A 72,089-nucleotide genomic window follows, 5' to 3' on the forward strand; every position below is an offset into this window, starting at 1 on the left:
TTGTTATTCGTGTACTGGGGTACATTGTGACAATCACCAAAGTTGTTACAATATGTCATAGTTGAATTCACCCCCTCCATCATTCTCTTTTGTCCCCCGACCCTCATTCCTGGAGCAGTTTCAACAGGTCTCATTTTAAATTTTTTAATTAATTAATTAATTGCAGTACTGCGGTTTGAACTCAGGGCCTACACCTTGAGCCACTCCAACAGCCCTTTTTTGTGATTGGTTTTTTCTAGATTGGGTCTCTCCAACTATTTGCCTGGGCTGACTTCAAACTGCAATCCTCCTGATCTCTGCCTCCTGAGTTGCTAGGATTATAACCGGCGCTCGGCTAACAGGTCTCATTTTTCCATTTTCATGCATGAGAACATATTTCCACCACATTCACCCTCCTACTCCATTTCCTTATATCCTCCCTCCTCCCACTGGTGCCAACCCCCAGAGAGGACCTGGTTTTATTAATTTGTAGTTATTTTCTTCTCCATTTATTTCTTCCACTCATTTCCATCCATCCTATCTCTACAGGTTTGCTCTGCTGCTCCTCTTTACAACATTTTAAAATAAATGCCTAACTCTTGTTTGGAAACTTATTTTTCTTGTATTTAATGCCATAAACTTACCTTTAAGTACCAACTTAACTGTGTCCACAAATTTTACTTGGCAAAATGTTCATTTTCTTTCAAATAGAAAAATAATATGTTATTTTTAAAACTCAATGAGAGTTTTAAAAGCTATTCCTTTATTAATTTCTACTTTGATTGCATTATGGTCAGATTACACATTCTAATCATCGTTGGGCCCTTGCATTTGAAGGCTACTGATCAATAAAGTATACTATAATCAAAATAAAGAGATCATATATATTTTGTATCCATTTATGAAATAGAATGAACCCTGTTGAAATTGTTCTAAGAAAGGTGGAGGAGATGAGGGACAATGATAGTGGGGGTAAATCTAAGATAATATTGTAAGCACATATGTAAATATCACAATGTATCCCCCTGTACAACTATTATGCACTAATTTTTTGAATAATAAAGAGACCATATATATAGAAGAGATATTTACAATGTCTAAGATGTATGCTGTGAAATAATCTCTTGATGGCATAATAATTTAAGTAAGTCCTACTAAGCTCTGAGCTTTATTCAGATTTCACTAGTTTTCCAATAATTTACTTTTTCTGTTTCAGATTCTCATTCAGAATACTAAATGCACTTAGCCATCATGTCTCATTAGCCCACTAAGGTCTGGGACAGTTTCTTAAACTTTTCTTTCTTTGCATGACTTTATGACAGTTTTAGGAGTAAAGGTCAGGTGTCTTGCACAATGTCTCTCAATTTGGGGTTAATGTTTTTCTCATGGTTCCACCGTGGTTTTAGAAGCATATCACAGACATATGTCTTTCTTATCACGTCTCAGCAGAATACATGCTACCAGCATGAATTATTACCGGTTTTTTTCTCCACAATGAAGTTATGTTTTCCCCCCCCCTTCATACTCTATTCACTGGAAGAAACTCACTAAATCCTGCAGGTCTCTTTGAGCTAGAGTACATATATAACTTGGAATTCTTTTGTAAAAATTTTCTTCCTTTTTTAAAATCAAAACTAAATAAAATTTAAGGGTTGGCAGCATGGCTCAAGTGTTAGAGTGCCTGCCTAGCAAGTGAAAGTTCCTGACTTCAAACCCCTGTTACCCACAAGAAAATTTATAAACAAAATTTAAAATTCCTCAGTCACAGTAGCCACATTTCAATGGCTGAGTAGTCACATGCATCATTTTACCTGGAGAACATTCCCGTCATTGCAGAATGTCCTATAAACAGCAATGATGTAGAAAATTAATTTTTCAATTTTTTTGACTTTGGTATTTTGGGACAGAGCTTCATTATGTATCCCAGGTTGGCCTCGTGCTCATGGTTCCCCTGCCTCAGCCTCCTAATCACTGGGGCATTGCAGGTGTGATCACCATGTCAACGTTTACTCTTTTTCAATGCAGTCACCATCCTTCAGTATCCATGATGGCTTGCTTCCCGAACCCAAACAGATGCCAAAATCTGTGGATGCTTAAAGTCCCTTATGTTAAATGTTGTAATATGTGCATGTAACTCAGAGCATCCTCCTGTATACGTCCAATCATCTATGGATCATTTCCAATACCTAATACAATGCGAATTCCAGGTAAATGGTTATATTGTATTGTTTAAGGAATAAAGGATTATATGGCAGATCTATGTTTAGATTTTTAAGAAGCCTTGCACCAGCTTGCATTCCCACCAGCAGTGGTTCCTTTTTCCCCATATCCTCCCCAACACATGTTGTTGGTGGTGTTTTTGATGTTTTTGATGGTGAGGTGAAATCTTAGTGTGGTTTTGATTTGCATTTCCTTTATGGCTAGAGATGATGAGCATTCTTCATATGTTTTTTGGCCATATGAATTTCTTCTTTTGAGAAAGTTCTATTTAGTTCTGTTGCCCAATTCTTAATTGGTTCATTGATTTGGGGTGAGTTTAGTTTCTTAGGTTCCCTGTATATTCTGGTTATCAGTCCTTTGTCTGATGTATATGTAGCAAATATTTTCCCTGACTCTGTGGGTAATCTCTTTAGTTTAGAGACCATTTCTTTTTTTGTGCAGAAGGTGGGTAATCTCTTTAGTTTAGAGACCATTTCTTTTTTTGTGCAGAAGCTTTTTAATTTTATGAAATCCCATTTGTCCATTCTTTCTCTTAAACCAATGAAATAGAAACAAAAAAATTACAAAGAATTAATGAAACAAAAAGTTGGTTCTTTGAAAAAATAAATAAGATTGACAGACCCCTGGCAAACCTGACTAAAATGAGGAAAGAAAAAACTCAAATCAGTAAAATCAGAAATGCAAACGGGAGATAACAACAAATACCACAGAATTCCAGGAAATCATCAGAGACTACTTTTAGAGCCTATACTCTAATAAATTTGAAAAATTTGAAGAAATGGGCAGATTTCTAGATACTTACGACCATCCAAAACTGAACCAAGAGGACATTAAATACCTGAATAGATATATAACACAAAATGAAATTGAAACAGCAATTAAGAGTCTCCCAAAAAAGAAAAGTCCAGGACCTGATGGATTCACTGCTAAATTCTATCAGACATTTAAAGAAGAACTAAAACCAACCTTCCTTAAACTGTTCCATGAAATAGAAAGTGAAGGAACACTGCCTAACTCATTTTATGAAGCCAACATTACTCATCCCAAAACCAGACAAAGACACCTCCAAAAAGGAGAACTATGGGCCAATTTCTTTAATGAATATCTATGCAAAAATCCTCAATAAGATAATGGCAAACCGAATCCACCAACACATCAGAAAGATCATTCACCATGACCAAGTTGGCTTCATCCCAGGGATGCAGGGGTGGTTCAACATACACAAATCTATAAATGTAATACATCACACTAATAGAAGCAAAGACAAAAACCACTTGATCATCTCAATAGATGCAGAAAAAGCCTTCGACAAGATCCAACACCACTTCATGATAAAATCTCTAAGAAAAATAGGAATAGAAAGAAAGTACCTCAACATTGTAAAGGCTATATATGACAAACACTTCAGCCAACATCATACTTAATGGTGAAAAACTGAAACCATTTCCCCTCAAATCAGGAACAAGACAAGGGTGCCCACTATCCCCACTCCTTTTCAACATAGTACTGGAATTTTGAGCCAGAGCAATTAGGCAAGAAGAAGAAATAAAAGGAATACAAATAGGTAAGGAAACTGTCAAAATATCCCTGTTCGCAGATGATATGATCCTACACCTTAAAGACCCAAAAAACTCTACTCAAAAACTCTTAGACACCATAAACAGGTATAGTAAGGTGGCAGGATACAAAATCAACTTACAAAAATTATTAGCTTTTCTATACACCAACAACAAACAAATTGAGAAGGAATACATGGAAACAATTCCATTTACAATAGCGTCAAAAAAAAAATCAAATACCTGGGAGTAAACTTAACAAAAGATGTGAACGACTTCTATAAAGAGATTTACAAATCCCTGAAGGAAGCGATCGAGGAAGACTACAGAAGATGTAAAGATCTCCCAGGCTCATGGATTGGTACAATCAACATAGTAAAAATGGTTATACTACCGAAAACAATCTACATGTTTAATGCAATTCCCATCAAAATCCCAATGACTTTCATCAAAGAGATTGAAAAATCTACCCTAAAGTTCATTTGGAAACAGGAGACCATGAATAGCCAAGGCAATACTCAGCAAAAACAGCAATGCTAGAGGGATCACAATACCCAACTTCAAACTATATTACAAAGCAATAGCAATAAAAACAGCATGGTACTGGTACAAAAACAGACATGAAGACCAGTGGAACAGAATAGAGGACCCAGATGTGAATCCACACAACTATACCCACCTTGTTTTTGACAAAGGGGCCAAAAATATACGATGGAGAAAAGACAGCCTCTTCAACAAATGCTGCTGGGAAAAGTGGTTATCCATCTGTAAGAAACTGAAACTAGATCCATGTCTATCACCCTGTGCTAGTATCAACTCAAATTGGATCAAGGACCTGAATATTAGACCCGCACTTCTGTAGTACAGGAAACACTCTGGAACTAATAGGTATAGGCAAGGACTTCCTCAGTAGGTTTTGGCATCTTAATGTGGTGAAGGGGGAGTTGTACATATTGCAATTTTTACTGATTCATCAGACTGTATCTATTTCCATTTTCTATAGAAAAGTCATGGTCAAATTCTCAATTTTATTTCATATACATACTTAGTTTTATTTTTACCCTTCAAAAATCTATTTTTCTTCTTTTTAATCACAATATATTGTTCCCTAGGCATTGATAGGTGTTTTGAAAAGTTTCTTCTAGTCAGAAAAATTGCTGAGTCCTGGCATGAATAAACTGTGGTCCCATTGACTTTTTGTCACTGTCTTGTCTGAAAATTCTATGATATACTATATTGCCTTTCTAATATTTATTAAACACTCCTGGTGGGTAATAAAGAAGAGACTACATATAATAGAGCCAAAGAGAGGAAGGCACAGCATGAACATAATAGAGTAATATGATATCTTAGAAATATAGTCAATCAAAAAGACAACACAGAAATAGCTTGATCATTGGTCTTGTCTCTCATGCACCCTTCATGGGATGCCCTTCTAGGGATGGAAAAGTCTGCAAACATCACAAATACACTCACCTTGTTACATTTGCTTGAGGCACACATATAACCAAAACACCACCTGCACCCCAGAGAAGAATATACTTATGCTAATTAACATTATGCTTCATGATTAGTAAAACAGTGCACACATACAGAAATGCCATCCTTAATTAGCATAATATGTTTTTAGAGCTCTTTTCCCTTTATTCATTTTGTCATTGAGATGTTATCTAGGAATCTTCATCTCTTTTCTTTCTTTTTCTTTAGGGTGTAATCGGGTTTTCATCTCATAGCCATTGCTTGCTAGGTAAGCACTCTACCATGGGCTAGTCTTGGACCATCATTCTCCTACTCTGCCTCCTGAATAACTAGGATTACAAGTGTAGATGATCACGCCCAGACAAATAGCTTACCTGTTCTAAACTGAGGCCCAGAACACTGAACAGAGGTTCATACACATTCTGCTAACAAAAGGTATGATATTCTTTATCTAATCTTCACAGCAACTATACAAACAAAGGCTTTTCTCATTGGTGTCTTGATGCAGATTGAACATTTTTCTCCAGAGGCTCTTTAGCTCCCACAAGCATGGTGCTTGCACTTACCTGGGTATTAAAAATCTAGCATGTATGACACAGGAGACCCAGGTTCTTTTGTACAGACCTTCCTATGTTCCATGCACCAGGGCCAGGATTTCTGGATCATTCTCTGAACTCTGAAACCTCGGGGAATGTCAGTCCTCTTTTTCCTAACATGTCGTGGACAACTTGTAAAATCTCAGGTTGAGGATGAAACACTAACTAATTAAACAGATGATTCTTGGATCCACCTTCTGCTCACTTTCCCCAGTTTAAATAAAAAAAATTGCTATCGCTTGAGTGATGGGGTTAATATAGAAATATAGCACAATTATTTGAGTTCTGGCATAATAATAAAGTATAGCCTATGGAGACTTCCAACCTGGACCCTGCACATCTCAAAAAAGCATCAAGGGAGATGATCTCTGATTCTTCCTGCATAGTGAAGGGCTCATGAAGCACAGCTTTCTGCCATATCCAGTTTACTAGTCTTTCCATTCTCTACTCATAACAGGTTCTAGGAATGCAGTAATTGCTTAATAGATAAAGAGATTATTTTAGGAAAATTAAGTTAAAACAAACACAAATTTTTTTAACAGTATATTATCAACTTCTTGGGAAGGGATTATGACAATAAAATTTTGATCATTAAGGAAAATGGGGATCCGTATTGTGAAAGGGATTGCTGTGGCTTGGCCAAGGTCTGCTATTGAAGAAAAGCAAAAGGAACTTAGCTGGCTGAAGTAGTTTGATCTTTCTTTTCATACAGCTCAGGTCTCTGCAAGCTCAACTTTTTGGAGACACATATTTAGGTAGAATAAATTCTAGAATAGCTGAAAAAAGCAAGAACAGGATTATGGCCAGAAGCAATAAAGAGTTACAGCATAATATGGGGACTTCAGTGCTGGCAACATAATGCACACCTGAAATCCCAGTTATTTGGGAGGCAGATGTTAGAGAATCACAGTCAGAGGCAGCATAGACAAAAACTGTGAAATCCTATATGGGAAAAAGAAAAGCATAAAGGGCCTGGGGCATAGGTCAAGTGGTAGAACACCTGATTATAAGTATGAGATTTTAAGTCCAAACTCATATACTGCCATAAGAATGCTGATTGTGCATTGTGACTTATAAGATTAAGACACACAGGATAAGGAGAATGTTCAACATATGACATGGAAGGTCCTAGTCCTGATCCACTTTGGAGGATCACATGAAATCCATGGTCAGGGTCTTCTGTCAATTGCTCACTGTGGCAGCACTGTCCCTCCAAGGCTTTTGGGGTTTCTAGCTCACACCCTTCCTCATCATGTCTTCTTGCAGCACATTTCACAGGGCCAGATTTATACTTGGTGCCCTGAAAGAGATTGCACAGCCCACAGCCCACCAGATAAGAATAAATTTACAAGAAAAGCCACTCTCTGCCCAACTGTTTCCATACAAGTCACAGTAACTTAATATTCAGGATGCAAAGCACTTCAAAGGGTATCACAAAAAAAGTGGGACCTCACAAAGTAAAAATACTGGAAGGGTTTATCTTACTAAAATAGGATAAATTAGAACAAAAACAGAGAAAAAATGGAGAGAGAATCCCTCTTGCTTGAAATGCAAGATTGGTAGCTGTGGGTTTCAAATTTTTTTTTGTTTTGGGGGAATATATGTGGTTCTACCATCTAGAAATCCTCATTATTAGAGACATTTTACTCTAGGTTGGTCTATTAACCAAAATATGGCCAAGGTACACCTAATTGTTAATCTAAAACATGGAATTTGATCTAGGCTTATCCAAATGAGAATAATTGAAGTTGTGAGTTTCAGGATTTCCATTTTCTAAGCAAGCACTTTACTTTTCAGCCTGTGTAGGTATACAGAGTTTGCAGCTTCAGGGCTGGAAATACTTCTCAATTGGTAGAAAGTGGTGTCCATGAGTACAAAGCTCCTGACTGTATAAACATTCTCTCTCTCTCTCTCTCTCTCTCTCTCTCTGTCTATCTATCTATCTCCCTATCTCTCTAGCTCCACAATTCAAAACTTTCAAGATAAAATTTAAAAATATATACACAAAAATATCCATTTTGCATTTACACAGTTTACAATATTCTAACTTATCCTCCCCAGTAAAAATAATCATAGCAATTTCTTATTGTTATTGAGTGAATTTTGTTTTACAAAATACTTCATGAATAAGTAACCACCAATGTGTCTATACTTAAAGATAGGACCTGAAAGGATGTAATTATTATTAAATGAGGTCATAGTAGTGGAGACATAGTTCAATATGTCTGTTGTTATCTATGTGAGTGAATTAGGACATAGACAAGACGGAATGAGCAAATGCCAAGTGAGAACACAGTAAGATGATGGTCATCTGCGATCCAAGTATGGAGGATCCAGGAGAAATCAAACCTCCTGACAACTTGGTCTTTCACTTCTAGGTTCCAAAACTACAGTCACTGCTGTTTGTGGCATTTTGTTAAGGTAGCTTTAACAATCTACTACCCATCCTACTCTGCAATTATTATTTTAAAAATAAGGTTGGATGATTGGTTTCTTATGTACAAATGGGGAATATTTGTAGTGACTGTCTAATTTTTTTCTGTAGAAGGTTTAATTTTTCTCTGAACCTGAGACTTATTCACTCACCTTATCCTCACCTGACTCAGCTTTCTTCTAACTGACCTCTCCAGATCAAGTCCATGCTTGGGCCACATACTTAAAATGCAGGAGCAGCCAATGATACAGGGAGAAAGCAGAAACAGACTCTGGCTGTCAAGGCTTCCTCACTACTAAGCAGAGTGAACATTTCCAGATGCCAACATGAGGCAGTGAAATCCTGTGCTAAGATCCTGAGTGATGTTGGGAAATGAACCCAGAGGCCTTGACTGGGACAAGAACCTGTGCTGAAATTTTAGGTAAGTCTGGGAAGTTTGTCCCTTTCTTCTTTTTTACCTCAGCTGAAAATTAGCTTCTGATTTTCATCTCTGCATTCAACATCTTCCTTATGATATATATATATAGTATACTGAATCCTGAGGACTCTCCCTTCTGACCCAGAACACAGCATTCTGTATTTTCCACTGTACATAATGAAACCTATCCAACACTATAGAAGTAGAGCATATTCATCACTTTCCCTTAAAGTATCCTAACATGTCTCATGGGGAATCACTACCCAGCCTACCCTGGCTCAACCTGGTGAATAGAGACCTGTCTTCAGAAAATAGAGCAGTCTTGCTGCGGCTGCAGTGCTCTCATATGGGATCAGGGATGATGAGGGAACATTTACCTCATTTTAAAGGAGTAAGACTAGGCTGAAGAACATGCAGATTCAATGAGTCCACAGATCAGCTTCATAGATTTGGTAAAAAAAATGAATTCTGCTTAATATGTCACCAGGATGCTTAAGCTACATTGTTCTTTTCTTGTTTTACTTGTACTACATTTTGTGCAAATATGATACAAATACATTGCAAAACACCAAAGAAGAGATAAAAAAAATCAATTGGAAAAGATTAGAATTGTAAGATTTATGAGGGGGTGGGGGGAGAGAGAGGGAGCGGAGTGGGTGGTAAGGGAGAGGGTGGGGGCAGGGGGGAGAAGTGACCCAAGCCTTGTATGCACATATGAATAATAAAACAATAAAAATAGAATTGTAAGATTTAATCAGTATTCATTCTGCAAAATTTAAGTGAGTTTATCACAATGACTTAGATATAAAGTATCTCATTGATTGACGTAAATTCAAATTTGGAGAAAGGAAGCCCAAAGAAGCAAAAAACAATCTACTTCTTAAAAAATCTCCAATTTCATCAGTAGAGTTTGGAGATAAATTAGAACTATGAAATATCAGGTCACCTTCCCCATTGGATAGCTGCCAATTATCACCCAGTGAAGCAGTCAGAGGCTCCATGGCAACACTCAGCATCAGTTGTTCCTTTTGGGCAGAATATCACTTTGAAGGACCAAATAACCATGGTACAGAGGCTTGGTCTTCCACTCCTGTTCTCTCCCCAGAGCCAAGGATGGGCTCTGGCTTAGGTGGGCACATAATTACTGTTCTTTGAGGAGTTAAAGGACTCTGCCATTGAAATGTGACAGTCAGGACAGGTGGTACTTACAGGCTCCAGGATTAGATGATGCAGCAGTAACTGCATCTCAAGGATTCCAAGAGAAAAACAGATGGACTGTGAAGGTTTTCTGACACAATGGGGGCATGAGAGTTTATAGAGCATGCAACTGGGTTCCTTCCACACACAGGCTGTGAAACAGGGATCATGGAAGGTTTTCTGAGTCCTGAGGGTGCAGTAAATGTCTGACCACCAGAGGGAGACTAACATTTGAAAATAAATTCACTTGCATTATCTGACTCCCCCCTCTTATTAATTACCCAGCTTAGTAGGGAACAGATTTAGATGGGGGGTGGGGGGGTCATGATCTGCCTAGAGTGTACTGAGGGGATAAGAGGCTTGGGAGCCCTGGCTCAAATGAGTTCCTGAAGAAGTCAGCATTGAGGCACTTCATGGCCTGGGTTCCTCTTCTCCTCATGGTCCTCCCTTTGTTCACAGGTCAGATGTAGGCCACGGTCAGCTCCTCCATGGTGATAATAATGATACACCGTACACCTTAATCTTGTCCTTTCCTCTCAAACAATTCTTCTCTTTTTCCAACTGGATCTTTAGTAGTTACCTCTTTTCAGGGTCCCTCTCCCAACCTATGCTGACACAGCCACCTTCAGCATCTACCTCTGTGGGACAAACTTCCAAACTCTCCTGCACCTTGAGCAGTGGGTATAGTAATTACCAGGTGGACTGGTACAAGATGAGCCCAGGGGGGTGCCCTCCATTTGTGATGCGGGCTGACCCTAGTGGCATGAGTGAAACAAGGGTGCTGATAGCTTTTGAGGCTTAGGCTCTGGCATGGATCAGTGTCTGAACACCCCAGTCATCCAGGCAGAGGATGAAAGTGTCTTCCATTGTGGGGCAGATTATGGCAGCGAGAGCAGCTATGTGTAACACACAGTGACACAAGCAGAGGGGAAGTGAGACAGAAACCTCCTGACTGATCTGTCCTGGGCTCACTTTCCTCCCCAAAAGTCTCAATAATAGGGAATTTCCTGACCCTTTGAGATTTTCTACCTTTCCAGCTTTCTTTGTAATTCACATTAAATGCTCCCTGTGTGAATACACTTCCTCAGGTGTGTTTGGAATATTTGAATTTCTAGTGGATATTTATGGTTATTCACACTGGGCAAAGTCATGGTGGGATTTTGTGGAAAGGACACAGCTATTTTTTAGATATACATTCATAGTACAATGCCACTGTCACCATCTTCAGTTACTTTTTCCACATTCTATACTAGTGGGGCACCACACAGTGGTGGGCACTGAATATTTCCCAGGAGATTTAAAATTTTGTCTCCTACACATGGGGTCACAAGTGCGCTTGTGCTACCTCACCTCATGTGTAAATAGAAGTAATAATGTTTGTGCATGCATGTGTGTGTGAGAGACAGAGATAGAAAGAAGAGAGAGAGAAGGGAGAGAGAGACAGTGAGAAAGAGAGATAGAAAGAGACAGAGAGAGAGAGAGAGAGAGAGAGAGAGAGAGAGAGAGAGAGAGTTTGCACACATGAGGATGGGAGAATGTGAGACTCCCTGTACCTGAGGCTTTGAGAAAGAACCCCACCAATTTTCCCAGAGGGATTTGAATACATGCAGGAGAGAAAATTCTAGTGCAATCTCTTTACCATGATTTTAAGATGGCAACTACCTGTATTTAGGTCCAACTTAATAGGAAAAGCACACAGCCCTCAGAAGACATCCCTCACTTCATAATGTACATACATACATATTTCAATTGTTATTAAGCTGGAAGTATTCAAATGTGTCTCAGTTTCCATGGTTTCCTGTGGATGAAGATGTGCAGGACATGCTGAGCCTCCATGTCCTGAAGAAGGAACCCACGGGGAGGACGCAGAAGCTGAAGATATTCTGAGTACAGAATGCAAATTTTATGATCAAAAACTCTGACCTACACAGCTTTGTGGGTGAGTTTGTGTGAATATTTCACTAAACTAGGAGCCTGTAAGATCATCAGTTGCAAATAAGATTTGAGGTATTTGAGAAACAGACATCAATGAGATACAAAATCAAAGTCCTTGATGCCAGAAACTTCAAATACCCTGGCAGCTAAAATCATAAAGGAACCTTGATGGGATTGTGACTTTTGCTTTTGTATAAGAGACTAAAGTTTGTTTGTCTAAACCTTGTCTGATAATGTATTTACCAATCTAGATTTAATTTCTGAAAATATCACCTCATCAGGAGCCTCTTGGTTCAAAATTTAGTGTTACTTGTTTTTATCTTTTAGTAATGAAAGAAGCCAGGTTGGTGTGATAGTTTAGTGGGAGAGATAGTGGTTAGCTTGAAGCCCTGAGATCATTCCTCAGCATCAAAAGAATAAAATTAAGAAAACAAGTAAATTAACCAGTTCTTTGATAAATTAAATCAGAAATCACTTAAGTGAACATAGTTAAAATCCATTGTTTTAATGAATGAAAGTTTCTGAATATTATTAATTATACTTGTACAATGTCATTTATAGATGAAGTGATAAGGTGTTTAGAATTTCCTTCAATATTATAAAGGAAGGCACTGAGATTATGCATAAAGAGGGGTGGAAAAATAAGCAAGATTAGCTGCATTCATCATGGTTAAAATGGTATAATCAATGCGGATAATGTATGGGGCCCTTCTCTGGAGATTTTTATATCTTAATAAATTTCCTTGGGTTGAGTGTGATGATTAGCCTGTAGTTCCAGATAGTCAAGAGACATAAATCAGGAGGATAAAATTTCTCATCCTGAGAAAACCACAAGAATGATACAGGTATACACCTGGGTATCAGAAGTCCAACATGTATGACACAGGAGACCCAGTTACCCTGTGCACCAGGGCCAGGATTTGTAGATCATTCCCTGAGATCTGGATCATTAAGGTAGCTGTGTGATTTTTTTTCCCAATATGCCTTAAAAAGCTCCTAAATTCTCACGTCGAGGATAAAACCCTTATTAAGCAAAATGACTCTTGACCCATTACCTGGTCAGTTTTCCTAGTTTAATCCCAAGAAGCTTTTGCATTGTTTGTCTGGTTGGGTTAATAGTGAAGTACATTACAGTTCTTTGAGGTTGAGAATAGTAATAAATTAGAATCTAAAAAGAGATCCCAACTAGTCCAGCAGTATCTCCAGGAGCCATAAGGATGATACTCCCTGACTCTTCCAACATGGTTATGGACTGTGGAAGCCCTGTTTGTCCTGTCACCTCTAGTTTACTAATCCTTTAATTCTCTTCTTTTACTGGGTACAGGAAGAGCAAGGATAGGAGTAATTGCTTCATGGATAAGAAGAGGGGTTTTGTTTGTTGTTTTGTGTTTGGGGAGTATAAATTAGACTAGTCACCATAAATTTTATGAAGAGTATATTAGAATTGACCTCTTGGGAACTGAATATGACAACAAAATACTGATCTTCAGGGAGATTAGGCTTAGCATTATGAAACAATGCTATAGTATGAGCCAGGTCTAGTGTTGAAGAGAAGAAAGGAGACATCAGGCTTGTGTACTCAGGCAGAATTATCATGTCAAGAGAATCACAATTCTATAAGGTCAGCTTTTTGCACTTACATGTTTGGGTAGGCTGAGTCCCAAAATCATGTAAAAATATTGGACTGCATAATGTGAGGGATGTCAGATGATAGAGCTGAGACAAGAAGCACTAAAAGGGTGCAGCATAAGATGGAGACTGCTTGGCCAGCATGTTGGCAAACTCCTAAATTCCAAGCTATGCAGGGATAGAATTCAGATGAAAACAGTCCTAGACTATCCCAAGAAGAAGCATGAGACCCAAACTGAAAAACAAATAGAGCAAAAAGGGCCTGGGTATACTTAAGAGGTAGAGCATTGAATAACCAGTGCCAGGTCTTGAATTCAGACACATGTTCAGCCAAAAAAACTGGAGATTGCACATTGTAGCATGGAGAAGACACACAGAATGTATAGCGTCAACAAAGACATGACATGAAAGCTCCTGTGTCCTAGATCAGAGGGTCTTGTGGAGGATCACATAACATCTAATGTCAAGGGCATCTGTCCACTGCTCACCAACACAGCCTCTGGGGTTGTCTCGCTCACACTTTTTCTCATGGTCCGTTTTGCAGCACCACTCACAGGGAGAACTTCATACACTGTGATCTGATAAAGATTTCACAACCGAGTGGGAAAGAAAATATCTGGAAGAAAAGCCATTCTCTGGCCATATCAAAGTAGTAGAATGTACTATGCAGACTGGAGACACTAAGTACTGATGTCTGATCAATACCAAAGAAAAAGAGCCCTTTGCAGGATAAGATCGGAAAGAAGAGGGAACTGGCTACATAGAGAGGTCTCTCTGCTTGTCCCCTGCTCCAACATCAGGATATTTGCAAATTTTTCCCTCATTCTGATGGGGTCCATTGGGGAGATATCCTGGAAATGCTTTGAACCCTACTAAGGACAAACACCTAAGGTTGGTTAGGTGGATTTTACACAGAGTTTCATTTAAATGACTTAATATCACATTGTTCCTCCATAAGCTTTCCTCTGAAACTACCACATGCCAAATGGAATTGTTTCCGATTACATGTGGTTACAAGAGTTGTGCTGGCCTACAACCTTGAATGAATTCTCTTTTGTAATGATACATCCTCTGCACCAGGCATGGGTGCAGATTGTATCATTGTTCCCCAATATTTGAGTCTATTTCAGTGGCAGATAGTGCTTCCCTATACCCCTGATAGGTGACCTACCTCACTATCCTGCTTTTTTACAGTAAAATATGTTCAACGGATGCCTGGGAAAATTCTGCATAGTAGAGTAAAAAATTAATTATAATCAGAAAGATTGTTATCATTTCCTTCCAACAATACAGGAGGCAATGTGATGAGTATTTCACTCCAGACACCAACCCATCCTTCCTTTTCTATCTTCTCCCTGTAGATGTGGTTGACCACCTTCAGGCTCACTCGATTTTAAATTCAACTGGCAATAAAATCCGACCCCTCATTCTTTAATTATATTCCTTTTATAAATTCTCTTGAATAACTTACAAAATAATGATCACTAAGGCCAGTAGTATATCCAAAATGTAAAATTAGTTTCTTTAGTTAATAGGTCATGGAAATAAATCCTTTTACTCAACTATAACACTCAAATATAATTAGAATATGTTGCTAAAATTGACTTCAAATGCTTGGAGAAGGCGTCAAAAAAACTGGAAAAATATTTAAAAACAGGAATGAGCAACAAGAGACAAGCAATGTATGTCATTCAATCTGGAATTACAGGGAGCATATCACCAGGTGAAATCAACATTTATTGGTTAAACCACTTAGCAGTCAAAAACAATTAGAACAAAAAGCCAGTAGGGGGAGCAGTGGATTTTTCTCTGAAGCTATAGGGAAGTGAACTATATTTATCCCTGTACAGCTGCTCACCTGTGCATGTACAATGCTAAAGCAGCTGCTTCCTCCCAGGGGATAATTCCACAGCACAGAGCCTCCCCAAATGCACTTCTGACAATGTAATGCCTCTTGTGTGGAAGGAAATGGTAAGAGGATCATATTTTTGTAATTCAACTCATAAACAATCCCTTTCATGCAGAGTCCTCAGTAGGAAATAGGGTGACACCAGAAAGAAGAGCTACAAGTTTGAGGTCAAGGATTCCTTCTAATATCCACACTTAGGCACTTATTCTCTCCTCTTCTTTATTCACTTTCTTCTTACTTCCTCCCCAGGTTAAAATAGATTCCAGATACCAACCCTTGAAGAGAACCCTGAGCATTTGTTATTTGGATGAATAACATGTGTGTGCTTTGGGTTTCATGATCCATTTCTCAGGTCCCAGTGACTCAGTAGCTTCTCAGACCATGTCCTCAGGAGGGACAGTCACTTCACCTGTGTCTCCAACTTTGTAACTGTTAGCAACAATAACTATCCATACTGGATCCAGCAGAAGCCTGGACAAACCCTCAGAACTTGGCTTTATAAGAAAAATAAGAGACACTCCTGGACTCCTGCCCAGTTCTCAGGCTTCCTTCTTGGGTGTAAAGCTGCTCTCATCCTCTTATGGGCCCAGTCTGACAACAAGGCTGGCTTGTGTAGAGTGGTGTACTACATAGTGACTGAGTAAGATGAGGAACCAACATAAATAAGCCCATGGTGCAACTTGATACTCTGAGTGATTCCATTACCTGAGTGTCAAATGACCACTCTTCTGAGCTTCCAGGCAGTGATAATGTGAAAGTGGTGAAGGAAAGACATGCAAATGATTCTTACCTCCTCTACAACCTTAAGTGGAGGAAATCATATTGCCTGCCCATCTGCTAAGTAAGGAACATTCAGCATAACTATCTCTGGCCTTGAAGTTGGGCTCTGTAATCACGGAGTGGAACTCACCAGCTCTTTCCACTCTTGGTTGGAAGAGTCCCTTGATCAGGGACCTCTGTCTTTTCTCAGTAGGCTCTTCCTCCCAAGGTGGAAATTAGAAGAAGTTAACACCTCTAGCTAAACCCATAATTTGTCAGATATGGAAGTCTGATAATCAACCTGTAGGTTTGTAGCAATGATGTGGACATGTGGTACCATTACTCAGATTTGCCTGAAAACTGATCCTTTGCTTAGAACTGGGAACTTTGTAATTGACTTACACTGCATAGCCTCCTCCCTAAGGGCAGTCTCCTGTTTACTAGCAGTTCCTCCAGACTACAAATTAACACATGCCAATATTTCTACGATAGGAGCTGCTTCAAGGGAACCCAAATTAAGATTCTGTGTGAAAACATTCACAAAAACCTACTAAATAATGGAAAGATAAACTTAATATTGGAAAAGACAATTTAAAAAATATATCAAGATATTTTATAGGTAAGTAGTGGGTTACTTTTTTCTCTTAATACTTTGATTAGCTAACTGTAGTATGGGGACTGGGGAGGAGTTAAAATGTTGACTCTGGTAGGTATTATACAAAAGAGCATTTCTCATAAAACTGACTAGGCCTGGGCAAGTGATGCCAAATGAAAGATTGTCCTTGGGTCTTCTCTGGGAGAATTTCTATTGAATTTTGTATGTCAAGAGTTAAAGTGAGACTGTAACTGACTCTTTTATCCCTACAAGGAACCTGAGTTTGCATAAACGTTGATGAAAAATTGAGGACATTCATGTGGAACAATGTGGGATTTTGCCAAATGATTTCAGTGATGCCAAAGGAAAAAAGACTAAGAAGTTTACAAATGATTCCAGTAATAAGAAAGAATGAAGTTGAGGATGTGATATGGGTGCAGGAAAGATGAAGTTTGGTTTCAAATCACAATGACAACTTGGTTTTTCCTTTCTTTTACTTAACATTTTATGTGCATATATTAGCTTTACAGGGGGGATTCATTCTGACATTTCTGTGTCTGCTTCTCTGTGTGCTTAGAGTTTTAACCTCTGTGAGTCCCTTACACTGCATGGCTTTCTTCCCAAAGGTTCTTTGTTGCTTTATTCTAGGTACCCTAAGCTTCAAATCTGTATATTTTAAACAATCCTACCCACAGAAACTGCTTCATGGGAAGCCCAAATTAACATTTTGTATGAAAACAATTACAAAAGCTACTATATGGTATGGAAAATAAACTGAAAATGGAATGAGGCAAGTAAATATATATACATCTTATTACATCACATAGGGTAAATAATGGTTTATTTCTTCTCTCAGTGCCTTAATTATATCAGTGTAGGATGAGGACAAAGGAGAAGAAGTTAAAATTATGAATCTTAAGGAATTGAAGAAAATTGCATTTTTATGGAGGAGTATCTGACTAGACTTGGTAAGTGAGGCTAAACACAATGTTGCCCTTGAAGCTTTCTGGAAAAATTGCTCTTGAATTTCTTGTTCCCCAACAAAAAATGTGGTACTAGAAATGCCTTTTCTTCTCTTTCACCTTGATTTGCATAAGTAATGATAAAATGTGGAGGACTGTTCACTTGAAAGAATGTGGGATTTTTCCAAATGATTCAGTGGAAGCCAAAAGGAAAAGATCAAGAGGAAATTCAAAGCCAGGCACCAGTGGCTCACGACTGTAATCCTAGCTACTCAGGAGGTAGATATCAGGAGGATCACAGTTCAAAGCCAGCCCGAGCAAATAGTTCATGAGAACCTATCTTGAAAAAACGCATTCACATAAAAAGGGCTGGTGGAGTGGCTCAAGATGTAGGCCCTGAGCTCAAATCCAAATACCACAGAAAAAGTGGAAGTTTATAAAAGTTTGGTTTCAAACCATAGTGACAACCTGGTTTTTCTTTAACTTATCTCCCTATGGAACCTGGTGCCCAAATTTCTTCATCCTGATACTTGGTCTTGTGTCTCACGTACACTTTGTCACACATTTCAGCACTGCTGTTCCAGGAATGGAAGAGTCTGCAAACATCACAAACACACTCACCTTTAGTGTCTTCACTCTCTCTGTTACATTTGCTTGGGGCATATACATAGGTTATAGTCCCCAGAACCTACAACCAGAGTACCCTGTGCACTCCAGAGCAGAATATACCAGTAAGTTAATAAAATGCTGCATGATTGAGTGAAACTACAGAGGAATAGAAGTGTCAGCCTTAACTAGATATGTTTTGAGAACTCTTTTCCCTTTATTCGTTGCATAGTTGAGGTGTTATCGAAGAATCTATCTTCACCTCTTTTCTTTTTCTTCTTGTTGTAATGGGGTTTTGCTCTCATAGCCTATTGCTTGCTAGGCAAGCACTCTACCGTGGACCAATCTTAGACCATTATTCTCCTACCTGTATCTCCTGAATAACATGAATTACATGGAATGACCTTGCCTAGCCAAACAGCTTACCTTTTCTAAGCTCAGGCCCGGGACACTGAACAGAGGTTGAGATACATTCTGGTGAATCAGTGTCCAGGTGGGCCTGAGCACAGCAGACAAAGAAACAGCACAGAGGTGCTAAAACATCCATTTCCTGAGGCGTCACCTGAGCCCTGTTGGTAGGATGAGGAGGAGCCTGACCCGGCCATGGTGATGACACCTAGAACACAGCCTTCTGACTCTAGGACTGAGCATAAGTCTCTGTGAACTCTCTTATCCCTTCCCCCGTCTCAGTACAAGGAGTGGCCTCCTTTCACTTCTGCTTTCTGTAGCTGTATCTATTCACCCCACTCTGACCTGATGTGAACTCTGAATCCTTCTGCATCACTGGGAATCAGTGAGCAGCTGAGCAGATGAAAAATGTTCTGATTTACTTTCCTATTTGCAACATATTGTGCTGTTGATTAAGCCCTGGAATGGTGTTACCTCAGAATTATCTCAGGTCTTTCTTTTGTGGCTTTCATTATGAGTCCAAACTAAGAAGTCCTAGAACATTTCCTTCCCAGGTTATAGAAGGAGGGTGAGGTCAGGATCTCAGAATAATATGGACATCCAATAATTTCACTTCTTAAATACAATTTGCAGGGCAGAAACTCTGCATCTCCTTCAAACCACTGTAAACCTTCAGATAGGACTGTTTCATGCATTTCTCTCCCACAGCCTTAGTCATGGGAATGAGTTCAGCCCATTTACTGGCATTTGGTGTCAACTACTTGTTTCTATCTAGACAAGTTGCTAGAGGGGGTCTTGCATATGAAGTGAGAGAGGTTCATTCCCATTGGTTTTGTTTTTCTCTCCTGAGTTACAAAGCTGCCCTGTTGTGTCATCAGTAATTGACTGAGGTCATGAAAAATCAGATAGAAACTTCTGTTGTCTGAAGAGTGTGAAGAAAATACCCATTTTGCTTTCCTTTCTCTTTTCTTGGAAGTTTGCCTGAAATTTGACCTACTCATGTGCAACTTCTCCACAGCACACAAGGCTAAAAAAATACTGAGAAGAAATGTGAGAGGGGCCTTTGTTGAAAATTTGGTAGAATTCTGAAGACCTAAGGCCTAGAAAAGGGAAGGGAACATTTATGTCTATTGTGGACCAAGACAATTCTCAGGTTCTCCCTGAGCTGAACATGGATACAAGAGAACAAGAAGCAGATCAAAAGCCTAGAAAAGTGAACTGTGATACAAACTACCACTCAACTCCAAGATAATTCCCTGAGTTGTGTGACAGCCATATGGACATAGTCACAGAGCAGTAGCCTGAAAACTGGACTGAGAGTGCAGCATCTCTTGACTGAAGGTATGACAGGACATATACATTTGAGGCAAGATAGAAAATAGGAAAAGATTGGGACTCTTAAACTCATACAACTATCTAGGGCATTTCATACTAAACACCCTCCTTTGCCCACTCTGAGTTTCCTTTTCAATTGCAAATGTGGCAGAGTGATCCATGATCCAGATCCAGGGACCACCAAAGTCCCTCCCTGCTTGCCCATTATTGGTGATCAGGACCTGCCAAAATTTTCTCCTCCCACAGATTATCATGGTTTTAAATTCCTTAAAACAGAGAAGACACTCTGCTTCCTTGTGCTTCCATCCCACCCATGTCTTGCCTGGATGCTTCCATGCCGGACACAGTAAATTTGGAAATCTTTGGGCCACAGACTACAGAACCCTACAACAGTTTGAACTTAATTTTGATGACTATTAATAAAACAACAAAAAAGAAAAAATGAACATTTTCTTCAGATTTTTCATAGAACCAATGTGTCACAACATAATAATGAAGGTACAACTCAAAAATTGTATCTTGTAGGGAAATAGGAAAATCTGAGTGATTCTTAGTTCAACACTGAAAGAACCCACATAAAGGAATTACCATAGCAAGCATCCATTACAATCGTTCTCATTGGAGTGCCTGAAAGAGGAGTTAAGGAGGTTGAAGTGAAATACATAAGGAAAATAATGGTTGAAAACTTCACAAATCTCTGAATCACTGATCTGGGAATATCAGAAACTGTCATTGTGACGCATGATCAATCTGCCCAGAGCAAAGATGCAGAATAATCCTGAGAACAGTCTGAGAAAATGATATGCTACATATGATGGAATGTCAATTTGAAGGTTCGGGACTTCTCATCAGAAATGATGGAGGCCAGTACAACAAGATAACTATGGTATCTAGAAGACATGAATACATGAGCCAAATAATCACAACGAATATCTTGTGAGAATGCAAACTTGATTTTTCTTGGTTATATACCTGGGAATATGATTGCTGTTCATAGGTTAAGTATATACCCATAGCCTGCTGTGGTCCACTCCTTAGCTGCCACCTCAACAGGCTCTTTGTGGCATCACTCTTTTATTCCTATCATCTGTAACCTCCAGTGATCCCAGGGTAAGGACAGGAGGATACACAGGCACCCACAACACAGCTGCCACCTCGTGGGCAAAAAGTCAAACACTGTTCACCTTAGCAACTGAAGCTCAGCTGTCCAAATCAAGGGTCTGATTTTATTCTACTACCTAAGGGCAGTACCATGGCCAGCTGTCTACTCAGTCCTGTCTCTGGGAAGCAAGAAACTACCAGATGGGCTCAGGTACCTAGAGTCACTCACTGCACTTCAAACTGGAATTTTTGACCCAAGGTCCAAACTGCCTGGATTCCAAATGCCAGGTCCATCCACTCACACCTGTATTCAAAATGAAGAGGCAAGGGGAAAGGCACAAAATTGAGATTTATTTGATGCTCAGGTCATGTGAAGGGAAGAGGCACAGTAAGCACTCAACCCTTTAGCCATGTTCAGTGTACAGACATGATCTATAGGTTTAAATTGTCGAAGAACTGGCAGCAGCAGGAGAGAGAGAAGATATGCATAGTTAAACAGTGCCAGTCACAGATGTGGTTGGCTGGGTCATAGCTCAGTCAATGTTCCTGAAGAGGTTCCAGGTGATGTTATCTGGAGTAATTGTTGCCTGACAAGTGGTATGTCTTGAGGCAGCTCAACTATTAGGGACAGTTTTGGTCTCTTGTCATAAAGATGTTATCAGTTATGTCTTTCCTGGAATCCAAGGTGCTTGCAAAGTCACTGCAAAGGGAATGGTTTGGAGCAAAAATGAATACAAGTTAAAGGCAGAAATGTCAAGTTTTTTTTCCTGCTTTTAATTAATTCTTGGCACAAATAAGGAGTCAGTGGTTTCAGCACCTCTTACAAGGCCCCCCATATGGAGTGCATTGCTTCTCCACTGTGCCCCCCATTCTCCTCACTCAGATTCCTAGTCCTCCTCATCAGACAAACTGCCCAGGGAACTTACATAGTGGCCAAACTCCACAGGTGTCACATCTGCCAGGACCCCACAAACAGGGTTTATTTTCAAGTTGAGCTAGGCTCCTAGACTCGCTTCTTTGAACACTGATCTACATTCCCAAGAGATGATGAGAATAAAGGGCAAGTTTCTTAAACTCAGGACCCTCCAGCCATGAGTCAGGAAAAGATAAAAGGAAAAACAAACCAAGAAACCTAGCAAGTTTAAGGAGATCTGCTGCTATCTGCATAAGAATAAAGATGCCACTTCCATGTCATGTCTTTTGTCCTCTGTCTAAATCCTGTGTTTCCTAACCCTAAAGGTCACAATCTGAGACTGCATTTAGTTTTTGGAGCTTCAGGATTTTGAGCTCAAGGGCCAGTTCTTATTAGGAGACACTTTACCCTTTGAGAAACACTCAAGGCCCTGATTGCTTTCTTTTCCATATAGGAACTCACACTATTTTCCTGGGCCATCTTGAACCATAATCCTCTACCTTCTGGCTTCCCTGTAGCTGGAATTTCAGGCATGTGCCATCACACCCAACATTGCAGTCTCCATGTTATGATTCATCTTTTCAGCGCATCAAGAGCCAGCTCTGTCTTTTGACATCCTACACATTGTGTAATTCACTTTGATTTTTGTGAAATGCAGAAACTTAGACTACCTAGAGATGTTATCTGCAAAAAGTTGACCTTGCAGAGAACTAAGCCACTTGGCAAGATACCTCTGTGTGTGGCAGCCAAATTCACCTTGCTTCTCTCAAAACCAGACGTCCTTGACGTCTTTTTTTGAGAGGGATTAGAAATCCCTTTCGTAATGCTGAGCCAAATTTTCCCTTAGGATAAGAATGTCATTTTCACAATCAGTTCACAAGAGCATGATACTGAGGTACTGTTTGTGAAGTTTAGGCAAGTGGCTTATGTATAGTCTGTATGATAAACTTTTTTATCCATAAGTCAATTATTCCCAGCCCCTCTCCTGGTCTCTGGTAACCAGTAGAGAATGGAGGTATTAGTAAACTGGATATGACAAATAGCATGGCTTGAGGAGTCTATCACCATGCAGGAAAAATCAGAGAGCATCTCCATTGGTACTCCTGTGAGATGCTGCTGGATCAGTAAGGATCACTCCTTTAGTTATACATTATTATTACTCTATATCCAAATAATTTTGATATATTTTATCATTAACCCAATCAGACAAGCAAGGAGAATGCTGCTTTATTATTGTGGTGAGTAAGGGTACTTTGTGGCATCTTGATAGTACAACAGCCATCTGCATAATTAATAGGAGTTTCAACCTCAACCTAGGAATTTTAGAGTTGTCTAGGCCATATTAGGAGAAAGAGAACCCAGATTTCTAAGATTTGAGGGATTGGGCCCCCACAAATTCTGATCCTGGTTCATAGGAAATAGAAGGGGCTGGGCATAGTGGACCTGGGTTTCTTGCATCATACCTCCTGAACTTCTAATACAAGGTATATACCTGCTCCATGCATGGGGTAAGTAAACAGCCTCTGGAGAGAAATGTTCTATCAGATTTAGGAGAACAATAAGAGGAGACTTTGTTTGCATCAGTGCCAAGAAGATTAGGTAAAAAGCATCAGACCTTCAGGTTGCCAGTTCATCTGGCAGACAGGGAGGGAGGATAATTATTTCACCTCCCCATTACATGAGAAAGACAGCAGGAAGATGTTATGACCCTGAGGCTAACTACAGCACTAATTGCTTTTGTATTCATGACAGTTAATTTAAATTTGGAAAAGAGTCATACTCCATGACTCTAGGATGACTTTTATGACCCTCTTTCACATCTATCTGCCTGTGTCACTATAGAGACCGTCATCATGACCAATCATAAACTACTAGTCAGCCTCAACACACTGGATCCCAGAGATGAAAAGATGCCCAACATTGGCTAAAGTAGCTTTTGATTTGAGTAGTGGCTGAGGAACCAGAGCACTGGTGCTTGTGTAAGTCTGAGATACAGGAGACAATGGACATGGTCTTCTGGCTTCTGTTGGTACAAATTCATATTGTTTGCATCAATACTGAAATCATTCCTCAGGGTGCAGGTAAGTGTGTCTGATGTTCTCAGGATTATGGAGGAGGATGACTGAGTTAGTACACACTGAGGGAGGCAATCATCAAACAGACATATGTAGCGACTAAAATGGAAACAGAGAAAACTTTCTGAGGGCTTAAATATGAAGAGATGGAAGCAGAATGGATGTGGCCACTGATTATGAAGCCCGTCCCTGCTTATGCTATGAGAGGAACAGGAGGAGTGGGGAAGCATGTAGGCCATAGTGGACAGAACCCTTAGCCCAACAATATGGAGCTGGGCTGCCCCAGGTCTCCTTCTTTCTAAACTTTGAAGAGGGGCATGTTCATACAAAGATTTGCTTTGCTTTGTAGTCCTGGGAAGAAACACCTCCTTACACAAGACAAAGGTCTTGTTCTGGGATCTGTGTCAGGTCACACAAGATAAACTACCTGAGTCCTCATCAATTAGAACAAGATCTGGACTCTGAGTATACTGTGTGTAGGGGGTCCTAATTGAGCATCTCAGCTGGGATCAGAGTGCAGCCCTATGATACCCTCTGCTGGTCACTGGACACATGCCCATGACTCAGAGAATTGAGAGTCCAGCTGTTTCCTGTAGCTGACCAGGTCACTGCTTTTACTTACACATCCACGTTCTGATTCCTTGTTCTTTTATTCCCTCATGATGGGCATGGTGAGCGAAAACCTTGTCCTTTACCAAGGAAGTCCTTTGCTAGGTCAGGTGGAAACACATAGATACATGCAATTTTAAGTTGTGGATACTCAGAATTAGAGACAAGATAAGTCCAAATGGGGTTGGGCACATACTTTATGGAGTGAATGTTAGCTACTTGGTACTTTTCTGAAGACTTGCATTGTGAGGTTTCTTATAGTTTTATCATAGTTGTTGATAATTCTTTTTTTTATTTTTCCCAATTGGTATTTTTTTACCCTCTGTTCAGATTTAAATACAATGTACAATTATTTTTGCAGATATTGTTTTTCCATGAGGTTCTCTTGATTATAAACTCCAAAATCTGACTGGAGGTAAGTTATCATCCCATCCTGGGACCACCTGTACTTGTCACTATCTCTGAGGACACTTGGTGACCTCTGATCAGGAACAACCTCCAGATTTGTGAGAGTGATAGATTAGATTCATTGCTGTTCAATACAAATAAGAAAATTGCATGTAAAGTTATGTAACATGGCTGTAACTCTGTTTTATATCTTCCTGCACTATTTACAAAATAAGACTAAAAGACACATAAAAAGTTGATTTTGTCCGATTTGGACAACTTCAGGTTGCATAATGTTTTTCAGAATAAGCAATTAATTAATATTAATTAATAATATAGGACTTCAGAATGGCAGCAGCAAACACTGAAATTCATAAATGGTCAAACTTTGAATTTGCAGTTCTATTTTTGGGACAAGCTGTGATATGCCTGCTCTAGGTGTTTTCTTTACACGTTTTGTGCATTCTTTTCTATAACTTTTCTGTGTTTGTTTCCATGGCTTTTTCACTAAAGCAAGAAAATTAGATATAAGAGTGGGACTGGATCACAGGCCATAATTGGCCAATGTAGTAAGGACAATGTAAGTAAAGCTGCACAAAAAACAAGCAGCTTTTAGTACATATTACCATGAAGTTGTTTGAGGTTTTTAGTCTATATAACACACAGGTGTTTATACAGACTAAGGTTTTAAAAGTGGGATTTCAAAGTAATCCCAATGAGACTCAAGCTGCATTTGATTTGTAAAACACATTTCAGATGTGAAATTTCATCCTTTTTTCACTATGCAAATATTAACACAAAATAGATAAAAGACCAAAATGTAAAACATACAGGAAATCTATGAAATTCTATGGACTAAAACACTGGACAAAATCTTTATGCACTTGAGTTAGGCAGTAGATTCGGACAGACAACAACATGAAAAAGATGTATATAGAAACAAAAATTGATAAAAATGAGAATTCATCCAAAGTAAAAGTTGTGCTTCAAAAACTGGGAGATTTTTGCTACAGACATACATTCTTTAACATTTGTTTATTAGGAAAACTCAGCAATGTGGCTTTTCTTAGGTTCTCATGTGTTGACTATGTAGAGTTCTTCTCTAGAAATTCTTTCTCTGTACTTTCCACAAGAATTTACAAACTGTGTTAGTATAGTAAATGTTCCAGGAATAATGAAGAGATTCTGGACCACCAATATCCCACACTAGGAAATGTGTGTTATTGATCACTATCTCTTCTGTATTACTTCCTAATGTAGAGGATGAATGTATACCTTCATTCACTGAAAATTGTGAAGGACAGTAGTTTTCCCTGAATTACCTAACCCAAGAATGTTAACTATGGTGATTGAGCAGTCTCCATATCTAGTGAGGATAATTCCCATTCTCAGGCAGAGGACCCCTCCAGCCCTCTGGGCCACCTTGCCTCTCCTGGCTCAGGCTGAGGGACAGAGAGACATGCTGGTGCCTCCACTTCTGCTGCCACTGGCCACTTCAATGAACTCAGGTTGAGGCTGAAGCCCAGGCTACCCTGCCACATGCTAGGATTGGCAGCTGCTACCATGGCATTCGCTTGGCTAATGGACTTCACCATCCTCCAACAGCTCTTCTCCTGTACTAGATGTTTTGAGTCCATGTTTAATTTGTACCACTAACCCTGGGCAAACACCCATCGGCTTCCTGTCGATAGCTTTTCCTTTTTTGGACATTTCATGTAAATGGAATCATGCAATGTGTAAGTTTACATTGTTGGCTTCTTCCATTTACCATAACATTCTCAGTGATCACCCATGTTGTAACATATAACAGTACTTCATCCCTTTTTATTGAAAAACACTAAGCTGTTGTAATTACCGAACTTTTAGTAATCAATATAGAAGGGCTGGATTGTAAGCTCAGTGAGAGAAATAGTGGCTAGCTACAGGACCTGGGTTCAATCCCCAGGAAGAGAAGAAAAAAAATACAGTCAATAAATTAAGTAATCATTGGAGAAATTAAAGCAAAAAGTGACAATAGTTAACATTGATTGTTTTAATGCACTAGAGTTTGGAATATTATAAATTATATTTGTATTAAATAGACTTCTATATCTTAAAGAATTGCACAATAATAAATGTGTAGAAAATATAAAAAGAGAGAGAACTTGTCCCTGATGAAGTGTAAACATCTTGATGTAGCCAGAGATCGATTTTTTAAATGGAAGGACCACAAATGAAGCTCCTTTACTACCAATGACCTACGAGGTCATGAAAGGGAGAGGAAGTGAGGGTCACTAAGGATAAAGAAGTGAAAAAAATACCTAGAGCAGAGGAGGGACTGTTCCATGGTCTGTGGGGCAATCACCTGAGGAATTTGGGTTTTATTCAAATGCAGTGGGCAGTTGCCATGGCCTGCCAAACTTCTAAGAAAGGTATCTCGGATGCCATGAGGAGAGAAAGAAGGAGAAATGGACATGAATATTTCTATAAATGATGGTGCACCTAGGTTTGGGGAGCATTTGCACAGTGAAAACAGATTGGGATATATGGATAGTGAGGAAATGATGTCTTCTGCATCTTCCTGCCCAGAAAGTCAATATATCTACAAGAGAATTGCACTTCACATTTAAACCAAAAAAGTATGAAAATGCATGCAAGGAAAACTCTGATAATAATATAAACAAAATGAACAACACCCATGACAAAATTTGAAAGAAACTCATAGCACAAATATTCAGAAAAGTATAAATGGCAGAGCTAATATACACTACATTAAATAAAAATACATGTTTTATTTTGCAACAATAATATTAATACTACATAAATTCTAACCATTCAACAAATTAGGAAACCAAATCTAAATGCTATTAAAAATCTGAAACTATTATGTGATTTTTGAAACATTTACCCCATAGGTTTATTTGAACATAGCATTTAGTTTATTTTTGCAAAAATTCCCAGTCCACTTCACTTCTTTGAACTGAACAGATACTGTTTAAACCACGGTCTCATCAGTGATGATTCAGTGATGTCACACATATCCCCTCCCCTTCCCTCCCCTTCCTTCCCCTCCCTCACCTTCCCTCTCTTTCCCTCACTTTCCTTCCTTTTACCTTCCCTCCCTCTGCTCTCCTTTCTTTTTGCTATTCCTTTTCTTTCTCCTACCCTCTCCTCTTCTTTACATTTTATTATTTCTTTCCCCTTCTTTTTCTATTACCTCTCCTCCCCCCAACACCACCTCATGTTCTCTCTCCTTGGGATTCAACACAATCCTGATTCATTCTAAGCACAGGCTTGATGACTGAGCTATGTGTCCAGCACCACTTGGCATTTATATGTGTTTAATTCTGAGCATTTACAACATAAATATTCATGTATGTACCTGCTTCCAACTCACCTAGAAACGGACTTCCTTGATGAGCGAAAAGGTGGTATTCATTATGCTCAAGGTGAGAGAACAAAAGACAAAGTAATGAGGCCATGGGGCCAGTAATCTCAGCCACAGTAACCAACTGGACTGTGATCTCTGGATCATGGGGAGGTGTCTGAGACCAGAAGAGGGCACTGTAGGACTTCACTCTGGTCCCTGCAGAGCAGCTGAGTGAGGACCATCCACAAGCAGGGCCCACAAAGACTGGGTTTTGTTCTCATTCATGGGACTCAGGGGGTTTATCATGTCTGGCCTGACACAGTCCCCTGAACAAGGACCTTTTTCTTGTCTCAGGAGGTATTTCCTCTCAGATATGCCTCCACGTAAAGCAAATTTTAATCTTTCTTAGTCTGTAATGTGAACAGTGGCCCAAGCACAAAGGCACAGTCATAATGGAAGCACAATTGCATGAACAACCCTCTCCCTTCAGATGGTGGGAAAGAAAAGGAGGCCTGGAGCAGCAGCACCATCCCATGATTCTGGGTCTGGCTCAGGGGTTTGGGTCCACCATGGGATGGAGACATAAGGACAGGCCTCAGAATCCTAGGGCAGCACCCAACCAACTTTCATCTTTTCACTCAAGCCCTGAGAAAGTTATTCCTCCTCTCTTTTCACCCACCCTGTGTGTCTGTGTTTGCAGGTTGTCTCTCTCAGCCTGTGCTGACTCAGGACCCTCCTTTTCCACATTCCTGGGAGTACCAGACCCACCCTCAGCTGCACCCTGACTGCTGACTTCAGCGTGGCTGAGAAAAACATGAACTTGTGCCTACAGAAACTAGGGAGCTCTTCCTGTTATCTCTTTTACTACTACTGAAACACAAATGAGCACCAGAGCTCTGAGTCCCCAGCTACTACTCTGGATTAAAAACTACCTCAACCAATGATAGACTTTTGGTCATATATGTGGTCCAGCCTAATGATAAGACTGGCTGTAACTGTATGATTGATCATGATGATGGTCTCCAAGGAACACAGGCTGCTGAGTTTGACTGTATGATTGGTCACAATGCAGGTTTTCAGAGTGATACAGGTAGACGGGGAAGTGGGACATATAACTCAGACTTCTCAGGGACTTGGACTGGGACTCTTTTCCAAATTTAAATTATCTGACATAATGCAACTATAGTTAGTGCTATAATTAGCTCCTGAGATATAATATCTGTCTTGCTTTTTCACATGAAATGGAGAGGTGAAATAAGGCATACTCTCCATCTTCCCCATATGATCTACTATCTCAAGTGTTGGTGCTCTTTACCTACATCAGGGAACCCATGCAAAAAAAAAAAAAGGTTTTCTTCTATGTCAACTAATGCAGAGAGAACATTGCACTCCAGAGAAATTTTTAACTCTCATGGTGCAGTCATATACCTGGCTATTAAAATTCTAGCACGTATGACATAGTAGTCTAAGGTCCCCTGTACTCAGATACGTCTATGCAAGAGGGATCATTTCCTGAGTTCTGAAACCTTAGGAAATCTGGTCCTTTTCAAAAATATGTCTAGAACACCTCTTAGATTCTCCAGTGATTGTACAATTTGGTTAATGTTGAAATATATCAATTATGTGGGATCTAGAATAATAATGAGGTATAACCGAAGGACCTGCAACATCTCAAAAGAGCACCAAGGGAGATTCTCCCTGATTTTTCCTGCATGTTGATGGGCTCCTGAAGTACTTCTTTCCATCATATCCAGTTTACTAATCTCTCCATTCTGTACTGGTTAACAGGTTCTGGGAATGGAGTAACTGCTTAGTAGATAAAGAGTGTATTCTAGGAAATATAAGTTAAACCAATAACCTAAAATTCTGAACAGTATGTTAGTATCAACTTCCTGGGAAATGATTACAATGAAATTCTAAACATTAAGGAAAATTGGGTTTAGCATTACTAAAGGGATTTTATGGTTCTGCCAAAATCTGGTATGGAGGAGAAGCAAAGAGAGCTTAGCTTTGGATTCAATAGGTCGAGCTGTCTTGTCAAGCAGCTCAGATCTCTGCAAGCTCAGCATTTTGCAGACATATCTGCAGGTAGGCAGAATTTTAGGATTGATAAAATAAAAGAAAATTTAACTGCACAATATGCAGGATGTCAGAGGACAGAGCTATGCTACACTCAAGAGTTGCAGCATAATATTGAGATTGCAGTGCCTGCATTGGCACACACCTGAAATCTCAGTTACTTGGGAGGCAGAGGTTAGGGAATCATGCTGGAAGTAGCACAGGTATAGAGTAAGAGACTCTATATGGAGGAAAAAAGTATAAAGGTCCTAAGGAATGACTTAAGTGTTAGAGAATTTGATTACAAGGATGAGATATTGAGTTCAAACTTACGTAATGCCATAAAAAAATTCTGACTGTACATTGTGACTTGTATGTGTAAGTCACACAGGATATGGAGAGTGTTCAAGATATGACAAGGAAGATCCTGGCTATTGGCACACTGTGGAGGATCATGTGATCCAGTGGTCAAGGTCATCTGTCCATTCCTCACCATGGCAGCACTATCTATCTAAGCGTCTTGAGGTATCTAGCTCACACCCTGCCTCATGGTCTCTTTTGCAGTACATCTCACAGGGCCAGCATTATGCTTGGTTCTCTAACAGAGATTTACAGCTGGACAGAGAATAATAAATTTACAATAAAGGCCATTCTCTCCCCACCTCTTTCCACACAAGTCAGTGGAACTTGTTGTTCAGGATGCAAAGCACTACAAATGGAATCACAAAGAAGAAGGCCTCAAAGATGAAAATATTGAAAGTATTTGTTTTATTAAAATACAATACATTAGGACAGATGTAAAAACAAAAGGAGAGAGAAACTCTCCTGGTTGAAGTGCAGAAGTAGGAGCCAAGAAGACAATAAAAGGGTGCTTTTCTGTGGGCCCATATTTTCTGTGTTGGGGGAAGATATATGGTCAGATCATCTAGCATGCCTAATTATTAAGACACTTAACTCTGGGTATGTCTACTAAACAACAGATGACAAAGGAGGGCCTTTTTGTTATTCTAAAACAAAGATATATGACCTAGGCTTATCCCAATCACAGTAAGGATAGGTGTGAGTTTCAGGATTTCCATTTGCTAGACAGGCACTTTATTTTCTCTCTCTATAGTTATTCAGAATTTTCAGCTTTGATACTGGGGATGTTGCTCAATTGATAGAAAGTGGAGGCTATGAGAACAAAGCCTTTACTGTAAATATATATACATACATATATATCTACAGTTCAAACATTCAAGTTAAAAAATAAAAATATCTGAAAACTTATTCACAAAAATGTTCTGTATTTACATAGTTTACAGTATTCTAACTCATCATCCCAATAAAAATAATCATAGTAGTTTTTATTAGTATTGAATGAATTTTATTTTTCAAAATAATGTCTTGAACATGTAACCACCACTCTGTCTGTATTTGGAGATAGGACTTGAAAGGATGCAACTAAGGGAGGTCATAAAAGTGATGATTTATTTAATGATTTTGTGTTATTTATAAGAATAAATTAGGACACAGACAACACAGAATGAGCAAATACCAAGTGAGAACCCAGCAAGATACTGGTTATCTGCAATCCAAGGGTGGAGAAGACAGGAGAAATGAAGCGTGAAGACAACTTGGTCTTGGTCTTTCACTTCCAGTTTCCAAAAGTGTGAAAAAATAAATTTCTGTTGCTAAAGTCACACCAGTACACAGGTATATCTTCCTAATGTACAATGATTATTTAAAAAATAAACTTGAATGATTGGTATGGTGTGTACAAATATGGAATATCTGAAATGGCTGTGATATGTTTTTCTGTAGAAAAATGGCATGCTGTTCTTTTTCTCTTATCTGAAACATATCCACACATCTTATCCTCAATTAGCACAGCTGTATTTCCTAAGTGACCTCTCCAGATCAAGTCCATGCTAGGATCAAATACTCATAGTGAAGGACCCATCAATGATGTAGGGAGAAAGTGGGAACAGGCTCTGGCCTGTTCACTCCCAGGCAGAGTGAAAATTTTTTCCTGCTAACAAGAGGCAGTGAAATCCTAGTGTCAAGATTTTCAGAGATGTTAGGAAATGAACTTGGATGTCCTGACTGGTATATGCTCATGTAATGAAATCTTAAATGAGACTAAGAAGTTTGTTCCTTTCTTCTTTCCTCAGATGGTGATGGTCACCCCTACTTTCAACATCCACCTCATAATGATCCTATGGTTTACTGAATCCAGAGGAGTCTCCCTTCTGCTGCAGACTATAACATTCCATATATTACACTGTAGATAAAGAAAGCTATACAATCATATAAAAGTGAGCACAATATACCAGCCCTCTACAATACCCTACAATACCCTAAAGTTTTTCCTGGGAAATCAATACTCACTCTAATCTGGCTAAGCCTGTTGAAAATGGAGCAGTCCTGCTGTGGCTGCAGTGCTGTTATAAAGGATCAGGTATGATGAGGTGCATTTTACCTCATTTTAAAGAAGTACAACTAGGCTAAAGAACCCACAGTTTAAATGACTCCACACATCAGCTTCATAGATTGGGTAAAAAATTGAATTCTGCTTGATATGTCACAAGGATACATATTTATGCTTAGACTACATTGTTCTTTTCTTGTTTTATTCATACTACATTTCGCACAAATACGATATAAATATGTTACAAAACACTGAAGAAGAGATCAAAAATCAATTTGTAAAAGTTAAAATTGTAAGATTTAATCCTAATTCATTTTCTGTGTAATTTGAGTTCATCACGCTGACTTTGACATTAAGGATCTCATTAAAGTAAATTCAAATTTGGAGAATGGAACCCAAATGAAGGAAAAGCAATCTACTTCTTAAAATCTCTAACTCCCTAACTCATTTTCTCCTGGGGTCCAATTTCACCAATAGAGTTCTGAGTTATATTAGATCTTGGAAGTATCAGGTCACCTTCCCATGAGTCAGCTGCCAGGTGTCACCTGATGAAGCAGTCACAGGCTCCACCAAAATACTTAGCATCTATTGGGAGCTGTGGGCAGGACATCACCTTTGAAGGACCAAATAATCACAAAAAACTAGCTGGGTCTTCTGCTCCTGTTATCTACCCAGAGCCAAGAATGGGCTCTGGTTCTAGCTGGCCACATTCTTCGTGCATGCTGAAGAGTTAAAGGATTCTGCCATTGAAGAATGAAAGGACAGGTGGCACTTACAGGCTCCAGGATAAGATGAAGTAGCAGTAGCTACATCCCAATGATGTTCAACAGATAAGTAGCAGAACTGGGGAGATTTCCTGAGACAGTGGGAACCAGACACTTTGTAGGACATGCAACTGAGTTCCACACACAGGTTCCGACACAGGGTTCGTGGAAAGTTTTCTGAGTCCTGGTGGTGTGGTAAATGTCTGACCACCAGGGGGGAGCCAAACATCAGCAAACAAATACAATTGAGTTTTCTGAATTCCCACTCTTATGACATACCAATCTTGTAGGTAGCTGATTTGTATGGGAGAGTGATGGAGTTAATGACCTGCCTAGAAATATGCTGAGGGAATAAGAAGCTTAGGAGCCCTGCCTCAACTGAATGCCTGAAAGACAGCATTAAGGGATCTCCATCATGGCCTGGGTTCATCTTCTCCTCATGGTCCCCCTCTTCACAGGTCAGGTGTAGGTCATGGTCAACTCCTCCATAGAGGAGGAGCATCCCAATTCTCCACCCAACACATTAACCCTTTCCTTTCCTCTCAAACAATTCTTCTCTTCTGTCTCTACTGGTTCTTTAATGGAGATCTCTTTCTAGGTTCCCTCTCCCAGCCTGTGCTGACACAGCCACCCTCAGCATCAACCTCTCTGGGACAAACTGCCAAATTTTCTTGCACCCTGAGCAGTGGGTACAGTGGTTATGCAATGGACTGGTACCAGCAGAACCAAGGGAAGGGTTTCTGGTTTGTGATGGGAATCGGCGAAAATGGGATTGTGAGAGCTAAGGGGGCTGGGATCCCAGATCGCTTTTCAGGCTCAGGCTCTGATCTGGATTAGTATCTGACCATCCAGAACATCCAGGCAGAGGATGACAGTGTACTGGGGCTCAAGCCATGGCAGGGGGAGCATCTTCCTCTAACCACAGTGACACAGGCAGAGGGGAAGTGAAACAAAAACCTGCTGGCTGATTCTGCTCTGTGCTCACTCCCTTCCCCAAATCTGACTCCCAGTAATAGGGAACTTCTTTCCTTCCTTCCTTCCTTCCTTCCTTCCTTCCTTCCTTCCTTCCTTCCTTCCTTCCTTCCTTCCTTCCTTCCTTCCCTCCTTTCTTCCTTCCTTCTTTCTTTCTCTCTCTCTCTCTTTCTTTCTTTCTTCCTTCCTTCATTTTTACATTTACTTATATGCATATATATTGTTTGGGCCACCTCCCCCCCCTTCACTTCCAGACAGAACTTCTGCTCTCTTCTGCAATTTTGCTGAAGAGAAAACATAGGACATAATAAGAAAGACATAGCGTTTTTGCTAGTTTGAGATAAAGACAGCCATACAGAGAGATTCCTGGTGTTGATTCAATGCCCTTATGTATTGAAACACACATTGGTTCATCTCTGCCAGACCTCTTCACTACTTCCTGGTACCCTTCCCATAGTGACTTCTGCCAGTTTAAAATTACTTTATTCACTCCTCTACAGTGAGCACATCAACCACATTCAAGTTTTAGGTTTAATAGGGAAGTTTCTGATCCTCTGAGGTTTTTCTACCTTCCATGTAGTAAACATAATTTGCATTAAATGTTCCCTGGGTGAATATATTTCCTCAGGTGTGTTTGGAATATTTGGATTTCAGTGGACATTTGTGGTTATTCACACTCCACAATGTTATGGTGGGATTTGCTCTAGAGTTCATAGACCTTTTTAAAGATATATTTCTAGTTTAATGAATGTTTTCAGCTACATTCTACACTTGTGTGTCATCACATAGTGATGGGTTCTGCATATTTCCCTGGATATTCTAAACTTTATGTCCAACCCATGGGATCACAAGTGCACAAACAACTTAGATTTTACTCACCTCCAATCACCTCTATCTGTATATAGAAATTGTAGTGTGTGTGTGTGTGTGTGTGTGTGTGTGTGTGTGTGAGAGAGAGAGAGAGAGAGAGAGAGAGAGAGAGAGAGAGAGAGAGAGAGAGAGAGAGATCCTACATATCTATATGAGGATGGGAGACTGTGAGACTTCCTGTACCTGAAGCCTTGGGAAAGTCCCCCACCACATTGCCCAGAGGTAATTTGTTCACATTCAGGAAAGAAAGTTCTAATGGAATTTGTCTGCCATGATTTTCCAATGGTACATACCTGTATTCAAGTCCAATTTAATAGGTAAAGGGCACAGTCCTCCAGAAAACATCCCTCACTTCACAATGTACATGCACATTTCAATTATTATGCACATGTAAAGTATTCAAGTTTTCCCAAGTTTCCATGGGTTCCTGTGGATGAAGATGTGCAGGACATGCTGATCTTCCATGTACTGAGTAAGGAAGCCACAGGGAGGAGGCAGAAGCTGGAGCATATTCTGAGTATAGAATACAAAGTTCACGATCAAATAGTCTGAACTATACAGTTAGGTGCGTGAATTCGTGTGAACATTTCCCTCAACTATGAGCCTGCAAGATTATCAGTTGTAGGTAAGATTTGAACTATTTGAGAAACAGATATCATTGAGATTCTAAAACAAGATCCTTGAACCAAAAACCTTCAAATACCCTGTGGCTAATATCATAAAGGAATCATGATGGGTTTGTTTTTATATAGGAGACTAAATGTTGTAGGATTAAAGCTTATCTGAGAATATACTTGTCAATCTGGATGCAATTTCTGAAAAATCACCTGATCAGGAATCTCTTGGTAGAAAATTTAATATAAGTTGTTTGTACCTAACTTTATTAGTAATGAATGAATGAATTGGGGCTGGTATGGTAGTTTAGTGGGAGTGACAGTGTTTAGCTTTAGGCTTTGAGGTCAGATCTCATCATCAAAAGAATAAAACTAAGATAACAAATAAATTAGGAAGTCCTTGGAAAAATAAAATCAGAAATTCACCTAAATGAGCAAAGTTAATATCCATTGTTTTAATGCATGAGAGTTTCAGAATATTATATATTATACTTACACAAAGTTATGTACACAAGAAGAGATAATATGCTTGGGATTTCTTTTACTATTATTCAAGAAGGGACTGAGAATATGAATAAAGAAGGGTGTAAAACAAGATGATTTACAGTCATAATGGTTATGGTGAAAAACTGATGCAGAGGATTTATGGGACCCATCTCTGTAGATTTTTATATCTTAATAAATTTCCTTGTGTTGTATGTAATGATTACCTGTAGTCCCAGATACTCAGGTGGTATCGATCAGGAGGATGAAGTTTCAAGGCCAGTCTAGGCAAACCATTTAAAAGATATCTATCTTTTAAATGGAAATAAACATGGTAGGTTTGGTGACATGGTGGGGGGTGGTAAAAATCACCATGGCTGTTGGCCCACCCAAAAGTTGTGAGACCCTATATGGGAAATATCTAAATGCAATATGGCCTGGGGAGATGCCCATGTAGTAGAATGATTGCCTAGCAAGCCTGAGGCCGTGAGTTAAACACTCAGTACAGCCAAACAAGAAAATTTCCACTAAGACAAATGTGCAGAAAGATACAAAAGAATACAAAATAGAAAAAGAAAACTGTTTCCGTTGAGGTATGGATTCTTTGCTGGATCCAGATGATACATTTTCTAAAATGCTTTCACCATGATCACAAATAAATCTGATTCCCTCCAAGGTTGAATTTGAGGCAATGAAAGAGAGAGAAGCTCAGGGTCTACAAAGGAGTAAGGAGTGAGAGAGGAACCTGAGAGCGAGGGAAGGGTTTGCAAGGAGGGACCTAGGTGATCAGGAGCAGATCACATGGAGGAAATTGGATTTTATCCAGTTAGCTGTCTGCAGTCACCATAATGTGACCTTCCAATCATAAAGGAGAATGTTCTCTGTGGAAGCCATGGGGGAGAAAGAAGGGTTTAGTCATGGGTATTTCTAGAAAGACATGTTCATCTAGGTTTGGGCTAAAGCAGATTTGTTTGTAAGCACATTGAGGAAAGTGATGGTTTCTGCATCTGCCTGCCCAGATATCCAATATATCTGCATCATCTTTGCACATCACATTTGAACTAGAGCAATGAGTGAGATACTACATGCAGTGAAAACTCGTTTTATAATATAAAACAAATGAGCTGCATCCAGAACAATTTCCTGAGGTAAGCAAATAATCAAATATGCAAAATTTTTTAAACACTATGGAACTAAAGTTCACTTCATAAATGATGAAATATTCACACTATTTAACAGCAAATATAAAAATATAAACTATTTACAAATTTGTTAACCAAATGTAAACCCTATGGAAAATCTTACACCATTATATGACTACAAAGCATGTACTACATTACAACTTTTGAGCATACCATTAAGTTTATTCCGGTTAAATTACAATTCTACTCCATTTCTTTGAGCAGAACAAGGACTCCTTAATCTGTTCAGTTACCTATGATGTCCCAAGTGGCAGCAAACATGGGTTACATCCCATTTTCTTTGCCTTTGTTTACTTTGTCTTTCTATTCTTTAGTTCTGTTCTCTTTACTGGTCTTTCTTATTCCTTTCTTCCATTTCTCCTCCTCCTCCTCCTCCTTCTCCTTCCTCTTCCTCCTTTTCTTCTTCTTCTTCTTCTTCTTCTTCTTCTTCTTCTTCTTCTTCTTCTTCTTCTTCTTCTTCTTCTTCTTCTTCTTCTTCTTCTTCTTCTTCTTCTTCTTCTTCTTCTCTTCCCCCCTCTCTGTTCCTCTTTCTCTCTCTCTCTTCCATTTAATAGGTAAGTGAGAAATTGACCTGAACCCCATATTATCTACTAAAACCAGAAGGTCTGATGGTCATTATCTAATGTGTATAACACAAATGCAAATAAAGGCTTTTCTTTTTGATTTCCCAAGCAGACAAAACCTCTCCAAAGATTATTAGATGCCCAAATGCATAGTGCAGGTACATAACTGGGTTCAGAAGTTCAGAATGTATAACACGGAGACTATATTCCCCTGTACACCAAGCCCAAAATTTGTAGGTCATACCCTGAGATCTTGATCCTTAAGGAATCTGAATCCTTTTTCTCCCAATATGAAGTGGAGCAGTTCCTAAATTCTCATGTTGAGGAAAAAATTCCTATTAAATTGGCCCCATCACTTGCTCACTTTTCCCAGTTTAATCCCAAGAAGTTTCCCCTATATTTTCTGATTGAGTTAATGTTGAAATATATTACTGTTCATTGGGGGTAGAGAATAAGATTAAATTAAATCCCAAGGAGAGATCCCAAGGCTTTAGCAGCACCTCACAAGAGCCCCAAGAGAGATGCTCTCTGACTCTTCTGATTAGTGATGACCTGTGGAAGCCCAAATTCTCCTCTTACAGCCAGTTTACTAATGACTCATTTTCTTCTCCTACCAGTTACAGGAAGAACAGAATGTCATTAATTTCTTAATGAGTAAGGATTTTTTTTGCTTGCTTTATTTTTTAGGGGCTATAAATGAAACCATTCACCATAAATGTTTGTAAAATATATTAGGATCTATTTCTTGGGAACAATGAATTTCTGACCTTTAAGGAAAATTGGGCTTAGTGTTATGAAGTGGATTGCTATGTCTTGGCATAGGTCTGGAATTAAAGAGAAGGAAGAAATGCTGAGATTTGACTGCCCAGACAGAGCTGTCTTGTAAAGGTACTCACATCTATAAAGTGGGCTTTTTGCACATCTGTCCTTAGGTAGGAAGAGTTCCAGGATTATGGAAAAGGACAAATATTGAACTACATAACATGGAGGATGTCAGAGGACAGAGCTGGGGCAAGAAGCGCTAAAGAGGTGCAGCATAACATGGAGACTGCTTGGCCAGGCATGTTGGCACACACATATGTTCCCAGCTATGTCAGGAGAGAAGTTAGAGGATCATAGTCCAAGGCTAGCCCAGAAAAAAAAGTGTGAGAACTTAACCAAAAAAAGAAATTAAATAGAGCATATAGGGCCTGCAGTATACTTAAAGTTGTAGATCACCTGTGTAACCAGCACCAGGGTTTCAGTTCCATCACACGTTCAGCCAACAATATGGAGACTGCAAATTGTCACAGTGAGGGGACGCACAGGATGAAATGTATGGAAAAAAACATGACATGGAAGGACCTGTGTCTGAGATCAGAGGGCATATGTCCCTGAGTGTTTTGTGGAGGATCACAAAGAGAGATTCATTGTCAGGGTCCTCTATCTACTTCTCACCCTCACAGGCTCTGGAGTTGTTGAGCTCACACCTTTCCTCATGGTTACCTTTGCAGCACCACTCACAGGCACAACATCACACTTTGTGCTCTGATAAAGATTGCACAGCCCAGTGGAGAAGAAAAGATGTAGAAAAAAAGGCCATCTTAGGGACATCTCAAAGTAGTAAAGCATGTCCTATGGACATTGGAGACAATATGTACAGATGTCTGATCAATACAAAAGAAAAAGGGCTCTCTGCAGGACAAGATTGGAAAGGAGAGGGAACTGGCTACATGGAGAGGGCTTTTTGCATGCTCACCTGCTGCAGCTCCAGGTTACGTGCATGTTTTTCCCTCACAGTAATGGGAGCCATTGTGAAATTCTGGAAATGCTTTAACCTGCTGAGGAGAAACATCTAAGCTGGTTATGTAGGTTTTCCATAAAGTTTCATTCACGTGAGTTAACACCAAGTCATTCCTCCATAAATATTTCCATGAAAATTCTGCTTGCCAATTGGAATTGTTTTCAGTTATTTGTGGCTATAACTGTAGTGGCCAACAATCTTGAATATGTCCTCTTTTATGGTGACACGTCCTCTGCACCAGGCATAGTCAGAGATGTATCATCATTCTCCAATATTTGAGTCCTTTTCAGTGGCAGATATTACTTCTCTGTCTCCCTGAAAGGTGCTTACCCCACCATTTTGCTTTGTACAATAAAATGTATTCAGAGGACACCAGGACAAATTCTACATAGTAGGGTTAAAAAAACCCCAGTTTATTATAACCCCTTCAACTTTCTTTATTCTACTGTGACTACAATTAGTACAAGGAGTGATTCTTTCCAGGCTTTCGTAAGAGAATGAAAACGGGCTCTTGGGAAACAATCACTTATCACATGCAGTGGACAGCTGTGTGAGAAAAAATTTAGCCTTGTGTGTTAATCTCTTAATTTTGAGGTTATTTGTCATCCAGCATCATATAGGTGAGCCATTCTGATACAAAGTAGAATTGCTTAGAACATGCATCTTAACTTTTTATTTTTATTTTTTTAGTAAGACAGGAAATTGAACTCCTGGCTTTGCACTTACAAAGCAGGCACTCTACTCCTTGACCCATACCTCTATTTATTTATTTTTTAGATGGGGTCTGAGAAATATTTGCACAGGCTGGCCTTGACCTGAGATCCTCCTGATCTCAGCTTCCCAAGAAGCAAGGATTGTAGGCATGAGCAATTGGCACCCAGATAAAAATACACATCTCCAAACCCAGTCTATAATTCTAAAAGGTGTTCCACAGGAAGTAGTTCTGTAGGACTGGTCTGAGGAGGGGGCAGATGCATGCCTCACAGCCAGAAAACTGCCACCTTGCTCTAGATCATAAGCCAACTGTGTGTTTACTGATAAAGGTACCTCCAGATGGTCACTCACCTTACACACACAACCTTCTCAAGTGTGCATGAGTTATCCTCAACATATATCATATGCCAGGCTGCAAGACTACTCTTAACCAATTTAAGTGCAGGACATTCTTCAAAATTCAATTTATAAGACTAGTTTTCCTCTCACATTGGAGTCAGAAAAATTACTAAAGTCACCCTGTCTGTTGCATTTTGTTAAGGAAGCTTTAGCAAACCACTACACAGGTATGTCATCCTAATTTACAATCATTATTTTAAAAATAAACTTGGATGATTGGTTTATCATATAAAAACAGTGAATAGCTGAAGTGACTGTGAAATTTTTTCTGTATAAATATCACATGGTTTATTTTTCTCTGAACCTGAGACATATTCACACACCTTATCCTCACCTGACCCAGCAGCCTTTCCTAATTAACCTCTCCTGATCAAGTCCATATTAGGGCCACATACTTCTAATTCAGGAGCAGTCAATGGTACAGGGAGAAAACAGGAACAGACACTGGCTGTCAAGGCTTCATAATGCCCAGGCAAAGTGAACATTTCCAATTACCAGCACGGGGTCCTTGGGTCTTCTCTGGCAGAATTTCTATTGAATTTTGTCTGTCGAGAGTTAAAGTGCAACTATAAATGCCTCTATTATCCCTGCATAAATGTTGATGGAAATTTGAGAAGAGTTCAAGTAAACAATGTGGGATTTTGCCAAATGATTTCAGTGATGCCAAAGGCACAAAGATTAAGAAGTTTACAAAAGATTCCAATAATAGGAAAGAATGAAGTTGAGGATGTGAGAAGGGTGTGGGGAAGTTGAAGTTTGTTTTCAAAAAACAATGACAGTCTGGTTTTTATTTTCTTTAACTGAACTTTTTATTTGCATATATTAACTGCACAGGGAGATTCGTTCTGACATTTCTGTATCTGCTTCTCTATGTGTTTAGGCTTGTGACCTCTGTAAGTCCCTTACACTACATGACTTTTTCCCCAAGGGTTCTTTGTTGCTTTCTTCTAGGTCTCCCAGGCTTCAAATTTATACATTCTTAACCAATCTTAACCATAGAAACTGCTTCATGGGGAGCCCAAATTAACATTCTGTGTGAAAACAATCACAAAATCTATTATATGGCATGGAAAATAATCTTAAAACTGTAATGAGGCATATATATATATATATATATATATATATATATATATATATATATATATATAATCTATCTATATATCTATATCTCATCACATCACATTGGGTCAATAATGCTTTATTTTTTTCCCTCAATGTCTTAATCATATCAGTGTAGGATGAGGACATGGGAGAAGCCAAGTTAAATTTTTGAATCTTAAAGAATTGAAGAACATTGCATTTTATGGAGGAGTAATTAACTAGACTTCAGTGAGTATGGTCACCAGCTAGTCCTTAGGGCTTCCTGGAAGAATTTCCCATTAATTTTTTTGTTCCCTATGAGTAAATGTGGTGCTAGAAATGCCCTTTCCTCTCATTAACCTTAATTTGCATAATTAATGATAAAACATGGAGGACAGTTCACTTGAAAGAATGTAGGATTTTCCCTAATGATGCCAAGGAAGCCAAAAGGCAAAAAATCAAGAGGAAGTTTTTAGCCTGCTGCAGGTGGCTCATGCCTATAATCCTAGTTATTCCGGGGTCAGAAATCAGGAGGATTGCAGGTGAAAGCCTGCCTGGGCAGATATTTCTCAAGGCCCTACAAAAAAAGTGGCTCAAGGTGTTGACTCTGAATTCAAACCCCATAATCTCAAAAAACAAACAGGAAATTTATCAAAAGATTCCACTAATGGCAAAGAATTAACTTGAGGATGTGAGACAGGTGCAGGGAGGGTAAAGTTTGGTTTCAAATCACAATGACCTAGTTTTTCTTTGTCCCCAACTCCCTATCGAAACTGGTGCCCAAATTACTTCAACTTGATCACTGGTCTTGTGTCTCATCCACCCTTCACGACACATCACAGCACTGCCCTTTCAGGGATAGAAGTCTGCAAATGTCACAAACACACTCATCTTCAGTGTCCTCACTCTCACTGTCACATTTGGTTCAGGTTCACACATAGGTTATAGTCCCCAGAACCAATAACCCAATACCACGTGCACTCCTGAGCAGAAAATACTAGTTAGTCAATAAAATGGTGTATGATTTGTGAAACCATGCACACACACAGAAGTGGCAGCCTTAACTAGTACAATATGTTTTCAAAACTCTTTTCTATTTATTCTTTGTATAATGAGACATTATCTGGAACTCTATCTTCATTTCTTTTGTTTTCTGTTCTGTTCTTTTTCTTTTGGTTGTACTTGGGTTTTGATCTGACAGCCTATTGCTTCCTAGGCAAGCCCTCCACCATCGGTCAAGCCTTGGACCAACATTCTCATGCATCCACCTCCTTAATTACTGGACTTGCAGGTGTACATGACCATGCTCTGCCAAGAAATTTACCTTTTCTAAGCTGAGTCCAAGGACACTGAACAGAGGTTGAGACACATTCTGGTGAATCACTGCCCAGGTGAGCTTGAACACAGCAGACAAACATCAGCCAAGAGGTGCTAAGAAGTTCCTGAGTCCTCACCTGAGCCCTTGGAGTAGGGTGGAGAGGAGCATACCCAGGCCATGGTGATGACCCCAAGCACACAGTCTTCTGAATCCTGTACGTGTTCTGAGTTTCCCTGAACTATCTCATCCCTTCTGCTGTCCCAGGGGAAGGAGCAGCATCTTTTCACATCTGCTTTCTGTGGCTGAGTCTACTCACTCCACTCTGACTTGAGATGAACTCTGGATACTTCTGTATCACTGTGAATCAGTGATTAGCTCAGCAGTTGAAAAAATTTTAATTTATTTTTTCATTCACAACATGTCATGCTGTTGATAAAGCCCAGGAATGGAGCTACCTCAGAATGATCCTAGGTCTTCCTTTTTTGTCCTTCATCACAGGTCCAGACTAAGATATCCCAGGACATGCCCTTTCTAGAGTATAGAATAAGAATGAACACAAGAACCTAGCATGTGATGAAGAACCAGTAACTCTACTTCCTAAATACCATTTGCAGAGCAGGAATTCTCCATCTCCCTCAAACCATTATGAATCTTCACTTAGGATGGTTTCATGTATTCTCTGTCATCTGGTGCCTACAACTGCCTTACTCATCGGAATGTGATCAGACCATTTACTGGCATTTGGTGTCAACTCCTTATTTATATCCAGAAAAATGAGAAGGAGGGGGCTTGCATGTGAAGTGGGAGGGATTCACCTCCATTGATTTTGTTTTTCTCTCCTCAGTTACAAACCTACTTTGTAGGCTCAGCTGTGACAAAAGGATTGAAAGACATGAGAAATCAGCTGTTTCCCTGAGCAAAGAAATAGAGAGACTTGTACTGTCTGAAGAGTCTGAGGAAAATATCCATTTTTGCATTCCTTTCTTTTTTCTTGTGATTTTCTCTGAGATTTGACTTTTTCATGTAGAACTTTATCACAGCATATGGGGCTAAAAAACCCTGAGAAGAACATGTGAGAAGGGTCTTTCTTGGCCTGAGAATTTGGGTGTAATTCTGAAGAAGTGAGGCCTAGAATACAAGAGGGAATATCTTTGTCTATTATGAACTGATGTTGTTGAGAGTTTAAGTATATACCCACAGCCTGCTTTGGTCCACCCCTCAGCTGCTATATTGCCAGGCTCTGGGTAGCATTGCCCTTCTATTCCTATCAGCTATACCCTCCAGTGTCCCCTGGGTAAGGACAGGAGGACACTCAGACACCTATCACCTATCACATCACACTCATGGGTGAGCTGTTCAGCCAGGAAACCTGCTCTCCAGGAGTTGTCCATCTTCTGGGCATGGGCTTTACCCCAAATGTTCCTCTAGAGTTCAGAGACCCTTCGGTGGGATTAAGGCATACAGAAATGGATCTGAATCCTTAGGGTGTCCAGGAAATAGATCCAAAGACTTTGCATGCTCCTCATACCTCTAACTCAAACATGTTTATTTGAGAATGTTCATTTTGACTGTGGTGGCTCCCCAGGAATCTGTGTCATGAATGTCTTTGTGAATTTTTTTGTACACATGTCAGTTCTTTGCTAGAAAGTTTCAAAGATTCTTCATAAAGCCAGGTCCAACACTGTGCACCTTAGCAAATAAAGCTCAACTGTCTAAACAAAGGGTCTGACTTTACTTAACTACTTATGGGCAGTCCCCTGGCAAGCTGTTCTCTCAGTCCTGTCTCTGGGAAGCAAGGCACTGCCAGATGGGCCCAGCTGTCTGGAGGCACTCACTGTACTTGAAACTAGAAATTTTAAGCTCAAACTCTTGGGATTCCACAAGTCAGGTGGAATCCACTTACCCCTAAATGAAAAATAAAAAGGCATGGTAAAAGGCCAAGTAAGGAAATTTATTACATGGCTCAGACATGCTGTGGGAAGATGAAAGTAAGCACTTGGCCCATATTTAACCATGTTCAGGGTACAGACTTGAGCTATAAGTTTAAACTGACAGAGAACTGGAAACGAGGAGAGAGATAAGGTATGCATAGTTAAACAGTCCCAGTCTCAGGTTTGGGCTGCTTGTTCATTATCTCAGTTCTATTTTTTAATTAATTTTTAAAGTTAAGATACTTTCCTTATACAGAAAGAATTCATTGTGACAATTCCAAATAGGCTTATAGTGTACATTTGTTAGATTATCCCTCCCATCTCTCCCCCTCAAACCCATTCTGGTCCCATTTAAAGCAATTGCAAGAGGTTTCTTTGCTCTATTTCATATAAGTATATGAAATCCATCAACCATATTCCCTCCTCTTAATCTCCTTCATTCACACTCTCCCTCCCATAAGTGTCCCTTCACACATACTGTTCTTATTTTAGTTATGTCTTTCATTATTAATGTCTTAAGCCAATATTCAAAGGGATTTCTCAATGTATCCCCACTGTGAGTATACTTTACTTTGGTCTGTTCAACCCCTTCTCCTCCTACATCCCATTTTTCAACAGCTTTCAATCCATTTATTTATATCCTCTATCTTCACAGATGGTATGTTTTAAGATCTTGTTGATGCTCCATCATTCCCTTTTCTTTCTCTACTTCCTTGAGTTCCATAGTGTAGTTATTCTATTATAAACATGTTCTACCTATGTGAACATGTTTGTTTTGTGTATATTTTTATCTTTTGGATCTATGGTCAACATATGAGAGAAAACATGTGGCTTTTAACTTTCTGAACCTGACTTATTTCATTTAACAAAATGTCCTCCAATTGCATCTACTTACTTTCAAACCACATGGGGTCATTCTTCCTAATGAATGAGTAAAACTCCAGTATAGACAAGTCCCAGATTCACTCTGAGATGAGCAGGTATTCAAGAGAATAAGAAGCAAATCAAGAGCCTAGAAAAGTGAATGATGATATAAACTACTACTGTACAAAAATAAATAAAAGATTAAGGCAGAGATGCCATGTTTTTCTCCTGCATTTAGGTAATTCCTAGACACAGGTAAGGAGTCAGTGCTTTTCAGCTAAAGGAGTTTAACCACCTCTTACAAGGCTCCCCATATAGAGTACTGGGCTCACAGGTTCCTCCATTTCTCCTCACTCAGACTCCTGTTCCTCCCTGTCAGACAAACTGTCCAGGCAGTTTACACAGTGGTCCAACTCCACAGGAATCACATCTGCCAGGACCCCAGGCACATAGTTTGCTTTCAGGTTGCACTAGGCTCCCAAATTCACCCTCTTTCATTTTCCCAAAGGAAGATGAGAATAAAGGGCAAAGATCCTAACTCAGGACTCTCCAGTCATGAGTCGGAAAAAGATATAAAGAAGAAAATCCAAGAATTCTAGGGGTTTAAGGAGATCTGCTGCAATCTGCATAAGAGTAAAGAGGCACATCCATGTCATATTTTTTGTTCACTGTCTAAATTTTGTGTGTAGTATCTCTAAGGATCACAATGTAGAGTCTACATTTACTTTTTGGAGTTTCAGGAGTTTGGGCTCAAGGTCCAGTGTTTATTAGGTAAACACACTATGCCTTAAGCCATGCCCAAGGCCCTTATTGCTTTTGTTTCCATAGGAACTCACACTAGTTTCCTGGACCATCTTGGACCATGATTCTCTACCTTCTGGCTTTCATGTAGCTGGGATTTCAGGCATGTGCCAACACACCTGGCATTGCAGTCTCCATGTTATAATGCATCTCTTCAGTGCATCTCATGCCAGCTCTGTCCTTTGACATCTTGTACATTGTGTAATTTGTTCTTTTGTGAAATGCTGAAACTCATCCTATGTAGAGATGTATCTGCAAAAAAGTTGAGCTCGCAGGGATCTGATCTGTGTGTGGCAACCAAAGGTGGGCTCACCTTGCTTGTTTTCAATACCTGACCTTGGCCAATAGATAGAATTCTCTTTCATAATGCTGACCCAAATTGTCTGTCAAGATTAGAATGTTATTTTCTGAATTAGTTCATAATTCACCATAGGTGAATAGTTTGTTTATAGTGTATATAATACAATTTTTATCCACTAATCAATTGTTCTTATCCCCTCTCCTACTCCCTTGTAATCATAAAGAATTGAACTGTTAGTAAACTGGATATGACAGATAGCATGGTTTAGGAGTTCATCACCATGCATCGTGATTGGAGCTTTTGTGAGATGCTGCTGGACCAGGAAGGGTTACTCTGTGCTACACATTATTATTAGTCTATATCCAAATGATGTTGATACATTTCAACAGTAACCCTATCAGAAAGCAAGGGGAGTGGTCCTTGGGATTAAACTGAGGAAACTGGTAGGTGATGAGGCCAATTGCCATCTGCTTAATTAATAGGAGTTTCATCCTCCAGCTAGGAATTTAAGAGTAGTCCAGGCCATATTAGGAGAAAGAGGATCCAGATTTCCTAAGGTTTCAGAGATCAGGGATCCACAAATATTGACCCTGGTTCATAGGAAATAGAAGAGGCTGGGCATGGGGACCTGGTCTCTTTTATCATCCTGGACTTCTGACACTAATTATATAACCGCACCGTACATGTGGCAAGCTAAACAGCCTCTGGAGAGAAATGTTCTATCAGATTTGGGAGAACAATTAGAAGAGGCTGTGTTTGCATTGGTGCCTAGAACATTAGGTAAAGAGCATCAGACCTTCCTTATAAATCATTTGGCAGATGGGGGGAAGAATAATTAGTTCACTTCTGCATTACATGGGAAAGAGAACAGGAAGATGTGATGTTCCTGAGGCTAACTATAAAACTAATTGTTAGTATATCAATAATAGTTCATTTAAATTTGGGAAAGACTCTACTCCATGACCCTGAGTAGGCTGAGTCTTATGACCCTCTTTCACATCTGCCTGTGTCACTACAGAGACCATCATAATGACCAATCATACACTACTAGTCAGCCTCATCAGACTGGACCCCAGAATGAATAGATGCCCAATATTGGCTGAGGCAGTTTTTGATCCAAAGTAATGGCTGAGGACACAGAGCTCTGGTGATTATCTAAATCTTAGGTACAAGAGATAACAGAGAGGGCTCCCTTACCTCTCATGTTGTTCTCATAAATGCTGATGTCATTTCTCAGGGTGCAGGTGAGTGTGGTTGATGTTCCTAGGAATGTGGAGGGTGGTGACTGAGTCAGCACAGGATAAGAGAGGCAATCTGCAAATAGACATAGATGGTGACTGAGAATGAAGCAGAGGAAACTTCCTCAGTGCTTAAACAGAAGAGATTAAAGCAGAATGAGTGCAGCCTCATGATTCTGAGGACTGTCCCTTCCTGTGCCACTAGAGATGAACAGAAGGAGTGGGTTGGCATATAGGTCATGGTGGGCAGAACCCTTATCCCCACATGGCACTGGGCTTTTTTTCCACCCTCTGAAGAGGGAATATGTTCATACAAATGTCTTCCCATTATGACTGTCCATCCCTCCCTGAATCTTGGTACTGGAGCTCAGCTACCACTACAGGATAAGGAGGATGAAGATTTCCTTCAATTGAGCAGTCCTGGGAAGAAACATCTCTCGAGGCAAGACAAAGTCTTGTTCAGGGGATTGTGTAAGACCAGACGGGACAAACACCTGGAGTGCCCATCAATCACAAGAGCCAGATTCCGAGCACTCTGTGTGTGGATGGTCCTAACTGAGCAGATCAGTTGGGATCAGAGTGCAGTCCCAAAGTGCCCTCGGCGGGTCACAGGACACATCTCCATGGGATCTGAGAATTCAGCTGGTTTCTGTAGCTGACCAGGTCACTGCCTTTACTTACACATCCATAGCCTGACTCCTTTGTCTTTTATTCCATCATGATGGGTATGGTGAGTGTAAGTCCGGTCATTCATCAACAATACTTTTTCTAAGGGAGGTGCAAACAGGTACATACATGAAAATATTAGTTGTAGATATGCAGAATTACATGCAAGATGCATCTAAGTGGGGCTTCGCACATATTTTATGGAATTAACATTAGCTACTTAGTTTGTACTTCTCTGAATACTTGTGATGTGTATTTCTTCTAGTATTATCATGGACGTTGAAAATTTTCTTTATATTTTAAGTGTATCTTCTCTACGTGTATTTTCTTGCTGGTTTAAATGCAATGTGGAATTATTTTTGCAGATACTACTGTTCCAAGAGCTTCTCTTGATTAGAAACTCCAGAATCTAACCGGTGGTAAATTATCATCCCTGCCTGGAACCCTGTACTTGTCACTATCTCTGAGAACACTTGGTGACCTCTGAGCAGGAACAACCTAGAGATTTGTGACAGTGAAGGATTAGTTTCATTGCTGTTCAAAACTAAGAAAATTGCATGTGAAATTGTGCAACATGGCTGTAATTCTGTTTTAGATTTCCTCCACTATATAAATGAGATTGCAAGACATATTAAAGGTTGATTTCATCAGATTTGGACAATTTCAAGGTGTATAATGTGTTTCAGAGGAAGCAGTTCGTATAGGTCTTCAGAATAATAGCATCAAACACTGAAATTCACAAATGGCCACTGTTACGAATTTTCACTTCTATTTTTGTGTCAATCTGTGGCAGTGTGTGATCCACTTATGCTCTTTACATGTTTTCTGCACACTTTTCTACTCTTTTCTTGGTCTTTCTCTATGATTTTTTCACTAATCCAAGAAAAGTAGATACTAGGGTGTGACTGGGTCACAGGCCATAATTGGCCAATTTAGTAAGGAAGTTCTGCACAAAAATGCAAGCAGCTGCTCAGTGCAGTTTGCCAAGGATTTGCTTCAGGTTTGCAGTCTGTTTAACACACATGTTTTATATTGCTGGGATTTAAAAGTGGATTTTGGAAGTAATCCCAATGAGACCCTCACTGCATTTGATTTATAAAAAGCACTTCAGATGTGAAATTTGGTTCTTCTATTTCACCACGATGCTATTAATGCAAAATAGATAAAAGACCAAAATGTAAAACATAGAAAATCTATGAAATTCATACATAGAAATCTATGTAATTTTATGGAACAAAGAACTGGGCAAAATCTTTATGGTCTTGAGTTATGCAACAGATTCATATAAACAACATCATGAACAAGATGCATAAACAAAAGTTAAGACATTAGAGAAATAGTGGTTAAGGTAGGGAATCAGATCTAAGCTCTGTGACTCCAGAAACATCCTTGACACACTGAAGCCACACTTTAGTAACTCTGATTGCTCCCAGACAAAATAATAACTGTCATCACATTAGGTACAAATAAAATTCAAAGACTGACCCTTAAATCAGCCTGTAATTGCACCTTACAGCCACGAAAATCCCACCCAGCATAGTCAGCAAACAGACTTGATCAAAATAGAACCTCCCACACCATATTATCATCAAAACAACAAGCTTAGAGAACATAGAAAGAATATTGAAGGCTGTAAGAGAGAAAAAACAAATAACTTATAAAAGGTAAACCCATCAAAATCACAGCAGATTTCTCAATGGAAATTTCAAACAAGAAGCACTTGGAGTGAGGTATTTCATGCACTGAATGAAAATAACTTCAGCCCTAGGATACTTTACCCAAAATTGACAGAGCAATAAAAATCTTCCACAATAAACAGAAACTGAAAGAGTATATGACCACCAAGCCACCAATACAGAAGATTCTACAAGGAATTCTGTACACAAAAGATGAAAGCAGACAAAACCACAAGAGGACAGGAAGCATCAATCCATAGGAGAAAAGACATGCAATCAGAGAGTAACATTGATTTGACTGCACATAATCAAATCCTTAAACACCAAAAACAGCTAAGTGGCAAGAATCACCACATACCTATCAATATTAGCACTGAATGTTAATGGACTCAATTCCCCCATCAAAAGACATTTGGCAGCCTGGATTAAAAAGGAGGATGCAACAATCTGTTGTTTAAAAGAGATCCATCTTATTGATAGCAATAAACACTGACTTAGGGTAAAAGCCTGGAAGAAGATATAACAAGTCAATAGCCCCAGATAACATGCAGAAGTACAATACTTGTATCAGACAAAGTAGACTTCAAACATACATTGGTCAAATGAGATAAAGAAGGACACTTCATAATAATAAAAAGTGCAATACATCAAAAGGAAATAACAATTATCAACCTAAATGCACCCAATGTCAGTGCACCCAATTTCATCAAACATGTACTAAAAAACTTGAAAGCACATATAGACTCCAACACAGTGATAGTAGGAGACTTTAATACCTATCACCAATATATAGGTCATCCATACCAAAAATCAACAAACAAATCCTAGAACTAACTGGTCCTATAAATCAAATGGACTTCAAACTATACTACAGACCCGTAGCAATAAAAAGAGCATTGTACTGGCAGAAAAACAGATGTGAAGACCAGTGGAGCAGAATAGAGGACCCAGATATCAATCAACACAGCTATGCCCACCTTAATTTTGACAAAGGCACCAAAAACATGTGATGGAGAAAAGACAGCTTCTTCAACAAATGTTGCCAGGAAAAGTGGTTATCTGCCTGCAGAAAACTGAAAGTAGATGCATGCTTGTCACCCTCTACTAGTATCAACTCCAAGTGGGTTAAGTACCTTAATATCAGACCCAAAACTTTGCGGTTAGTACACAAAAGAGGAGGGAATGCCCTGGAAATAACAGGTACAGGCAAAGACTTCCACAGTAGAACTCAGCATCCCAGCAGCTAAGAGAAAGAATGGACCAATGCAACTACATGAAATTGAAAACCTTCTGCACAACAAAAGAAATGGTCTCCAAATTAAAGAGACCACCCACAGAGTAGGGGAAAATATTTGCTAGCTATACATCAGACAAAGAACTGACAAACAGAAGATTCAGAGAGATCAAAAAATTAAACTTAAAAATCATGAACCAATAAAGAAGTGCACTACTGAACTAAACAGAACTTTTTCTAAGGAAGAAATCCAAATGGCCCCAAAACACATGAGAAATGCTCACCAATCCTGATCATAAAAGAAATGCAAATCAAAATCACACTAAGATTCCACTACACCCCTGTTAGAATACCTATCATCAAGAACACCAACAACAGCAAATGCTTGTGAGGATGCAGGGAAAAAGGAACCCTCATGCATTGCTGATGGGAATGTACCCAATGCATTTCCGCTTTGGAAAACAATAGGGAGTCTCCTTAAAAAAGTAAACATAGATCTGCCATATGATCTAGCAATACCATGCCTAGAGATAAGCCCGAAGGAATGTGACTCCAGTTATTAGACAAGCAACCGCACATCCATGTTTATTGCAACACTATTTACAATAGCCAAACTATGGAAACAGCCAAAATGCCCCACAACTGACAAATGGATCGAGAAAATGTGGTATTTATACACGATATAATTTTACTCTTCAAAGAAGAATGAAATTTTATCATTCACAAGTAAATGGATGGAACTGGAGAACATCATCTTAAGCAAAGTTAGCCAGGCTTAGAAGGCCAAAAATCACATATTCTTCCTCCTATGCAGATTACAGACCCAAAACAAATGTGATAATATTATTGGACATGGGTCACACACTAAGGGAAGAGCACACATAGGAGAAATAGGGAAAGGAAAAAAAACCCATAAAACTTGAATGTGGTTGATGTGTTCCCTGTTAAGGAGCAAATATAGTAGTCTTAAATTGGCAGAGGCCAATATGGGAAGGGGACCAGAGTAGGTAGTGATGAGGTCTGCTAAGAGGATCCCATGTGGTTTTCAATACACAAGTGCATTGAAGCAATGCTAGGAATCTCTCTGTATACCTATCTTTATCTCAAACTAGCAAAAATGATACATCTTTCTTATTATCTCTTGTGTTTTGTCTTCAACAAAATTGAAGAATAGGGCAGACCAGGTTCTGCCCAGAAGCAGGGGAGGACAAACAATATATACACATGTAAGTAAATGTAAAAATGATAAAAGAAAAAGGAGAAAAGATAAAAAATTTACATTACATGTTATATTGTAAAATTTTAATAGGCTTATTAAAGCTAAATGATATTTTTCCTAAAAACACTGCCAAGCCTTGAAATTAAATAAATTTTAACATGATTCTATTAAAAAATGAAACAAAAATTGATAAATGGGAATTCAGCCAATATAAAACTTTGCTCTATGAAAGACAGTTTTAGTAGAATGAAAATGTTTTGTAGCTCAGTGTAAGAGAACTTGCCCAGCATGCACAAGTCATGAGTTCAATCCCATTAATTAGAAAATTTGTAAAAATGAAAATTGTAGCTAAAAATTATTTAAAGTGAGAGATGAAATACACAGGTTAACAGAGAATTAAACACTGTAAACATGTATGGAAACATCACAATTAAATCTCTTCATACAATTAATTCATATTAGTAATAACTTAAAACATGCAAAACAATTTAAAAATTATATCACTGTAAAGATATGGCAGGAACTACAGTGCATTCCTCACCTATAATGGACCTTTATCTCTCTTACTTCTTCCATGTGGGATGCAAGAATTTATGAGTGTTCTGATCAGGGAATGTTAGATATTACAACAAAATTATTTTATAAAATGTATAGAATGCTACCTTTCTGAGTAGATACATTGCACAGGATAGTTCTCAATTAAGAAGAAGTCACTTGATAGATTTAATCACAATTTATACTTCAATAACATCTTATTCAATAATTTAGATGGCATAAGGACTAGAAAAAGGAATAATCTGATAATTGTTCACTTTCAATTCTGCGCATTAGTAGCATAAGAGCCAAGAACCTGACTGATATTCTACTCATTTGGGTTGCATATTTCCATATGCATCACTGATCAACAAAATATAGATATAAAATGCCAAACATTTCTTTTTCTTATTCTCTTTCAAGAGCAGCTCAATATTTTGGGGGTGGGGGATTGGTTAGTACAATACAAAGAACATAAGTGTAGGTACAAAATGGCATTTGACACCACTACCACTACTTATCACATTAGGGTGATAACTAGTAATATTATTAATGTTTGCACTATTTGCTTTTTTTCTGAAACATAGCAAGCCCATTAACCTAAGCTTAAGGTACATACACAATACATGCATAATCTTAAGCCAAATACTTTTCATAATTAATATTACATTAAAAATTGGAAGTACTGTCGAAGGGGTGAGATTGACTTAAGCACAATGCATGTGCAGGTATAATACCATGGCAAAATCCCACTGAACAATTAATAGGCTCCTAAAATATGAAGGATAAGAATGAAAACCATGTCATTCCCATTAGTCTAGTGACTAATGGGAAGTCACTCACAGAAGAAGGAGGCTAAAAGAAGGAAGTAAAAATGGGGAATATGGTTGATGTGCTTTCTATACAAGAATGAATATAGAATTTCCAAACCTGTTGAAATTATCATAAGGAGACTATGGTAGGAGAAAAATGGTGGAAATAAAAACAAGATGGGATATAGTATATATATACATGGAAATGCCAAAATGAAACTTCCTGTATCGATATCTTAGACAAACAAAAATGTCTTTTTTCAAAAACAGAGACCATGAAGTAAAACAGGTCTTGTCTGAGGATTGATGCCAGTGGCAGGGAGGAAGATATAAGGGAACAGTGTGGGAAGGTGAAAATGGTGAAAATATTATATACTTGGGTGTGAGGTTGGAAAAATGAGATATGTTGAAACTATCCTAGGAATGAAGGGAACTGGATCAAAGATAATGATGGAGGGAGTGAATTTGATTAATATATATTATATGTACTTTTGTAAATGTTTCAATGCACTCCCAGTACAACAATAATATGATAATAAAAGAAGAAATTTAAAAATTGAAAACAATACTTGTGCCAATTTGTGTTTTGATTTAGTGGAACAAGAAAAAGAACAAAATTCAACTAGGGAGGGTTATACTGATTATAAAACTCTTAAAGGTCAAAATGCCTGCCATCTCTTTGTACTTACCACAGGCTATACAATGTCCTGAGAGGATTCATTGTGAGAAAAATGTCAACCACAACTTTAATAACTTAATTTGGAAGGAAAAATGGAAAGCAAATTATAAGGTGAGACTTCATCTGTGTTTTCAAATAAGTGCTCTTACTTATTCTACTTATAGTAAAAGTTGAAATCAGTTTATTATAAATACATCTAAACCATTAAATTTTTCAGCTTTTAGGTAATGTTCAGCACTTCATTTATACAAAGTCTATGACAAGAGGTCAGTAGAGGTCATCTCAACTGAGGTGGTGACATAACCCACTCAAATTCTTGGCACAACCCCTCTGCAGTAAGATCACAGATTGCCTGGATATGCCACTGGTGATCTTTAATAGATGTTAACTTTAAAATATGAGAGATTTCTGCAAGAATCATGCATTCTGTAACATCTTGTTTATTAGCAACTATCAGCAATCCAGCTTTTTTAGGCTCTTATGTGTTAACCAATATTTAACCAATATTTTGCAGAGTTCTCTAGTTTCAGAAATTCTGCCCATACTATTGACAACAACTATTACAAACTATCAGTATTGTAAATGTTCCAGCAATAATGAAGTGATTCTAGTACACTAGGAAATGTGTACTATTGATCACTATATCTCTTCTACATTACTTCCTCTTGTAGAGGATATAAGTACAACTTCATTCATAGAAAATTGTGAAAGACAGTGGTTTTCCCTGACTTGCCTAACCCAAGAATGATAACTATGTGTTCTTGGAGATTGAGCAGTCTCCATACCCTGATGAAGACAATTCCCATTCTTAAGCAGAGGACCCTCTCCAGCCTCCTGGGAGAGCTGCCTTCACCTGGCTCAGGCTGAGGAACAGAGAGATGCACTGAGGCCTCTACATCTGCTGCTGCCACGTCAGCCCTGGCCGCTGGCCACTTCCATGGAACCAGAGTAAGGCTAACGTCCAGACATCCCTGTCAAGCACAAGGCTTGGTAGCTGAAGGGATGATGCTCCCTTGCTTGTAGACATCACAGGCCCCAGTCCTACTCCAGCTCTTCTCTTGCTCCTAGCTGTTTTGAAACCATATTGAATTTACAGCCCTAACCCTGTATAAGCACCCATCTGATTCCTGGCATAGATTTTCCTTTTCTCAACATTTCATGTAAATCAATCATGCAGTATGTGGAATTTTGCTGGTTGGCTTCTTCCATTTAGCATCACATACTCCATGATCATCCATGCTGTAACGTAACAGTACTTCACACCTTTTTATTGAAAAATACTAAGCTGTTATAATCACCTAACTTTTAATAATCAATATAGCAGGGCTGGGGTGTTAGCTCAGAGATAGAAATAGTGACTAGCTCCAAGACCTGGGTTCAATATCCACCCAGAAAAAGAAAGAAGATACAACCAATAAATTAGGTAATCCTTGGAGGAATTAAAGCAAAAATCCACTTAAGTGAGAATAGTTAACATTGATTGTTTTAGTGTACTAGACTTGGGAATATTATAAATTATTTTTATAATAAATCATATCCAAATGTAATGATAATATGTTTGGGGTTTCTTTTAATATTATTCTTCACTAGACTCATATTAGCCATAAAATGGGGGAAAAGAAAACAAGATGAGTGATGAATGAGATGGAACGATGGATGCTCTAGGCATTTGTGTTACAGACTTCTGTACCTTAAAAATTTTGCACAGTGGAAAATATGAAAAGAGAGAGAACTTGTTCCTGATGAGGTGTAAATGTCTTCATGTAAACAGATGTTCAGTTTTCTAAAATGAAAGATTTCACCAGGACCACGAATGAAGCTCATTTACTACAAATGACCTATGAGGCCATGATAGGGAGAGGAAGTGAGGGTGACTGAGGAGAGAAGTGAGAGAAAAGCCCATGGCAGGGGAAGGACTGTGACATGGGCTGTGGGGTGATCAGCTGAGGAATTTGGGTTTTATTCAAAAAGCAGTGGGTGGTCACCATGGACCTTCCAGACTTGAATAAAAAAGGTCTCTATGGATGCCATGAGGAGAGAAAGAAGTGGAAATGGACATGAATTATTTCTATAAATGCCTTTGCACTGAGGTTTGGGGATCATTTGCAGAATGAAAGTAGATTTGGATGTAAGAACAGAGAGGAAGTAATGGCTTCTGCACCTTCCTGCCCAGATAGTCAATAAGTCTACAAAATCATTGCACTTCATTTTTAGACTGGAAAAGTGAGTATAAAAATACATTCAGGGAAAACTCCAATCATAATATTAACAAACTGAACAACACCCATTGAAAAATTTGAAATAAACTCATGGCACAAATATCCAGAAAAGTACAAAATATGGAGCTAATGCACACTACATTAAATAAAAAAATGTTTCATTGTGTAACAATAATATTAAGACTACATAAACTATTTTATAAATCAAGAAATCAAATCTAAACCCTATTAAAAATCTTAAACTATTATGTGATTTTTAAAACATTTATCACACAGTTTCATTTGATCATAACAATCAGCTTATGGTTATAAAAATCCCAGTCCACCTCACTTATTTGAACTGAATAGGGGCTGCTTAAACCATGGACTCGTCAGTGATGATGCAGTGATGTCACACATATCCGCTTCTTTCCCCTTTCCTTCCCTCCCCTTTCTTTCCCTTTCCCTTCCCTTCCTTTCCATTTTCTTTCTCCTCTCCTTTATATTTAATTATTTATTTCTCTTTCTTTTCTCTCTTTTACTATTGCCTTTGCTCCTCATCCCCACTATAGCTCCTCTTCTCTTACCTTGGGACTGAATATAGGGCTGGTTCATTCTGAGCATAGGCTTGGTGACTTAGCTCCATGTCCAGCATTGCTTGGCATTTATCTTGTGGGAAATTCTGAGTCTTTATAACATAAATTTTAATGTATGTACATGCCTGAACCCCCAAGAGAAGGACTCCTTTGCTGAGCGAAAAGTTTGGCTCTCATCTACTCAAGATGAGCAAACAAAGGAATCCAGCCATGGGGGTATAAATGGAGACAGTATTCTCTGCCACAGAAACCAGCTGGACTGTGATCTCTGGGTCATGGGAAGGTGTCCTGTGCTCAGCAGAGGATGCAGTACGACTTCACTCTGGTCCCTGCAGAGCTGTTCAGATAAGATCATACATACATGGGCCTCAAAAGCTAGATCTTGTTCTAATGGATTGAAATCAGGGAGTTTATTGTGTCTGGCCTGACACAGTCCCCTGAGCAAGTCCCTTTGTCTTGTCTCAGGAGGTGCTTCCTCCCAAGAATGTCTCAATTTTAGCAAATTTTAGTCATCCTTAGTTTGTGATATGAGCTGAACTCCAAACACAATGGCCTACAGAGAGATTGCATGGTCATAATGGACTCACAGTTGCCTGAGCAGCCCTCCTCTTCAGATGGTGGGAAAGAGAAGGAGGCCTGGAGCAGCCTAGCCCCATATCTCACTCAGGGTTTTGTGTTCATCATGGGCTGGGCAGGTAGGGACAGGCCCTAGAATCCTGGCGTAGCACCCAGACTGGTTCCATCTCTTCTGACTCAAGCCCTGAAAAGGTTAACCCTGCTCTGTTATAACCCACCCTGTGCGTCTGTATTTGCAGGTTGCCTCTCTCAGCCTGTACTGACTCAGAAAACTTTCTTCTCCACATTCCTGGGGATAGAAGACATACTCAGATGCACCCTGAAAGCTGATATCAACGTGGCTGAGAAAAACATGAATCTGTACCACAGAGACCAGGAAGCTATTCTAGTTATCTTTTGTACTATTACTCAGACTCAAATGAGCACCAGAGTTCTGGGTCCCAGCCACTACTTTGGATCAAAACTTGCGTCAGTCAATGATGGGTTTTTTGTCATAACTGTGGTCTAGTCTCATGATAAGACTGACTGTAACCATCATGATGATGATGGCCTCTATAGGGACATATGACTATATGATTGATATGATTGGGCACAGTGCAGATCTTCAGAGTGACACAGGTAGATGGGGAAGTGGGACATATAACTCAGACTTCTTAGGGACTTGGACTGTGACTCTTTTCCAAATTTAAATTATCTGACATGAATGCAATTACAGTTAGTGCTAGAATTAGCCCCCGAGTCATAATATCTGTCTTCTCTCTTTCACATTTATAGGAAAGGTGACATAAGGGACACAATCTAGCTTCTCCATATGATCTACTACCAGAAGTTCTGGTGCTCTTTATCTAACCTTCAGGGAACCCATGCAAAGAAAATCTCTTTATGTCTCCTGATGTAGAGAGAACATTCCACTTCAGAGAAATGTTTAGCTCCCATATGCGTGATATAGGTTTACACCTGGCTATCAAAATTCCAGGGTATATGACACAGGAAACTCAGGTCCTTTGTACTCTGACCCTTCTATTTTCCATGCAAGTGGGCCGGGTTCTGTGCATCATTCACTGAGTTCTGAAACCTTAGGAAATCTTGGTCCTCTGTTTCCTAATAAGCCTGTGGTACCTCTCAAATTCCCAGATTGATGGTAAAACTCCTATAAAATAAATATAAAGTTTTTTGTTTCACCACCTGCTCACTTACCCTAGTTTAATTATAAGAAGTATCACCCATGTTTGTACAATTTGCTTAGTGTTGAAATATATCAGTTATTTGGTGTCTAGAATAATAATAAAGTATAGCCCAAGGACCTGCGCATCTCAAAAGAGCACCAAGAGAGATGCTCCTTGATTCTTCCTGCATGGTGAAGAGCTCCTGAAGTACTGCTTTCTGTCATATTCAGTTTATTAATCCCTTCATTCTCTACTGACTAACAGATGCTTGTATTGGAGTAATCGTTTAGTGGATAAAAAGTTTACCCAAGAAAATATAAGTTAAACTATTCATATAAACATTTTTGAGCACTATGTTAGCATCAACTTCCTGGGAAGTGATTGTGACAATGAAATTTTAACCATTAAGGGAAATTGAGCTTAGCATTATGAAAGGGATGATTATGGCTCTGTCAAGCTCTGGTATAGGAGAGAAGCAAAGAGAATTTAGATTTGGCTGCAATAGGTAGAGGTGTCTTGTCAAGCAGCTCAGATCTCTGCAAGCTCAGCTCAGCTTTTTGCAGATACATCTGTAGGTGGCTGAATTCCAGGATTGCTCAAAAAAAGCAATCTGAACTTCACATGTGCAGGGTACTGTAGAACTATGGCAAGAAACATTGAAGCATTGCAGAATAACATGGAGACTGCAGTGATGGCATTGGAGCATACCTGAAATCCCAGTTACTTGGGAGGCAGAGGTTAGAGAATCATGGCTGGAGGCAGCACAGGTATAAAGTGTGAGAATTTACCTGCAAAAAAAAAGCATGAATGGCCTGGGGCATGTTTTAAGTGCTAGAGCATTTGATTGAAAGCATGTGCTCTTGAGGTCAAACACATACACTGCCACAAAAATGCTGAGTGTGCATTACATGCAAAGTGTTCAAGATATGACAAGGAAAGGCCTGGCTCTTGGCCCACTGTGGAGGATCATGTGCACCAATGATCAGGGTCCTGTGTCCATTGCTCACCATGGAAGCACTATCCTCATAAATTTCCTGAGGTGTACAGCTCACACCCTTCCTCATGGTCTCTTTTGCAGCATAGCTCACAGGGCCAGTTTTACACTTGGTGAACACCAAGCACAGATAGAGATACACCAAGCACTGATAGAGATCGCACAGCCCACTGAAGAAGAATAAATTCACAAGAAAGGCCCCTCTCTGCCCAACTCTTTCCACACAAGTCACAGGAGCTTGATATTCAGGATGCAAAGCACTTCAAAGGGTATCACAAATAAGCATACCTCACGAGGTGAAAATATGGAAAGGATTTATTTTATTTAAAGATGATAAATTAGGACAGTAATAGGAACAAATGGAGAGAGAAGCTCTCTTGCTTGAAATGGAGGAGTGGGAGCCGAGAAGATTTTTAAAAAGGTGGTTTTCTCTGGTCTTGTAGTTTCTGTTTTGGGGGAACACATGCGGTCATACCCCTGCAATCCTGATTATGAAGACACTTGACTCTGGGTAGGTCGATTTAACCAAGTGATGGCCAAGGAGGGCCTTGTTGTTATTCAAAAACAAGGAGATATGACCTAGGCTTGTGCAAGTCACAGTAAGATTAGGTGTGAGTTTGATGATTTCCTTTTGCCAGACAGACACTTTAATTTCTGTCTCTGTAGCTATTCAGAGTTCTCAGCTTCAGGGCTGTGGATGTCGCTCAATTGGTAGAAACTTATGGCTACGAGTACCAAGCACCTTACTATAAATACATATACATACATATGTATTCACAATTTAAAATGTTCAAGCTAAAATATGCATATATGAAAACATATACACAAAGTGTTTTGCATTTACATAGTTTACACTATTCGAACTCATCATCCCCAACAAAAATAATCATAGTAGTTTTTTATTGGTATTGAGTGAATTTTGTTTTTCAAAATAACGTCTTGAACATGTAACCACCAATGTGTCTGTTTTGGAAATAGGGCCTGAACGGATGACTAAATAAGGTCATAAGAGTAGCGACATAGTTCAATATGTCTGGATTTATTTATAAGAATAAATTAGGACACAGACAATACAGGATGAGCAAATGACAAGTGAGAACACAGAAAGATCCTGGTCATCTGCAATACAGGGCAGAGCACCCAGGAGAAATGAAGCCTGCTGCCAACTTGGTACATCACTACCAGGCTCCAAAAAGTGTGTGAAAATAAATTTCTATTGTTAAAGTCACCCTGTCTGTGGCTTTTTGTTAGGGCAGCCTGCAATCTACTACACAGGTGCATCATTCTAATGTACAAAGACTATTTTAAAAATAAGCTTGAATGATTGGTACCTAATGTACAAAAGGCGACTATCTGAAGTGACTGTAATACATTTTTCTGTAGAAGAATTACTTGGTGTCCTTTTTCTCTGCACCTGAGACATATCTACACACCTTTCCTTCACCTGACCCAGCTGTCTTTCCTAACCTCTCCAGATCAAGTCCATGCTAGGGCCAAATTGCAGGAGCAGTAAATAATCCAGGGCTGCCGAGGCTTCATCAATTCCAGGCAAAGTGAATAATTCCTCCTGCCAACATGAGGCATGGCAATCCTACTGTCAAGATCTTGAGAGATGTTGGGAAATGAACCCAGATACCCTGATTGGAATATGCACCTGTACTGAAATCTTAGATAAGACTGGGAAGTTTATTACTTTCTTCTTCTTTACCTCAGCTGTTGATTCTCCCCACTTTCAACATTCTCCTCATAATGGTCCCATAGTCTCCTGAATCCTGAGGACTCTGTCTTCCAATGCAGAACATAACATTCCATATATTCCACTGTAGATGATGAAAGCTATCTGACAATACGGCAGTGGAGCTCATCCATCACCATTCTTCTACAGAATACTAACAGTTCTCCTGGGGAATTACTACCCAACCTACCCTGGCTAAGACTGGTGAATAGACACTTGTCTTCCCAAAATAAAGCCATCCTGTTGTGATTGCAGTACTGTCATATGGGATTCAGGGATGATGAGGCACATTTAACTCATTTTATAGGAGTAGGACTAGGCTAAAAATGCACAGGTTTGATGACTCCAGAGATTATTAAACTCTCCAGAGTTTTGGAGATTAGGTTAAAAATAATTGAATTTGCTTAATATGTTGCAAGAATACTTAAGCTACATTGTTCTTTTCTTTTTTTTTAAATTTATATTCATTTATTCACATGTGCATACATTGTTTGTGTCATTGCTCCCCCATTGTTTTCTTGATTTTTTAATACTACATTTTGCACAAACATGACATGAATACAGTAAAAACACTGAAACATAGGTCAAAAACAACTTAAAAAATTAGAATTTTAAGATTTAACCATGATTTATTTTCTGTGTAATTTAAATGAGTTCATCACACTAACTTTCATATAAAGGATCTCATTAAAGAAAATTCAAATTTGGAGAATGGAACCTAAAAAACCCAAAAGCAAGCTACTTTTAAAATCTGCAAATACTTAGCTCAATTGCTTGGGGAGTCTAATTTCACCAGTAGAATTCTGAGTTAAATAAGATCTAGTGTCAGGTCACCTTTTCCATGGGTCAGTTGCTAGTCAGAGGCTCCTCAGAAACACTCAGCACGAGTTGGTAGTTGTGAGTAGGACATCACCTTTAAAGGATCAAATACCTACATGACAGTGACTGGGTCTGCTGCTCCTGTTCTCTCTCAGATCCAAGGATGGGCTCTGGCCCTAGGTGGGCTCATTACTAGTGCTTGTTGAGCCACTGAAAAGTGAAAGACAGGACAGGTGGCACTTACGGGCTCCAGGATTACAGGATGTAGCAGCTGCATCCCAGTGAAGACAACAAATAAGCAGAAGCACTATGAAGATTTCCTGAGACAATGGGAGCCTACCATTTTGTAGGACATGCAACTGGGTTCCATGCACAGGCTCTGACACAGGGATCATGGAAGGTTTTCTGAGTCCTGTGGGTGTGGTAAATGTCTGACCACCAGTGGGAGCCACAGATCTGAAAACAAATACAATTGCATTATCTCTCTGAATCTCCATTCCTATAAATTAACAAGCTTGGTAAGGAGCATATTTGCATGGGGGTGGGGAGATGGGGTAACAACCTGCCTAGAAATAAGCTGAGGGGATAAGAGACTTGGGATCCCTGATTCACTTGAGTGCCTGAAAGACTCAGCATTGAGACACCTCCATCATGGCCTGTGTTCCTCTTCTCATCATGGTCCTCCCTCTTTTCACAGGTCAGGTATAGGTCATGGCCACCACTTCCATAGAGATTCCAGTGCTCTTCCCAACACATTAGCCATTTTCTTTCCTTTCAAACAATTCTTCTCTTGTGTCCCTACTGGATCTTTAATGAAGATCTCTCTTTCTAGGGTCCCTCTCCCAGCCTGTGCTGACACAGCCACCTTCAGCATCAACTTCTCTGGGACAAACTGCCAAACTATCCTGCACCCTGAGCAGTGGCTACAGTGGTTACTCAGTGGACTGGTACCAGCAGAGCTCAGGGAAGAGTCTCCGGTTTGTGATGCGTGTAGGCACTAGTGGCATTGTTGGAGACAAGGGAGCTGGGATCCCTGATCGCTTTTCAGGCTCTGGCTCTGGGCTGGATCGGTATCTGACCATCCTGAACATCCAGGCAGAGGATGAGAGTGTCTACTACTGCGGGTCAAACCATGGCAGTGGAAGCAGCTACGTGTAACCACAGTGACACAGGCAGAGGGGAAATGAGACAAAAACCTACTGGCTGATCTGCCCTGTGCTCACTTCCCTCCCCAAACTTGACTGCCAGTAATCGGTAAGTTCCTGACCATAACTGAGATTTTCTGCCTTCTCAGATATATGTGGTCAATTCACATTAAATATTCCCTGGGTGTATTCCCTTGGTGTGTTCCTACAGTGTGTTTGGAATATTTGAATTTCTAATGGACGTCTGTGGTTATTCCCACTTGGCAATGTCATTGGATTTGGTGTAGAGTTCACAGTATCTTCATAGCACAATGCCACTGTCACTATCTCCTGTTACTTTTGCCCACATTCTAAGCTTTTGAGTGTTCCCCACAGTGCTGAGCACTGCATAGTTCCCTGGAGATTCCAAATTTGTCTCCTATCCACAAGGTCACAAATGCAAAAATGCTCAGCCTGGATTTTACTCACCTAACATCACCTCCATGTGCAAGCAGAAGTAGGGTGCATGTGTGTGTGTGTGTGTGTGTGTGTGTGTGTGTGTGTGTGTGTCAGAGAGAGAGAGAGAGAGAGAGAGAGAGAGAGAGAGAGAGAGAGAGAGAGAGAGAGGTTGAATGAGAGAGAAAACCTACATGAGAGTGGAAGAATGTGATACACCTAAGGCTGAGGCTTTGGAAAGGGCCCCACCACATTATCCAGAGGGAATTTGTTCACATGTAGGAGAGAAAGTTCTAATGGAATCTCTCTGCCATGATTTTCTGATAGTACATACTTGTATTTAGGTCCAATTTAATAGGAAAAGGACATAACCCTTCAGAGGATATCTCTCACTTCAAAACATATGTACACATTTCAATTGTTATAGACAGGGGAAGTATTCAAATTTGTCTCAGTTTCCATAAGCTCATGTGTATAGAAATGTGAGGACCTGCTGATCCACTATGTTCTGAGTAAGGAAACCATAGGGAGGAGGTAGAAGCTGGAGCACATTCTGCACATAAAATGCAAACTTCATGATCAAATAGAATGAACTATACAGGTAGGTGGGTGAATTTGTGTGAACATTTCACTTATCTATGAGCCTGTAAGAAAATCAGTTGCAGATAAAATTTAAAATTTTTGAGATGCAGATATCAATGAGATTTTGTATCAAAGGCCTTGACCCCAGAACCCTGAAATATCCTGGTGGCTAAAATCATAAAGGAATCATGATGGGTTTGGGAAATTAGAGCAGAATAATCAATTTGGGCTATAATATAATATATATTCATGGAAATATCACAAGGAAACTCCCTGAGTAGCTGCCTCTATCTCAAACTAGCAAAACTGTCATTTTTTTTCATTTTTCTTTTTTTCTATTTTCTTCTATAAACATGGAGAAAAGGAAGGTGGAACAGGTCCTGCCTAGGGTTGGGGTGTTTGTACAGTGGGAGATGAGAGGTGGTTGGGAAAGTGAGTAGGAGGGTGCAAAAATGTGTACACAAGTATATAAATGCAAAAGTGTTTCCTGTTGAATGGTTCCAGGAATGGGGGAAAGAAGGCATAAATAAAGGACAGCAGTGGAGGGGATGAATTCACATGATATATTTGGTAAATTTTAAGAACTCTTGTAAATGCCACAATGTACCCCAACCCAGTACAACAATAAAAAATTAAATTAAAAAAGAGATACAAAAAATGTCTAGCTCCGTACATGCATGGTACACGTGTATGGTAGTGTACCAGAAATCTGACATGTATGACACAGGAGACCCAAGTAACCTGTGCTCCAGAGCCAGGATGTGTAGATCATTTCCTGGGATCTGGGTCCTTAAGGATGTCATTTTGTGCCAATATGCCTTCCAAGAAACTCCTAAATTCTCATGTTGAGGATGAAACTCCTATTAATCAAGCAAATGATTCTTGACCGCATTGCCTGGTCACTCTTCCCAGTTTAATCTCAAGAAATTTCCCCATTGTTTGTCCGATTGCATTAATTTTGAACTACATTATAGTTCTTTGTCGTCAAGAACAGTAATAAATTATAGTCTAAAGAGAGATTCCAACTAGTCCAGCAGGATCTGACAAGAGCTGCAAGGGAGATTCTCACTGGCACTTCCTGTATGGAGATGGGATGTCACCTCTATTTCCCCAATCCATTCATTTTATTCCATTACCAGATACAGGAAGAACAGCATAATAGTAATTGTGTAATGTGTAAGAAGGGCTTTTTTGTTCATTTGTTTTGTTTTTTTAGTGGCTATAAATTAAACTATTCACCATAAAATTTGTATAGATTATATCAGGATCTACCTCTTTGGCACTGATTAGGACAACGAAATACTGGTCTTTAAGGAAAATAAGGCTTAGTATCATGAAACAAGATGCTATAGCATGGCCCAGGTCTGGTATTGAAGAGTAGCAAGAAGAGCTTAGCTTTGGCTTCCCAGGAAGAGCTGTCATGTCAAAGGAATCACGATGCTGTAAGTTCAACTTTTTTGCACATACATTATGACATAGGCTGAGATTTAGGATTATGCAAAAAAAAAAGTTGAAGTACATAATGTGAAGGGTGTCAGTTGATAGAGATGGGGCAAGAAACACTAAAGAGGTACAGTACAACATGGAAACAGCTTGGCCAGCATGTTAACACACACCTAGATTCCAAGTATGCAGAGATAGAAGTTAGATGATCATGGTCTTAGGCTATCCCAAGAGAAAGCATGAGACCCTAACTGAAAAACATAATTAAATAGAGCAAAAAGGGCCTGGGATATACTGACATGGTAGAGCAATGCCCTAACCAATGCCAGGCCTGTATTCAGACACATGTGCAGCTAAAAACCTGGAGACTATAACAGTGAGAGGATATACACAATGCAGAGGGTGGACAAACATCTGACATGAAAGAGCCCATGTTCTAGATCAGAGGAGATGTGTCCCTGAGGGTCTTGTGGAGAATCACATAAAATACTTTGTCAGGTGTCTCTGTCTATTGCTAACCATCACAGCCTCTGGTGTGTCTAGTTTACACCCTTCCTGGTGGTCTCTTTTGCAGCACTGCTCACAGGGCCAACTTCACACTCTGTGCTCTGATAAAGATTTCACAACCCAAAGGAACAGAACAGATTTAGAAGAAAGGCTATTCTCTGGCCATCTCAAAGTAGTAGTGTGCAGAATGGATATTGGAGACAATATGTACAGATGTCTGATCAATACAAAAGAAAAAGCATGTTTGTCAAACAAGATCAAAAGGAAGAAAGAACAAGCTACACAGAGAGGCCTCTCTGCATGGTCACCTGCTGAAACACCAAATTATGTGCATGTTTTTCCCTCACGCTGATGGGGTCCAGTGGGGACATACCTTGCCAGTGCTTTAAATCTTGTTGAGGAGAAGGACCTAAGGTTGTTTATGTGGATTTTATATAGAGTTTCATTTATCTGAGTTAACACCAAATCGTTCCTCTATAAACTTTTCTGTGAAACTACCACCTGCGAAGTGAAATGGTCTCCAATTATGCATAGTTTCAAAAATTCTGATGGCCCACAACCTTGAGTGAATTCTCTTTTGTGATAACATATCCTCTGCACGAGGCATGGGTACAGATTGTATAATTGTTCCCCAGTATCTGAGTTATTGTCAGTGGCAGATAGTAATTCTCTGTGTCTCTGATGTGTGCCTTACTTCACCATACCACTTTGTACAGTAAAATGTATTCACAGGATACATGGGCAAATTCTGGGTAGTGTAGTAAACACAAAATCTCTCTCACTATAAGAAGAGAGCTTGCTATCATCTCAGGTCAATAATACAGGAGGCAATGCGTTGAGTATTTTCAGTGAGGAACACCAACCCAACCTTCTTGTTCAAATTTCTTCCTATAGACCCGGTTGACAACATGTATGGTCACTTAAATTTAAATTCAAAAGCCAATAAAATCCTACCCTTCATACTTTAATTCTATTCCATTTTTAAATTCTCTAGAGGAAATTAATAAAATAATTGTCAATAAGGCCAGTAGTATATCCCAAGTGTAAAAATTAGTAGCTCCTTCAGTTAATAGGTCATGAAAATAACTCATTTTATTCAATTAAAACTCTCAGATATAATTAAACCATATGTCAATAAAATTGAGTTCAATCACTTGGAGAAGGCTATGAAAAGTGGGAAAAATATTCAAAACCAGGAATGAGCAACAAGAGACAAGTAATACAGGTCATTGAATCTGAAAATAAAGGGGAGATATCACCAAGTGAATTCAACATTTATTGGTGAAACCACTTAGAGACCAAACTCTTTTAGACCAAAAGGCCAGTTAGGGGAGCTGTGGATTTTATCAGAAGATGTAAGGAAGTTCAAGACTGAACTATATTAGTTCCTGCACAGTTGTTTACTGGCACATGACAATGCTAGAGCAGCTGCTTCCTCCCAGGGGACAAATCTTCAGGTCCACTTCTGACAGTGTAACTGCTCTTGGGGTGAAGACCTTGTGTGGAAGGGAATGGTAAGAGGATCATATTTGCATAATTGATCTCACAAACACACCCCTTCCATGCAGAGTCCTCAGTAGGAAACAAAGGGCCACAAGAAAGAATAGCTACAATTATGAGAGTGGAGATTCCTTCTGATGTCTACACTAAGGCACCTATTCCTCTCTTCTTTATTCACTTTCTTCTCATTTCCTTCCCATGTTAAAATAGATTTCAGATACCAACCTTTGGAGTGATACCTCAGCCTTTGTTATTTGGGTCACTAATATGCGTGTGATTTTGGTTTCATGGTCCAGTTCTCAGATGCCAGTGACTCAGTAGCTTCTCTGACCATGTCCCCAGGAGGGACAATTTCATTCATCTATGGCTCCAGCTTTGGAACTTTAACGAACAATCACTACCCATACTGTTCCAGCAGAAGCCTGCACAAACCCCCAGAACTCTGATTTGTAATGAAAATAAGAGACGTTTCTGGACACCTGCCCATTCTCAGGCTCTCTCCTTGGGGGCAAAGCTGTTCCGACCCTCTCAGGGGTTTGAGAAAAAAAGCTGGCTGGTGGAGAGTGGTGTACTACACAGTGACTGGGTAAAAAAAATACACAACATAAATTAACCGTTGACTTAGCCTGAGACTATGGGTGATTCTGTGACCTGAGAGTCCAACGGCCCCTCTTCTGAGCTTCCAGGCAGTCTAAATGAGAGAAAGGTGAAGGAAAGACATTCGGATGATTCTTACTTCCTCTGTTTCCTCAAGTGGAGAAAATCATGCTACCTCCTACCTGCTCAGTGAGGAGCATTCACTCAATGTAACCCTGGCCTGGAAGGTGGGCCCCAGAATCACAGATTGGGACTCACTAGTTCTTTCCATTTTGGGATGACAGACTCCCTTGACCAGGGAGCCAAGTCTTTTCTCAGGAGGTGCTTCCTCCCAGGGCAAAAACTGAAAGAAGTTAACACCTCCAGCCAAAACCATAATTAGTAACATAGAGAAGTCTAAAAATTAAACAGCAGGATTGTGGGAATGATGTGAACATGCTGTGCCCGTTACTCAGAGGTCCCTGATACTCGTCTTCTTGTGCTTATATCTGTGACCTCTGTATGTCCCATCTCTTCATGGCCTCCTCCCTAAGGACAGTCTCCTAATTCCTAGCAGTTCCCCCAGGCTACAAAGTAACACAGGCCAAAAAAATTCTAGCATAGGAACTGCTTCATAAAAATCCCAAAGTAAGATTTTTTATGAAAACATTTACAAAAACCTACTAAGTGGCTGAAAGAAAAATTTAACATTGGAAAGGGCAATTTAAAAAATGTATCAAGATATCTTGTAGGTAAATAGTGGGTTTTTTTCTGTTAATACCTGGTTTAGATAAGTGTAGGATGGGGACAGGGAAGGAGTTAAAATAATGAATCTTGAAGACATTACACAAAGTAGCATTTTTCATGAAACTGACTAGACACCGGCAAATGAACCCAAATGCAAGCTTGTCCTTGGGTCTTCTCTGGAGGAATTTCTTTTGAATTTTTGTTTCTCAAGAGTAAACGTGAAACTGAAAATGCCTCTCTTATCCCCGCAGGAGACTGGACCTGCATGAATGTTGATGAAAAGTTGAGGAGAGTTCATGTCAAGCAATGTGGGATTGTGCTAAATGATTGCAGTGATGCCAAAGGAGCAAAGTTTAAGAAGTTCATAAAAGATTCCACTAATCGGAAAGATTGAAGTTGAAGATATGAGATGGGTGCAGGGAAAATGAAATTTTGACAACCTGTTTTTTCTTATTTTTTACTTAACATTTTATGTGCATAGATTAGCTTTATAGGGGAACTCATCCTAAACTTTCTGTATATGCTTCTGTATGTGCTTAGAGCTGTGACCCCTGTAAGTCACTGCATGACTTTTTCCCCAAGGTTTTTATTGCTTTTTCTATGTCTGCAAGGCATCAAATTTATGAATTCCAAGCCAACCATACCACAGAAACTGCTTCATGAGGAGCCCAAATTAACATTCTGTATGAAAACAATTGCAAAACCTAATATGTGGTATTAAAATAAACTTAAAAATGCAATGAGGAAAGTAAAAAAAATATATCTATCAAGGTATCACCTTGGGTAAATAATGGTTTATTTTTTCTCTCAATACCTTAATTATATCAGTGTAGTGTGTGGACAAGGGAGAAGAAGTTAAAATTTTGACTCTTAAAGAATTGAAGAAAATTGCATTTTTTTTGAAGGAGAAATTGACTAGATTTGGGTGAGTGAGACCAAGTTCAATATTGTGCTTGGGGTTTCCTGAAAGAACTTCTTTCCCAACATTAAATGTGGGACTAGAAAGCGTCTCAGACGACATGAGTGGCACAAGTGATGATAAAATATGGAGGATGGTTCACTTGAATGAATTTGGGATTTTTCCAAATGAATTCAGGAAAGCCAAAGATCAAAAGGAAAATTATTTTAAAAATCCAGTAATGGGAAACAATAAATTTGAAGATGGGAGGAGAGTGTGGGAGGAGAGTGCAGGGACAGTGAAATCTGGATTCAATCTCAGTAATGACCTGAATTTTCTTCACCCCGTCTCCCTGTGGAGTTGTAGCATAACATGGAGACTGCAGTGCTGGCACTGGCACACACCTGAAATTCCAGTTACTTGCGAGGCATAAGTTAGAGAATCATGGCTAGAAGTAGCACAAGCGTAAAGAGTATTTGGGGAAAAAAACCATGAAGTGCCTGGTGCATGGCTCACGTGGTAGAGCACTTAACTTG

The 72,089-nt window shown here is 39.3% G+C and overlaps 2 long non-coding RNA genes across 12 annotated transcripts; both read left to right on the forward strand.

The window, feature by feature from the left end:
- Window positions 1–8,439: 8,439 nt before the first annotated feature.
- LOC141418924 (uncharacterized) lies at window positions 8,440–34,588 on the forward strand. 11 transcript variants are annotated; one of them, XR_012443601.1, is made up of 11 exons: window positions 8,440–8,685; window positions 11,665–11,818; window positions 16,604–16,730; window positions 16,980–17,496; window positions 17,585–17,674; window positions 23,874–24,010; window positions 25,077–25,130; window positions 29,152–29,541; window positions 30,893–31,034; window positions 32,008–32,204; window positions 32,663–34,587. It is a non-coding gene; the product is annotated as an uncharacterized lncRNA (long non-coding RNA). The 11 variants fall into 11 exon arrangements; XR_012443595.1 differs by having other exon boundaries at window positions 17,563–17,674; window positions 23,874–24,112; window positions 32,663–34,586; XR_012443594.1 differs by having other exon boundaries at window positions 8,441–8,685; window positions 17,355–17,496; window positions 17,563–17,674; window positions 32,663–34,588.
- Window positions 34,589–64,268: 29,680 nt separating this feature from the next.
- On the forward strand, window positions 64,269–64,634 carry LOC141418835 (uncharacterized). Its single transcript, XR_012443471.1, has 2 exons — window positions 64,269–64,417; window positions 64,553–64,634. It is a non-coding gene; the product is annotated as an uncharacterized lncRNA (long non-coding RNA).
- The last annotated feature ends 7,455 nt before the right edge of the window (window positions 64,635–72,089 follow it).

Source organism: Castor canadensis, chromosome 18 (genome assembly GCF_047511655.1).
Source record: "Castor canadensis chromosome 18, mCasCan1.hap1v2, whole genome shotgun sequence".
NCBI classification, from domain to species: domain Eukaryota; kingdom Metazoa; phylum Chordata; class Mammalia; order Rodentia; family Castoridae; genus Castor; species Castor canadensis.